The 72,089-nt window shown below is 40.4% G+C and overlaps 2 protein-coding genes across 2 annotated transcripts; one reads left to right on the top strand and one right to left on the bottom strand.

Moving 5' to 3' along the window:
- Nucleotides 1–3,603: 3,603 nt before the first annotated feature.
- On the top strand, nt 3,604–15,589 carry POGLUT2 (protein O-glucosyltransferase 2). The gene is made up of 10 exons (XM_085306017.1): nt 3,604–4,152; nt 5,734–5,939; nt 6,329–6,534; nt 7,301–7,378; nt 11,633–11,805; nt 12,908–13,145; nt 13,736–13,945; nt 14,389–14,478; nt 15,010–15,114; nt 15,340–15,589. Exons 1-10 carry the CDS (start codon nt 3,974–3,976, stop codon nt 15,355–15,357), a joined length of 1,503 nt encoding a protein of 500 aa, XP_085162143.1. The 5' UTR covers nt 3,604–3,973; the 3' UTR covers nt 15,358–15,589.
- Nucleotides 15,590–23,041: 7,452 nt separating this feature from the next.
- TEX30 (testis expressed 30) lies at nt 23,042–30,494 on the bottom strand. Its single transcript, XM_085306016.1, has 5 exons — nt 30,281–30,494; nt 28,477–28,707; nt 26,795–26,846; nt 24,710–24,915; nt 23,042–23,496 (listed from the first exon to the last, which is right to left on the bottom strand). Exons 1-5 carry the CDS (start codon nt 30,296–30,298, stop codon nt 23,323–23,325), a joined length of 681 nt encoding a protein of 226 aa, XP_085162142.1. The 5' UTR covers nt 30,299–30,494; the 3' UTR covers nt 23,042–23,322.
- Nucleotides 30,495–72,089: the final 41,595 nt, after the last annotated feature.

Here is a 72,089-nt window from a genome sequence, read left to right as displayed (position 1 = left end):
ACTCCCGGCTTCCAGGCCTGCTCCTGCTATCCTAAACAGTCATCAGATTAAAATAGAAAAATGGGCTTGCGGCACGGCTTGGCTTAGTTCTAGTATCATCCTTTTAAGGCTGTTAAATCTTCCTCTTCAGAGTTTAGAAAATGTAGGGGCATGAAACAGAATGTTGGGTTCTTCCTGGGGAAGGAGGGAAAGACATCTAATTCTTTCATTTATATCAGTTTTCCSTAGGCTTCTCTCTGACAGTAGTAAGGAAAATGTAGTGTAAGTAAAAATGCTTCAGGAAAATTATATAAAGTGACAAAAGACCCTTTTAGAAAAAAAATACAGTGACTAGAAGTGCTGAAAAGATTTCTCTCTTCACTGAAGTTAGCATATTTTCAACATTAGTAAACACAGTGACTTGAAGACGAGTAGCATACTTTGGGCACTTGCACAATTATTTAATATTTATTTGTTTTAGAAAACTCAGATTTGTAACATTAAGTGATTGCTTGTATGGCTTGCTATGGAGTTATTGCAAAACTAAAGTTGGAGGAAGATCAAAAAGTTAGTCTCCTACTAACAAAAGATTTGATGTTATTAATTATGGCATATTGCCCATAAATCACAGAGCCCCTAATCCAACCAGTATGAGAGGCACAGCAATAATGGAAAGAAGCATCAGGGTGTTAGAGCTGTTTGATAGTGGTCGGTGATTAGGCAGAGGAAAGTAGCAAAATTCCTCTGTTTGGTGGCACAGCCAAGTTTGCCAGCCCATGGATACAAATAAGACAAGACCTATACCAAATACAGAATTTTATATGGCTTCATCTTGAGGAGAYTTGCCTCTCATAATTGAGTGTCCCTTTAGGTCTTTGCCAGCTGGAAGCCTGTGGAGCCTCAGTCGGCCAACAGCCTTTGAAGTAATTAGACAATTCTGTCTCCAAAGCATTTTTTGTTGAGCCAAATTATAGGCATTAGGATAGCAACAAGGCTGGCTTTGTCAGACAGAACTAAAATTAGGTTTTAAGATTTATTTTACAGCTTGTTTGGATGCTGATAAAATAGTGCCAAATGTGTACACAGATTCCCTCAGTTCTGTTGGGTAGGAAAAGCTGGAAGGCAGAAAGGAGGGTAGTGTCACCTTTACTTCATCTATATTCTGCTTTTTTTAATGTGCCAATCCCCCTGTACTAGGAAGATTACTTGTTATTACTTGAAGTCTATAGCTATGGCATTTCTTKTTGAATAAAAACATACTTAAAATTCTCTTCCACAGACATTAAAGGAGATTGACTTGTTTCATATAGCAAAACATAAGCTGAGGGCTATGTTTCAGTTAATAAAATAAATATCAGGAGGCAAAAACTGTCTCTTTAGAAGCTGAAGCTTGATAATTTTAAAGATATTCTATGATGAAGTTGCTTATCAGAAAAGTTTGAATTCATTGATTTAGGTGGTCCTTTCTCAGCCTACAATTTTTTAAAAGTAATTGATTTTTAATGTGCCTTTCTATAAACATATCTGCAGTATCTCAAAATGCAAACCACAAAATCTCTTCAGAATTCAAAAGACTCCTTCATGAGGAGAATTAATTTACTGTGTTCTTTGCTTAACAGGAGAAAAACAACAGAGCAAAATTGAAACTATCTTTTAGGATTGAAGTTCTCCCACAAAGAAGCCCTCATTTGGATGAGGTTTCTGTAGCTAAATGACTGAGAAAAACATTTAACACTTTCTTTCTGTGTTTGCTCTTCTGTGCAAAAGAAGTTGCAGTGTTTTTCAGAGTTCAGTGGTATTAATCACAACCAGCTTCAAGAGCGTAAAGATTCTTTTTAAACCTCTATCCATCAAGCCTCAGCTGAACTCTTTACAGAATATATCTAATTGATAGTATACATATTCCGGCAATCTTTTCCATGGCTTCCTCCTTATTTGGAAACCCAGGTCCTCCTTGTTCCATATTTGTTAAGGAAAACAGTAAAACTCTTGATACTATTAAAATGAGGGGAATATGACAAGCCTTCTCCATTTAGCTCTTTACACTGATAAACCTGTGGATCCAGATTCTAAAAAGGCAAAATCAAAAATGGAGCAAGTAGTACAGACTATACTCACCATGTTGATGAAACCTGGGTGGCATCTCAGCAGCCACCAAGATCRAATTTGTTCCAATCCAGCTCACTGTTACCCTGCCTGTAACTCCTTTACTATGTAACGAAATAAACTCGGGTCCTTCAGCAGTTTTCCTGGCGCTGTTGTCCTTGCCGGCACTCACACTCTGRGTGCACACGGGCCTCAGGCTGTCGGCTGAGAGTCAGCCAAACTCACTGCTGTGCACTGCYGTCCCACCTTGGCACCTCTTGCATGTAGTACAAAGCACCCCACATGGCTGACAAAGAGTATTTCTTTTTYTTTTCCCTCTCTGTAGTTTGGCCAAAGGCCTTTGAAGTTCTCCAAAGCCAGTCCTGAAAGTTGTTGAGGCAACAGCAAATGCACTTTCCACAGAGCCTGAAAGCCACCTATTTCATTTGGATTTCTTTCCACCGCCACAACGTATTACCTCTCCATTCAGGAAGGGTAACTCACTCTAGTTTTCATAGTTTCATTCCTACCTTCATAAAAACATGTGGATATACATATAAAATCATTTGCTACAAAATTGTAGCAAAACTATTTAGAAATATGGAAGTGTATAATTGCCATTTGCCCAGCTTGAGTCATCTTGGCTTGCTTCCTTGTTGATAACTTAGAAATGTATATTTTTATGTGATTTATATTATTTACATACATTTGTATTTTAGATTATTTATATTTTTGTTGAGTAGTTTTTAGGATGAAAATCAATGTAGTCATAGTTTGAAATGCTTCAGTAAACTGTAGATCTTTTTACATTTTTTTATCTGCTCATAGAGGCAGAATTCGGATCATTTTACTAACATAGAACATAGGGCATTACAACAGGAGATTGGTTATAACAGCAGAGTGGGCTTAGGTTAGCAGACTGTTSTATCACCAAAGCTTTAGTGTCTCTGCTAGGACTATGTTAAATGGTTATTTTTATTAACACACAGCCCAAGTGATAGCGCATCAGAATTAGAAACATTTGGAGAAACGTGCAAATGCAACCGCATCAGCCTTCAAATCCAGGGAATTCAAGACAAAGAGCTTAGTTGCAGGAYGTGGTTTCTGCTTCCACCACCCTGGACAGGATTTTGTAAACTTATTTTCCTAATTGCAAACCCTTTATTTCTCACACTAATGATAGTAAAGGAGACTGAACTCCATGCTAGTGAGACTGAACTACGCAAACAGGCGTACCTCAGTGCCTCACACGGAGAACCCGGCTGCACCGTGATGGGTAAAAAGCAGGGTAAAAGCAGGCTTTTCTGAGCCCCTTTCCGCTGAGGCAAGCCGGGCCGTCGGCCACCGCAAAGGCTCGGGAAGCGCCCRGAGTCGGCGGGCAGCTCCGCGGCGGAGAGAGCTCGGCGCGGAGCGCGCGCSCGCGRYTGCGCCAACGGCCGCTAACRGCCGCCGGCCAACGGCCGCCCTCGCGGCTCCSGACTACATCTCCCAGCACCGCCGCCCCGCGCGGGAAGCGCGCCGCCGCCCGCCGCCGCTCCTTCGGAAGCGGTTGGGCCGGGCGGCCCCGGCCCCTTCCCGCTGACGCCGTGCGGAGCCGGGCGATGCTGCGGTGAGGAGGAGAGCCGGCAGGCACACGCAGGCACAGGGCGAGCCCCACGGGCGGCGGCCCCACGACCAGGCGCCGTGTGCCCGCGCCCCTCCTCCTCCCACCCGCATGCAGCGGCGCCGAAGGCGGGACTCCCCGGTGCCGCGGTGAGGGGCAGCAGGCTGCTCTGCCGGCGGCTTTGTGCTGAGTAGAGGCGCTACCGCYGCGAGTGAAGCGCAGCCTGGCCTTCCCCCCCGCCGTCTGCTCCCTCTGGGCTGCCTCCTGCACCTTGGCGGCGTTTCCYCGTCAGAGGAAGCCCCGTAAATGTGTAGCATTTGGCTACTTTGCTTCGCTCTGGGAGTCGTTCCGGCGGGGGCTGTCGCGGGTGGAGGAAGGCAGCTGAGCCCGGAGCACACCGCAGTATGGGGGCCCGGGCTGAGAGCCGAGGCRGTCCTCCCCGCTCGCTATTTTTATGTGCAGGCCGTGGACACTGAAGGGCAGACGTAAGTATGGCAGCTTCTTCTCACAGAGACTACACACTTTGGTTACAGGCAGAGAGATCGGTTAAAATGCCACCTTCTTACTCCACAGGCATAATTTAATTAATATGTGCCTCTCTCCTCCCCATCAAGATGATATAATTTACACTGAGAATTAGACTTTCTAGTTGTCCTTCTCCAACCTTTCCCGCTCCCTCTGAAAAGATGCACAAGTATACAGTTTTATTGAATTTAGGCACATTCTTAAATATTTACTGGGGCTGRGTCCAGATCATAATTGCTTGATGAAACTTCCAGCTTTCCCCTTTTGAAGCTCCTCATGGCCCATGTRTCTTAATTCCCATACGCATCTGTGCATTCTCAGCGGGACTAGCGTTATCTACTCACATGCTTCCTGAACTACTTTAACCTTTTATTTAAGGAGATTACTTACAGTTTCTTAAAGAAAGGGAAATTACTGGTGCTGAAGGCTCCTTACATAGCTTGGAAAACYGGCCTGTTTGCCTGGCAGTAATAAGAAATGTGTATTTGTGTGGTATTTGACTAAAAAAAAAGTTCAACAAAATGTAAGGGCAACAGCATTGATGAAGTAAAAGACCACGGTGACTTCAGTAGAGCTACACTGTTTCTGCCAGTGGTTAATTTGTCTAATTGGTTTGATTTTTCTCATCTACAAGATGAAAGTAAGGAGTTATCGTATTAAGTAATTACGTTCTTTTTTCAAACTCCTCTGAACTTGTTTCCATTGCGCTGTATTGCATTGTATAAAATTTAATCTTTATTGCAAATTTTATAGCACATTTCATATGATATGAGATGAGAAAGGCAGTTTAAAAAGTTAGCAAAACATGCACTGCAGTCCACCCAACAAGTTATGATTTATTCTGCTTTGTCAAAACTTTAACATTAAATGATTGATTTATTGTATGCCCACTCAAGTTTCCTTCTTTTCAAGGTAGATGTACAATATTTCTCCTGAACATGTAGGCACTAGATCAATATAGTCAATTAGAAAGTGCTCCAGAGACTGTTAGGTAAACTGGAAATATTTTGGTTCCATACRTGTAAAATAACGGAAGTATTAAACTGGTAAAATGAAGCTTGTTCTGTTTTTTTTTGGTGATCGTGGTGGTGTTTTTTTTTTTTTTTATAACCAGCCAGTTTCATTTATCTGCATGCTCACTATTTTTCATCACTCTACACTTGACTATTAGTAATAAAGGGCAGAACTGCATTTTTAAACGTATTATTTCCATGTGAGCCAAAAAAGACAGTATTTCCTGTACTGTACAACATCAAGTAATTCTAGAAGYGTGTTCCAGAGTATTTGAGTGGAAAATGCTTGTTACCTATTGCTTCTGACAACACAGGACATTGTGTCCTTACATTACAAGGTAACCTATTAAAACTCTCTTTGGAAAAATCATGCCTTACTTGTGAACATTAGGACATATGGTTATAAAGGCCCAGTGCAGCTCTGTGAATTCCCTGGAAATCTGTCAGCTTTAAAAGGAATGGATTAGGCTCTAAGAAAACTGTTGTGTGATTACTTYTTAATTAAGCTCCCACTTATTCTCTGGTTAGGTTCACTTCATCACCAGGTGAAAATGCATTCCAGGTGAAGATAACTGCTCCAGATGAGCAGTTCACTCGGGTTGGTGTGCAGGTATTGGACAGGAAAGATGGTTCATTCATTGTGAGATACAGGATGTATGCAAGCTATAAAAACCTGAAGATAGAAATTAAAACCAGAGATAAACATGTTGCAAAGTCTCCATATATTTTAAAAGGTAAGAAGCAGCACTATACGGTTTTCATATTGTGGCTTTTTTCTCACAAACTGTGAATGTTTTCTAGGACTAACATAGAGCTTCTCAGGAAATGCTGAGAACTATCAAATTGCACTGAATTTATGGACAGTTACAAGTGCCCTGCATGTACTATTCAGTAGAGAAATCAGGAAAAAATACTATGAATCTAGTGGGTATTGAGTACATGTAAAACATTCAATCAGAAGCAGCTAGGCATGACTTCACTGGAGTCAGAACATGTCCATTCAGAGTTGCAGAAGCATTGGCCCTAAACAAGGAATGCTCAGTGCCTGACCCTTTTGTTCTGATCTCAATGACTTGATAGTATGACTTATAAAAAAATAAACTAATAACTGTGTTCTTCATAGGACCTGTTTACCATGAAAACTGTGACTGCCCTCAGGAAGAGAGCAGTGCATGGCTGGAGGAGATGGGCTGCCCTCAGACCATTTCACAGATTCAAAGAGACCTAGCAAATTTTCCCACTGTTGATCCAGATAAGATTGCAAAGGAAATTCCACAGAGGTTTGGACAAAGACAGAGTTTGTGTCATTACACCATCAAAGATAATGAGGTACAGTATCTGAAGTCTATATGGTGCTCTGGTGGTAAGTGATTAGTTAGGCTACTTGGCTTTTTCCAGTTCAAAGGAACACATTAAGCAGTTCTTTAAGAAACTGCTTTTGCTTATCTGTCCTTGAAATTGAATACTTTGCAGTTTGAATATGAGCTCAATAAATTTGCCGTACTTTGTAAAGTGCATTCTGTCCATATTACAGCTGAAGCAATTGAAACATAAGGAAGACGAATTACTTTGCAAGATCATGCCACCAGTTAATATGAGAATTGGGAASAGAACTGAGTCTCCTAAATGCTAGTTCAGTTTCCCATTCTCTGCGTAATATTTCTGTGGGGTGTCGTGAGCATTTAATTCTGACATACATCAATAAATTATGCTGTGCGTAATTCTGAGGTAAAGAAATACCATCTAGCTCCATTGAGGATCAGRGCTACAGTTCTTTGTTAAAAAAACTAGTGCCTTGAGTAGAGTTTCACAGAGAAATAAGAACAAAAGATCACAGCAGAAACAGACAACCAGTTTGTGTTTACATGAGACAAATCTAAAATATCTGGAGGAAGTAAGTAAAGCTTGTCCTTTTTCTTCTGCTTTCCTATGATTTTATAAGAGACAAGATTTCTAAAATTTCCCAGCTGATTCATTAGTGTAAATACAATCTGTCTGACAAGATCTTTACTATGAGAATAAAAAGCTCCAAATCATGCCAGCCATTCTCTGAAATGAARACACCAGTCCAGTAAAAACTTTGGATTATTTTCAGGTTTATATAAAGACATATGGGGAACATGTTGGCTTCAGAATTTTCATGGATGCCATACTTCTTTCTTTGACGAGAAAAGTGAGTACATCTATACAATCAATTATTCTATAAGTCATAATTTAAAGRAACATTGGCTTAATAAATACACTTCAGTATAGTTATTATTATATTGGCTAAAAAGCTGTTTTTGTTCTTTGATTAATAATTGAAAGATCAGATGAATTTTTCTGGTTGAAGTTGGGATGTTCTGGAAAGCTATGTGATCAGTGTATGGAATATCACAAACATTAATTGGTTAGCATAGTCAGACTTGAAGAGTGTGATTTTTTTTCTATAGAGTAAATTAGCCATCTTGTAGGATCTAACAGAAAATTCTGTCTTTGCTATTACACATTTTATAGGATGAAGAAAAAAATAGTGATTTCATATCATTCTCCATTAAATTCAGTATGTTGAAAATATGACAGAAAGGGTTGAACGGGAATACTAAAAGCCAACCAGGTGGCATGTGGGAAAGCCCCCTCAACGCAAATAAGCAAAAAGCACCACACAGGCTCTTCTCTATATACATAGAGGCAGAAGGAATAAAGAAAGGGCTGAAATTTYAGTGCAGGCAGATTATGGCACTCTGAACATCAGTGACACCAGCMCATGGAGGCTTCCGTAATTTGGACAAGCTGCTGAACTATGTAAATCATAGTAGGAATGTCTTGATGACTGTAAAAACCTCAAGCATAAGAGGTGCAGAAATGGCTGCAAGTTTGGTGTTGCATTATCTTCAATGCACAGYGAGCATTTAAACTGAAAGTCCAGACTTTAAGAAAGGTAACTCTAGGGAACTGAAATCAATACAGAAGATAGAAAGCAACTATCAGGAAAAAGGGAGCTGTTAGTTCCTCTAATAAACAGTATTAAGGGCATAAGGACAAATTCTCCAAAGCAAGAATAGGAAGAGACCAAGCTGGCTAAGGAACAAGCTTTCCAGAGATCTGAAATGCAATAAGGAATTGTGCAGGAGGTGGAAACTAGTTCACCTTACTAAAAACATTATTAATACATGTGATTATTATGTACACAGAGTAGTATCAGAAGAATTAATATATCTGAGTTAAAAAATAWCTGTGTCTGACCGTAAAAAGACACAGTACTTGTCTTTGAAATGGCAAAAGAAGAGACAGGAGCTACCWAAGTTTGGAGTTGTTACTCTTAACYAAATTCCTTAAAAATCTGTGTTAAAAATAATAAGCACATTATTATTTTGACACTTATCAGTATCAAAAACATGGACTTATCATGAACAAATCAAGTCAAACCTATATAATTTTCATCTGTAACAAGATAATAGATTCCATGTACAATGTCATTTTTTTTATTTTAGAAAGGCTTTGAGGGTAAGTCTCTTGAGTTTTTCATGAACAAAATAGGAAAATTTTGATTAGAAGAAACTAGTATAACGTGGCTGGAAAACCTTTCTTAAAGAATAGTTGCCAATGGTTCCAGACAAGTGAAGGATGTGATAAATGTGTTTTCAGAGATTTGTCCTAGATCCAGTCCCCATTTAATAGTTTAGTTGTATTTTGTCTGAATGATGATCAGAGAATATGCTTATTAAATTTACAGATAACATAAAGTTGGGGAACCTGCAGGCACCTTKCAGAACAGCATCAGAATTAAAGATTTTCTTGACAAGTAAGAAAAATTGTATGAAAAAGTGGATAAGAATGAAGTGAAAAAGGCAGCATACTACATAAAGGCAGGAGAAACCAGGCAACTRAAATGAGTGATAATTTCTGCAGAAAGGTGGGAAGGTTACAGTAGCACAAATTTAAAATCAGTCAGCAGTGGCATACTGTTGCATTAAAAAAAAAGACACAATGCATATTAGCAGGACAAATATTTAAAATAAATGTGAAGTACTTTCCTGCTCAAGATTAGTAAAACCTCAGTTGTACTATTGTGTTTACTTTTGGGTATCATGCTTTAAGAATATTGTTCAATTAATGACATTGTAGAGGAAAGTGGTAAGAATGACTCTTTGTACATACAAAGAATGATTCATTTAAATGAGGGATTGTTTCATCTAAAAGAAACTGATGGAGATATGAAGATAGTCTTTGATAATCTAAAAGATTGCTCTGTGGAAGATGGAAGAAAGCTCTTCTCTATGGCAGTAGTGCAAAATAAGAAATAATGGAACTAAATCACAGCAAGGGRATAGAGGTTAAATGTTGAAAAAACACTTGTTAACTCCACAGACAAACTACTTATGGTTCTAGAAAACAAATTTTTCTTCATCCCAAAGAAATGGCTAAGCATTTTTTTTTCAATAATGTGAGTGAAAAACAATACAGCTGTTGGATTGGAGAAGAAAAYTTAACCTGTTGAATGGTTTTGTCACTACTGATATAGATAAAATGTGATTCGTAGCTTTTTTACATCCATTATAACCRTTAGATGGCACTGTACTAATAAAGATTAGTGCTGAAGATTAGAAAGTGTATCCAAACTCCCTTTGAAATGAAGGTATACAGTAAAACCTTTTCTATCAGTGTGTACACAGAAGGCAAAAACTATAGCTTTGGGCTCTCTCTTTAGAATGTCTGGATTTGTCTGCCAAAGGTTTTAGTATATCATCAGGGTAGAGAAAATACCTTGAAGCATTTGGGAGTGTGTACCCCAAGTTTGATATATGGCAAATGATATTTCTGTCCAGAAAGATATATTCAATTAGAAACTTAATGAAATGTATTTGGGCCACAGAAAAATCCTGAAATGTTAGAATSTGACCAGCCATCCTGACTTCAGGAATAAAGGACTTTAAAAGCAGAAAAGCTTTCATACACATATATATGGGAGTCAGCATTATGCTTATAACTATTTTTACATGTATACATATATTTAAATTTGTGAATTATTAGCATATTCAGAATTGTTCTTCCTTCAGAAAAGACATTTTYTCTCATATATATTAAAATATTTGATGATAAAATACGAACAAAATATTCCTAATCATATATGATCTCTAAATTATCTGATACTACTTAGGACAGAGATCCTGGAGTTATTCTGAGAGTTTTCTAAAAACAACAGCTTAATGATCTACATTATGAATTATTAAGGAAGGAAGCAAGAACAAAAGAAAAAGGATTACRTTGTTGTATAAAACCTGTGACATTCCTATCCTGTGAATACTTGTGTGGTGCTTGTTTTACTGTCTGGAAGAGAACCAGACAGTGACAGGGGTGYTCAGATGACAAATGCCTTTTATATAAAGACGGGCTAATTTGATTAGCATTCTTTTGCTTTGAAAGAGGCAGCTGAAGGAGATGTAGAGATTTATGTTAAAATGTTGTAAAGAGAGTGAACAAGGAACAGATAAGAGAGTTTTGTAGTCACGTTATCCATGCATTCAGGATTTGGTAAAAAACATATTTTCCCTTCAGCCTTCTGCTATTCAAATTGAAGTATCCCACACTTTTAGTTTCTCCTTGTAAGGCAGCTGGTTCATCCCCATCATAGTAGCTGCCCATCTTTGTACCTTCTCTGACTTTGCGTGCAAATACGAGAACTGCACATCATGCTTAAGATATGGGCACATCAAGGTTGTATATAGCAGCAAAATTATGCCTGCTGTGCTGTTCTTAAATTTTCTGGCAATAGCCAATATTTTGATAGCTTTTTGGCTGCCACTGCACATTGAGACATGTGATTTCAGATAATGGTTTCAGTATTAGCAATGTTTATAAATAAGTGAGGATGCAGTGCAATGCTATGCTTAATTATTAACCCTAGTGTTGACTGAATGTGGTCTTTCCRTCATGGCTGTTCATTCATACTTCTCTTGAACTGGATCTAGCCACCATGCAGATAGAGGGCAAATTGGTTCGGTTCACTCATACATCAGAAAAGTAGCTGACCACCCAACAACAGTTTTCCATACAATGAACAAGATGGTTCAACTTATGCTGGAACCGGATGATTGCTTACTAGATCCCAGTGCTAGGCTGGGACAAAGAATATGTGGCCAATTATGTGAAGTATAACATGAAATCATCCTATAAACAGAGATGTTCATATCCCTTAAAGATGTGATTTTGTGTGATTCTTTAAAAAACAACAACAAAACCCCCAACCCTTCTAGGCTTTACCRTCTGGTCTGGGTACTTTTAATACAGCATTTCTGAACTTTAACCATCTATTATGGATGGATTGAGTATATGATTGACCTGACTCAATTTGCTTTCAGTGTAGTTATTCTCAAAATGTCAGATGCCGGCAGAAGAATACTGCTTTGTACTGAAATACATTTGTGCCTACTTTGTTTCTGTGTAGGTGAAAATGCCAGATGTAGAATTTTTTGTTAATCTGGGGGAYTGGCCTTTGGAGAAAAAGAAATCTCCGCAGATCCTTCACCCTATTTTCTCATGGTGTGGGTCTAAAGAATCAAAAGACATTGTCATGCCAACGTACGACTTAACAGACTCAGTTTTGGAAACTATGGGACGGTAAGAAATCACTTACAATTTTCACAGAAGTATTATAGTGAGTAATCTTCCAAAAAGACATTTATATTATCAATATATTAACTATATTACTCTTTATTTATTGAGGCATTAGTAACCTCTAGATAGTCTAGAAATATGTAATTATTATCTTACCATAACCAATTTATGCATTGTATAACATATGAAATATGTATATTAAAATATACTTCACTGTTACATTTCAGAAATCAAAATTAATCTGAATGAGGTCAAGTCAGTGAAAACAGCACTTGGAGTGAACATTTCAAAGGACTTTGTTTGTTTTTTTCTCTTTACTCCATGAACATGTTGACAGCTGGCCATGTCTCTTCGTGATTTTCCTAGAATATAATCTGTTTCTTGTTTTAAAACCCTACTTAGCCAAAATTCTCAACCTAGTCCTTCTCATCTCTACTTTGATTCCTGATGATAACTGGCCTTGCTAACAGCTGTACTGCTGTCTTGAAACACTACAAAATCAGTTTCTAAGATATCTTCATTATCCATTTTGAATTTTGAATCTGTTTATCATTTCAYGGCATTCAGTTCAGGTTCCCTCTCTTTATCAATAAGACTTTTCCTAAATGTCTTGCCTCCCCATTGATTTGTGTGTTTTAATTGTTTAGTTTAARCAAGGTTTTTGAGGAGGTGAAATACCTTGCATTAAGCCTGTTACATACAAACCTTGCCTTGGACTGTCGTGGCTGCCTTGTCGTTATTACCAGTCATTGCATTATCCTGCACCACCTTCACCTGTCTGGCAACCATACCCACTTTCAGACATTCTTTTTCCCATGACACCAGATAGGTATCCTTTTAACACACAGTGTCACCATTGAACCAATGCTGTTTGCCGTAGGCCTGTTAACTTGGCATTCATCAAGTATTTTTATCATTGCAAAAATACAAGTACAAATGCCTATATGAGTGTACCCATGACTGACCTTCATCTTTTGTTGTTTGCGTTTTGGTGCTGTAAAGTCTTTCAAATAATGGCACTGAAATCAATTTAAGTAGCACTTAAATTTTCTTTTTTTTTTTCCAATAGACTTTCCTACTAAATCACTTYTCCTTTCTCTACCAGAGTCAGTCTGGATATGATGTCAGTTCAGGCTAATACTGGTCCATCATGGGAACACAAGAATACCACWGCATTTTGGAGAGGACGTGACAGCAGAAAAGAGAGGCTTGAACTTGTAAAACTCAGCAGAAAATATCCAGAGATCATAGATGCTGCTTTCACGAACTTTTTTTTTTTCAAACATGATGAAAGTCTCTATGGKCCCATTGTTAAGCACATATCATTTTTTGATTTTTTTAAGGTAGGTCACTAATTGCTTTCTGCAGAACTAKGTTCTCAGTATTTCTTACTATCAAATAACTTTGTATATATTATTTATAATAAAGTGATTGCAATTTTCCACCCCAACACCAATGATRAACATGACATCCTTCCAGTGGGCTTATCTGCCATGTAGTTCTTCGATAATTATCTGAAGATAATTATGTTTGATCTACATCTGGAGGCTCAGCAGAACTCTTTTGTATAATCTAGTAACTCCAAGTTCCTTTTTATTTCTTTTTCCTGATTCAGCAATCAGGATTACTAACATAACTAACATAGTGGGAAAAATCAATGGGTGAAGTGGCACATCTACCCTCGCATCAGAGGATAAGCATCTAAGAATTTCTGGAGAACTTAACTGATGCAGAGGGCATCTCTGTGTACTCCCTGCAATGTGATGAATACCAAACTAAGTAACAGAAACTACTTAAAAATTGATGCTTGTCTAGCCAGTCCTACATTTCTCAATATCAGCAACTCAGTAATACCTAGYGCTCTCAGAATAATAAAACTTAACCAAACTACTCAGATCTTCTGTTTGTTAATAATTACGGTCATTTTTTTCAGTATAAATATCAAATTAATATTGATGGCACAGTGGCAGCATACAGATTGCCTTATCTACTAGCAGGAAACAGTGTAGTGCTAAAGCAAGACTCCATCTACTATGAGCATTTTTATAATGAGCTACAGCCATGGAAACACTATATTCCATTTAAAAGTGACCTGAGTGATCTACTAGAGAAACTACAGTGGGCAAAAGACCATGATGAAGAGGTAAATATATATTTATAAGTAGTCAGAAATGTTTCTTGAGAAAAAAGAGAGCAAAAAGTGCATTTGTTTAAAATAAAAAATCTATTAGAAGGGTTTCTGAATAAGTGTTACCAACTATAAATAAGAAAAACACTTCTTTACAATATGTAATACTGCTCTTAATTTGGAAATTAAGCTGATTTTTGGAGAAATTAGAACTATTTTCATATTAATGCCTTCCTTTTAAAATTAAGAATGCTTAAATTCTTAATCTCTTCCATTTATCAGTAAGACATTTATGTTACTGTTTTATAGACRATTCAATTCAAAGCATGTAGGTATTAGGTAAAAATAAATGATTTATAATTGTRAATAATCAGCACTATATTTATCACCAGAAGGAATATCGGCATCCTGAAATAACTTTATGACAGGATTTTTTAAAACTTTTGTTTTCTTCACAGGCAAAAAATATTGCAAAATCTGGACAAGAATTTGCAAGAAATAATCTCATGGGTGACCATATTTTTTGTTACTATTTCAAGCTTTTTCAGGTTAGTACATTTTTAACTGMTACTACCACTGAAATATAAATCCCATAGGAAAAAAATCAGGGAGACAGAGCTGCTGGCAGYTGGCCAATTCAGTATTGAAGCCACAAAGCAAACAGAAGCAATCAAGAACTTTAACTGGCATACATTGTATGTAGTATGTAGTTATTTCCTATGAAAACTCTACATTGGCAGATTGAGAGAAGTAATCAGATCCCATAAATCTTGATTTAATCTGCAAGAATATGTTCCCCCCATGATCAAAGAATTCTTCATCAGACATAAACCCTGTGAACCACAGCTGAAAATATCTGTGCATTAGCACCAAGATACTGAAACTCCAGTGAGGCACCGACAGGGGTTCCTGTCAACGATTAAGTATCTGTTTACCCTTCCTGTGACACGATATGGAGGTTTAGGAAGAGACTGTGTTGCCACATTACTTTTACAGAATTATTCAGCTGAGTTGTTGCAGTATTTGCAACCAGATACTCAAGTTTATGAACTAATAATACTGCTTTTTCTCTGAACTAGGAATACTCCAATTTGCAAGTAAATGAGCCAAAAATCAGAGATGGTATGGAGAGAGTGCAGCAGCCTGATGATGACCTTTTTCCATGTACTTGCCACAGAAAAAAGGTACAGTACATAGTGTTAAGTGTAGTGCAAGAGCTGAATGTCTTCAGTTTATTTTCAGTGAAATTGGTACAGCTGTTGTGCAATAATGCATAGTATCAGTTACCRCAATATTAAGACCTATCAGTCTTGGAAACTTTTTTTTCCTTAGTGCATTTGGAGCACTAGAGTCAGTTGAAAATTGAGATTACAATTAATTGAAAAATGGCTGTTCCTTCTTGATTACAGACCAAAGATGAACTCTGACAGAAACAAATAAAATCATTTTCTGGAATATTTGCCCACACTAAGAATCTCTTCTTAAAGAAAGAAGGAAAATTTGCATTAAAACTTCAATGGATATCATGAAGTTTATTGCATCATGATCTAYGTTTGGAAGAAAACCAGCCACCACAAATTTTCTTCTTATCATGCAGTCATTTAACTTTGTTCAAAATGTTTTTATAATTTTTTTAAATAAAAAACATCTTTATATCAATCATGTTCTTTTTCTGAGATACCTTTAAAATACCTGAAACTGCTCAAGTAATTAAATTTTACGAGCATATTAACATCACCTCAAAATGCTATATAGGTATATTCATAGTCAAGTCTAAATTCAGGAAATTTGAAAGTCAGAACATATGTTTCCAGCCCAAGATGAACATTTGTTTTACTTTSTATTACATAGCCAGTCAATTTAAAATCTGTATGGCTTCTTTCCTTGTGTGTCTCTTTCGGAAACATCTGTGAACATTTAAGTGTGTCCTGTGCTTATTAAATAACATTACTGTTGGGAGATCAGCATTTATGAGCTATCCTGTGAGAAATAAGGGAGGAATATTATATTTGACCAAAGTTTAATTTTCATCTGTCTATTAATTATTTTTGCTATAGCAAAAATGAACCTACAAGTGTATTGTTAGCAGTAGGCTTCTAAATGCAACACTGATAACCCACAGTTKTCTGCAAAGTACTTTTATAGAGCCAGGTCTTATCTAGTAAGCTGATCAGCTGGCTTAGTATCGTATCTAATTTATAGTAAGTTCTTCCTTTCCTGGAGCAGAAATGTCTTTCATATGGCTAATAAGCAATAAGCACTAAGCTTTATTGATCATATTTGCAATTAAACAAAAAGAATTTTAAGGAAATTGGGCCAACTGGTTTTGCTCTTCCTTCATCGGGGTTCTGTGAATGATTGCAGAAAAGTAACTTTTTACATTACAACACCAAARTAAAGCTATTGATCCAAACTCCCAACCAAAACATCTGAGCTCACCGGGGCTGATTCAGAGATTTAAGCAACTCTGCCAYGTCATGGCCAAAAGCTGCTTCCAGGAAGGACCTCCAGGCTCAAACTGACTTCACTTCAGACTGATTGCTCTGCAGCAGCAAGCTACAAGCCCTAAAGGCGCAGAATGACAGGAGCAGGTTTTGGGAAACAGTTGGCAGGGTAGATGAGCCATGCACTCAGGAGACAATACCAAGGAGCTTTTTACAGGACCAACCAGCCATTCCTGTCAGGGTCAGGGCTCATGACTATAGCTAAGAACAGAAGCATTTCAGCCATTTCCCAAAACAAGAATGTAGCAGAGTTCTGCTCTTTCAAAAGCCCAGGTCTGCTAAATCTCAGCCAGACCAATGAGCACCTCCTAGTGAGATGATGTTATCATCCAGATAAGGAACTCTCGGCCTTTAGAGACAAGAGAGATACAAAAGGACATGCTCCTGGCCTCATGGGAAAATCGGTACTGCCTATAAAGGAGCAGCACATAAAATTTCTAGGCCCATATTCAGGCTCAGAAAGAGACAGGCACCCTCTCTGAAGGTTATCCATGCCAGATTCCCATAAGCCTGCAATATTGCAGCTTGGCATCAGGTGGATAACAGCTGATAACCACCTAGGACATCCTGGACACTATCCACTTTTCAGATGCACATCTTTCCAGGAAAGCAGGCTCAGAATATTTCCTCAGAATACAAGATCTTTCCCAAGAGCCTCTCTGATTTCAGAAATTGCCATCTGTAGCACAGCCTACAACAGCAAARTGTGTAAAACTTACATTTCAGAAATTCCTTCTGGGACAAACAAGTCTTCTTTCCCACAAAACAAACAGTAATGATAAAACAATACTATGTGTCAACACAGCGACTATAGCACATATCCCTAACAATTTATACCAAAGTCCCCATTCACAGAATCACAGAATGGCTGAGGTTGGAAGAGACTTCTGGATATCATCTAGTCCAGCCTTCCTGCTCAGCAGGGTCACCTAGAGCATGGTAGACAGGGTTGCATCCAGGTGGGCCTTGAAGATCTCCAGAGAAGGAGACTCCACAACCTCTCTGGGCAACCTGKKCCAGTGCTCCGTCACTCTCACAGGGAAGAAATTCCYCCTCACGGTCAGGCGGAACTTCCTGTGCTTCAATTTCTGCCYRTTGCCTCTTGTCCTGTCACACGGGRCAACTGAAAAGAGTTTGTCCCCRTCCYCTTGACACCCTCCCTTCAGGTACTTGTACACATTGGTAAGATCCCCCCTCAGTCTTCTCTTCCCCAGGCTGAAGAGGCCCAGCTCTCACAGCTGTTCCTTGGAGGGCAGGTGCTCCAGCCCTCTGATCATCTTCGTAGTCCTACACTGGATTCTCTGCAGTAGCTCCATGTCTCTCTTGTCCTGGGGAGCCCAGAACTGGACACAGGACTCGAGATGAGGCCTCACGAGGGCTGAGGAGAGGGGCAGGATCACCTCCCTTGACCTGCTGGCAACACTCTTCCTAATGCAGCCCAGGATACCATTGGCTTTCTTGGCCACAGGGGTACATTGCTGCCTCATGGTTGACTTGTTGTCCATCAGCACTCCCAGCTCTTTCTCTGCAGAGCTGCTCTCCTGCAGGTCAGCCCCCACCTTGGACTGGTGCCTAGGGTTACCTCTCCCTAGGTGCAGGACTCTGCACTTGCCCTTGTTGAACCTCAGGAGGTTCCTCTCTGCCCAGCTCTCCAGCCTGYCCAGGTCTCTCTGAATGGCAGCACAGCCCTCAGCTGTATCAACCACTCCTCCCAGCTTGGTATCATCAGCAGACTTACTGAGGAGGCACTCTGTCCCCTCATCCAGGTCAYTGATGAAGAAATTGAACAGGATGGGACTCAGTACTGAGCCCTGGGGGGCACCACTAGCCACAGGCCTCCAGCTAGACTCCATACCACTGATGACGACCCTCTGAGCTCTGCCTTTCAGCCAGTTCTCAATCCACATCACTGTCCACTCATCTAACCCACACTTCCTGAGCTTCGCTAGGAGGATGTTATGGGAGACAGTATCAAAAGCCTTGCTGAAGTCAAGGTACACAATGTCCACTGCTCTCCCCTCTTCTACCCAGCCAGTCATTCCATCAYAGAAGGCTATCAGATTGGTTAAGCAGGATTTCCCCTTGGTGAATCCATGCTGGCTACTCCTGGTCACCTTCTTCTCCTCCATATGTCTGGAGATGACATCCAGAATGAGCTGTTCCATCACCTTTCCAGGGGTGGAGGTGAGGCTGTTGCCTGGGTCCTCCTTCTTGCCCTTCCTGAAGAGTGGCGTGACACTGGCTTTCTTCCAGTCCTCAGGCACCTCTCCAGTTCTCCAGGACCTTTCAAAGATGATGGGAGCAGCCAGCTCCCTCAGTAACTGCGGGTGCATTCCATCGGGGCCCATGGATTTGTGGATGTCTAGCCTGCCCAGAAGGTCTCTAATCCTATCCTCCTCAACCAAAGGAAAGTCTTCCCTTCTCCAGACTTTCTCCCTCATGTCCAGGCTGCAGGAATCACGAGGCTGCCCTTAGCAGAGAAGACTGAGGCAAAGAAGGCATTCAGTAATTCTGCCTTCTCTGTATCCCTTCTCACCAGGGCCCCYGCCCCATTCAGTAGCRGGCCCATGTTTCCCCTAGTCCTCCTCTTGCTGCTGATGTATTTGAAGAAGCCCTTCCTGTTGTCCTTGACATCCCTTGCCAGACTCAATTCCAACTGGGCCTTAGCCTTCCTCGCCGCATCTCTACATACTCTGGCTGCATTCCTATAATTCTCCCAAGTAGCCTGTCCCCTCTTCCACATTCTGTGTACTTTCTTCTTCTCTCTGAAGAATTTGTCCAGGAGCTCCTTGCTCACCCATGCAGGTCTTCTGCCCCTTTTGCTGCACTTCTTACTCATAGGGATGCACCACTCTTGAGCTTGGAGGAAGTGATGTTTGAATACTAGCCAGCTCTCACAGACCCGCCTTCCCTCTAGGGCCTTAACCCATGAGACTCCACCAAGCAGGTCTCTGAAGAGCCCAAAGTCCGCTCTYCTGAAGTCCAGGGTTGCAATCCTGCTTGTTGCCTTACTKCTTTCCTGCAGGATCCTGAACTCCACCATCTCRTRGTCACTGCAGCCAAGGCTGCCCCCAACCTTCACATCTCCAACCAGTCCCTCTCTGTTGGTAAGGGCAAGGTCCAGCAGGACAYCCTTCCTCGTAGGCTCCTCCACCATTTGTGACAAGAAGTTGTCATCAATGCACTGCAGGAGCCTCCTGGACTGTTTGTGCCTTGCTGTGTTGTCCCTTCAGCAGATGTCAGGGTGGTTGAAGTCTCCCATAAGAACCCGGGCCTGTGATTGTGAAGCTACTTCCAGCTGCCTATAGAAGGCCTCATCAACTTTGTGTTCCTAGTCATGTGGCCTGTAGAAGTGTCCCCCGTGCTAGCCTGTCCTTTGATCTTTACCCATAAGCTCTCAACTGCCTCCTCCTCCTCCACCCCTAGGCAGAGCTCAATGCATTCCAGTTGCTCTCTCACATAAGGAGCAACTCCACCACCTCGCCTTCCTGGCCTGTCTCTCCCAAAAAGCACATAGCCATCCATGGCAGCATCCAGTCATGAGAGCTATCCCACCATGTCTCCGTGACTGCAATGAGATCATGGCCCTGCGATCGCACACAGATCTCCAGTTCCTCCTGTTTGTTCCCCACGCTGCGTGCATTGGCGTACAGGCATTTCAGAGAGGTGGTCTTGCCTGCAGGTTTCCCAGGAAGGATGTACGGGGGTCGCCCATAGCCATGTCCCAAACGCACATCCCCAGCTGCATGCACCCGTTGGAGGCCYCCCAACCCAATTTGTGTTTTGTTGTCTACCCTGTCTGTATGACACCTCCCCTCCCCCTCCTACCTAGTTTAAAGCCCTCTTTACTAGGCTGGCCAACCTGTTTGCAAAGGCAAATGTGCCCCGCTTGGTGAGGTGAATCCCATCTCTCCCCACCAGTTSTTGGTCTTCAAACCATGTTCCATGGTCATAGAATCCAAAACCCCATTGCMAACACAGCGGCGTAGCCAGTTGTTGATTTGGAAAATCTTCCTACTCCTCCTCCCATGCCTCCCCCTAATCAGCAGGACCGATGARAAGACCACCTGGGCTCCCAGAGCCTTGACCACCATTCCCAAGGCCTCGAAGTCTTCTTTGATTGTCTCTAGTTTGTTCTCTGTATTGTTAGCACCCACATGAAAGAGCAGCAGAGGGTTGCAGTCTGATGAGCRGACAMGCCTTGGTAGCCTTTCAGACACATCTCGTATCCTTGCCCCTGGCAGGCAGCAAACCTTTCTAGAGGAGGGGTCAGGTCACCAGATAGGCATCTCTGTCCCCCTCAGCATGGAATCACCCACTACAACCACTCCTCACCTCTTCCGAGTGGTCATGCAAGGTGCAGGGTCAGACAGCCCAGCTGCTTCCCTTGAGACCAGGTCCGGGTTCTCCTCATCCTGGAGTGCACTAAACCTTTTCTTCAACTGTAACTCCAGGTCTACAGGAGGATTAGGGGCCTTTCTTCTTTTTGTTTGAGAAGCAACTAGCTTCCAGCCTTCTTCGACCATGCTGTGCTGTACTATTTCACTCTTCACAGAGTCCTCCAGCAACTCCCCTGCTGTAGGGAATTGGGACTCCAGGAGCAGCAGGGTCTCTGCGGACACCCTATCTCCTGCTCACTTTCTTGTATGTTTCGCAGTCTACTGACTTCATCCTGCAACTCTTTCACTTGAGGACACAAATCCTCAACAGTTGCACACCTCTTGCACGAGGGCGGACCATCAGTCCAGGCCTTCTGGAGAGGCTCCAAACACTCCCTGCAGCCCAGGACTTGTGGGGTAGCATCTGCTGCAAGAGGCTCTGTCTGGGTTGATGCTTCTGACACAGCTGATGTAGCAATTCCTACAGCTACTGGAAAATATGCTTTACAACAAGTTACAACCATGTTAGCAAGAGCAGGCACTACTAGCGCAGGAAAAAAAAAAAAGATGTCCTCTTCCACCTAACTGCGCCCCTCCTGCACGAACTGCTGCGCAAACTGCTGCCTCCGGGAGCTGTGCTCCAGGCCTGGCTCTTAAAAAGACCTCTCCCTACTACCAACCCACAGGGTACTTGATCCACCCTAAACAAGGGCTACCTGTGTCAAAACCCCCAACTCCTCTATTCAGGGGCAAGGGAGACTGCTCGTTAGCAGTAGCTATATCCAGCTACAGTGAGGGGTAAGCGCTGGGGCTTCTCCCAGGAGAGCTTAAGGCTTTCTGCAGTTGCCCTTGCCCAGCTCCCCTTACCTGTTTGCAGAGTCACTCTCTAGTCCCCTCGTTCCACAAGGGTCAGCAGACCACAATGTCCAACACTGGCCCCAGAAGCTCAAGGCAGAGCCGAGACAGTGATGTGCAAACTGCTGTGTCTGTTCGCTGCCTCTGTTAGCTGCGCTCTGATCATGTAGTCCAACCTCCCGGCTTAAGCAGGGTCACCTACAGCATGTTAGCCAGGATCGCGTCCAGGCGGGTTTTGTATATCTCCAGAGGAGATTCCACAACCTCTCTGGGCAACCTGTTCCAGTGCTGTTGAGAGCGGCTAGTGAACATACCTTTTCGTGGTTCAGGTTCACAGGCCTGGCCTCCAAGATCAGTTTGGCCCCTGCACAAGATAGCACTGTCCAGATCATGAGCACTCACCGTGCACTTTGCATGCATGCAAGAAACACTTGCAAGCCCAGTGGATAGGTTGTTCTCACCCCTCAGAATGATGCATGGGATGTTTTTATTAGATACAGCAGGTGCCCAATCCAGCAGTATGCCATGGAAAACTCAGCAATTAACTCCAAAATGCTTCCACTTTTGTACATTCATTTATAGTCAGAAGTGCAGCTTGGCATTCTCCATCCTTCTGTTTTTTTTGGTTTAAGGCAGTGAGCATATTGCTACATTCCTTGGCTATACCATCAAAGAGGTTATTCACATCCCATATTGGGGAGGCCTCCAGCTGTAAACAAAGTATACTTCCAGTCTTCAGAGTTCAGTGTTGGAGACCTGACTTCCTCCTCCTAATGGAGCATGAGGCCTGAACTCCCACATGCCTCCTCTGGGTCTTCCTACCAAAAGCCTTGGGAAACATATCACACAGGCAGAACTGCTTCTTCCTCCAGGAATTCCTCCACTAGTAAAAACATCGTTTGTTTTTTCTCCATTTTAATCTAGTAGTCTTCTCCACCCATGTCTCCAAGCAGCCCGCGAGAAGAGACCTTTACATAACAGATTGTAGCAGGCTAATTTTTCAAAACTGCGACTCTACTAACATTTTTTGTTCCTGATGCACAAAACTGCTTGCAGTACCATGCTCCTATCCCTCTCCTCCACCACATGCAGGCTCAGAATCTGCCTCTTATTAAGGCAGTGACATTGTAGGAGTGGGAGATTGCTCTACTTCTGCCATAGTTTTTTGAAGTGGATTGAGGTCAAGGATATGGCAAAACAACTTTTTAAAATAAGGCTTAATTTGAAAAAAATATCTTTTCAAAACAAGCATAGCATTAGTAATATACCCAGAAAAATATACATATTTAAAGATTCAGAGGCTTCAAAATAGATTTTTTTCCCTCTGATTTTCCTGATTTTCAGGATCCCTCTGATCCTGATTTTACTCTGAATAATAGTCAAAAAACATTTATTTGGTAATGTAGATAATACATGCATAAGAATTTTCATGAAGATACAAAAAAGAATGCTGCCTCAATACTGAATATTTGGTACATTTTGTCCTTCCCTTAAAAACAGTTGTTTTACAAATTTTACATTCATACAAAGCTATATTTATACTTAAACCACTCAGAAAATACTTGTTTTCAAAAACCTGTCTATCAGAAATAATAAACTCTAATCTGCTATATTTAGGAAATGTTAACCTAAGGTATTGCTTAACAATACATAATCATTTGTGCTCTAGTTCAATGTTTTCTCTGAGCCAAGAAAAAACCTGTGTGTTTATTTCTTCCATGATATCATCTGTTGTTCGTCCTTTGACTGACATCCCATGGTTTGCTTTATCAATCCAATGAATTTTTTTAGGAGCTTTCATTTTGCTTGCCACATCTTCTAACAATTGCTATGGAGAAAATCAAGAATGGGAAAAGTCAGAGAATCAGATGCTAAAAATTGTGCAAGTTACAGCTGTCTCTTTACCCGTGCAAAACATAATAGGCAACTATTAAAAAAAAAGTGGAGTTATGTGCACATTAAAAATATGTTGACAGAAAAGATGTGACAGTCCCATATTCAGTAATGGAATTTGCTAAAAGGTTAGCCCTCAATGTCAGTCTATCACTCAAATGAAAATAGAAGAAATTTAGAACTTAAAAAACTTGTAGAGGCCATAATCCTGTGAATGCTCCTTCCCGGCACTGATAAAGGAATCTACTCTCACTGCCAGAGGGTATTACTAGCAATAAAATGACAGAACTTGTTAAGTCAGAGTTGTCTACAAGGGTAGAATATCAATATAGTTCCTGAGAGACTAGCTTTGACTCTGCTCAATTCTCCTGGTAAACAGATCTAAGATAAACGATAAATTAGTCCAGAAAAAATTAAGATTTCCCCTGTTAAGAGGGCACTCCAAGTATGTGCTGGTTTCTAACAACCAACTTTGGTAGCAACCTGTTATGAAAGTGTTATGTCTCCCTATAAACTGTCCAGGCATGGAAAATGCTAAGCACATAGTCTCAAATTTGAGTAGGACTGTTTAAGAACAACATACATGTACTTTGCAAGAAAACAAAGCAGAAAAACATTATAATGTTCACTGAATACTTGTTTTTCATCGCAACAAAAACACCACTTTCTTTCACAGATGTCTGTCTTGTGCACAGGCCTGCTTTGCTGGAAAAATGTATCACAAAAATATGATGAACATGGATTGGTAGCATAGTGTAATGTTTCTATTTTGTAACCTGAAATGGTTAATACAGAGTTAAGACTGTTGTCAGGTTACATAGCAAATAACTCTCTGCTTCCACATACTGTTTATAATTTGGAATCCTATAAAGACAAAACATGTAAATCAGCAATACTTTAGTGGCCCAAGAATGGATTTTACAGCAGCTGATCAAGTATGAGCCAGAAGTGCTAAGCAGCAAAAGATAGCACCTCACGTTTCCTTAATTCTGATGGTGATGTTTCCTACATAAAGCTTCCTTCAGAAGATACATATTTAGAGAAGCCTATTAATCAGTCACAGCTGTGGATACCAATACTAAAGTCACTGAGACTAGTTCCTGTTCCTCCATACTGCCCTTCATAGTGGCATTTACTGGGATACTCACTTTTTCACACATCTCATCTGCTGATCCTGAGACAAATAACACTGGACACCTGATAAATAATAAATCCTCATCCCGGAGCTTGGACTGAAGTTTTGGTCGATGCAATGGGTAAGATAAACACACTAAGCCTTGAATGAAGTCATCACCACCATCCTGGCTAAGCTGACGTATCACTGAGGCAGCAGCTCGTGAGCCCATGGAACGGCCTTTCTCCCATGTAAAAATAAAGCAAGAAAGTATATCCACTATCACGTCATCTGCATTCCAATAGAATAAACAATTCCTAAAAACAATCCTAAGTATTTTTCAGTGCAACAGTGGTATAAAATTCCAGAGATACTTTCATTCATCAATTCTGTGGAAAATATTAACTAGAATTTTTTGTTTTCTGATAAGATATCTCACTGGTTATGGTTTCACATCACTATTTAAAAAAAGGAAAAAGAAACAGATACGGCTCCTTTGGAATACTGGAAGGGATAATAGTTCATCCTATGGAAAAAAACGAGGAATAGACCCTACATTCTAGACCTCTGAAATTCTGAAGAGCAATGCTATTCTCTTGTATTGATTTTCTTACACAACTTTAATCTGCTCAGAATATAAATGAAGTTTTCTGGTCCTTGCTCCCAACTCATATCTAGAAAGTGTTTATGCACACCTCAAATTTCAGCATAAAACTAAATTTAAAGAGGGGAGAGGAAGAAGGGGAAGAGGGAACAAACCTGTGGCATGAATAATAGCAAGGTGGGGGGGAGTATCAAAATATGTCCTTGAAGAAAAGGCATACGAGTCTATGATGCTCTAAAATTGAATGCTACAAGTGTCTGATTCCAATGGGACTAACCCGTATTAAGGTGGATTTGGTTTAGCTTAGTCAGAGGACATTCAGATTTTCCACTATCAAGTTAACCCTAATCACCCCCAAGGAATCAGAAGGATGTACTGGGAATCTAATCATTTATTTTTGCATTTTGCCGGAGAAAACATCCAAGATATAATAAAATTGCAAAGTCTTCCCATACTAAATCCCAAGCTTCCCCTGCCATGCTTTTCAACTTTTCCAAAAATAAATTTAATTAGTGCATATCTTCTGTGTCAAACTTGTTAACAAGAAATATTAAACAGATCAATTCCCAAACCCAGTCCTGAATTTCATCAGCAATCCCACTCTAGCTCATTAATCCTTCTTCTGGCTGCTTCCTTACTCATCTAACAATTCTTGTACTAACCTCTAGCTAAACTACTTCCCCCTTGGTTACATAGCATAGTAGTAACTGGAATCTGGGTAGGATGCATCTACTTCACTTTTCACACAATATAACTGATTTTCTGTCTGCCACTGTGTTTCCGTAGCAAAATCTGTCTTGGGAAAACAGTCATTTGCAAGCAACTGGAATTATTCAAGACACAAGTAATCCCATACACATGGATTTTCAGTGAAGTCATGCTTTTTCAGTTAAGAGTATAACGTTTTCTCTCAAAGAATCTGGAAAACATGGCCTATTTCTTATTCTTGAGCAAAATCTGCAGTAGCCGTAAGGATAGTGAATGTCTAGACAACCATATTCCCACAGGAATTTTTTGAAAATGTCAAGCTAGATATTCCCCTTTTTGATCCAAGACGCAATGCTGCTCAATGCAGCTGATACAGAGCTGAACTGTGTACCTGCCTGGCTCATCCACCAGCTATAGAGCTTGCAGGTTTCAGCTCCAGGTTAAAACACCCAAAGGCAGATGATGTACCTTGACTTGGTACCTATGTTCCACTGCGGTCAGCAGACAAATAATTAATGAAGATTACAAAGCATTCAACTCTCTTTAAGGAAATCCTACTAGCAGACAGCTGAATTGCTCTCTCTAGGCAATCTCTAGTTTCTCTAACTAGTGAGAATTTATTTATTCAGCTTGTTACCATGTTAGACACCAAGTGTTTGGTACCTATCTCAAACTGGAACCCATGCTTCACTTCCGAGGTTCATTCATTTTTTTACCAGAGTAGGGCAGACTTCAAAGCAAGTAATTGCAGATTATAATTGTTAAAGTCAGTATAAGAGGAAAAATTACAGATAATGAAAACCTTACCTGCAAGGAAAACACCTGAAAGTTTATAATCATCAGAAAGCTTTAAGTATTCCTAAGAAGTAAGAAAGTGAAATATTACAAGTCATCAGCGGTTAGCAGCACAAATGGTTTTGTTCCTGTGTGTGGTTATTAAACATGAAATGGGAGGAATTCTCCCCTACTGATTAAACAAAGAACATATATACATACAACATTTTGTTTTTCACACAAGTAACTACATAATATTTTGTGGGAAAAATGCAAGATGAGTAATAATCATGAACAACTTCACATTAGTTCTCAGAAAGTCTGAAAGTTCAGATATGCTATCAAGTTACTAAAATGTACCTAATTACTGTGCATCAGCCTCGTTATAGTAACAGACCACATTTAGGCTTTTGGCCCATCACAAGGCACAGTAAATTAGCACAAAGACCTTCACTGAGGGTTTTAAGGTCATATATTTTACTTTATGTTTCCAGCAAAAAGGTTAAGACATGCAATCAGTTACTTTTGACAAAAAAAAAGATAAAATTCAGCAACAGAATTTTTCAGTTTACAGAACTAATTTGATTTTTTAAATTAGTATCTACGATCTTAGCATAAGCCTTTAAACTACCGTTATGCAGTAGCATACTAATATAAAGTGGCTAACAACATTATGCTTTGAAGAAAAATATCAGAGAGCACAGACATTAATACTAACAAAGGCTTGCTTCAAAAGTAAGGCAAACAATCACAATGACTTCATGCAGATGAATTCTTTAAGAATTGGACATAGTTCTCCAAATAAAAATATGTGATGCCCTTACAAATCCTACCTGAATCTCGCATTTGATGCAAAGTGCTCAGATTACCTTCCCATGCCCTATATAATCAGAGGAACAGTTCCACTCCTTCCTACACACTCTAGAACAAGAACAGACTCTAAGCTAATACTACCATAGCAAAAGGTTGCTCATTTCAACAAAATCCAGATATGTAAGAGCATCTTAAATAATAAATAAGCAGCAAAAAAAAAAAAAAAAAAAAAAAAAAAAAAAAAAAAAAAAAAACCCACAAACATAAAATGGTTTAAACTGCTTTTGTAACCAAAAATTATTTTGGTATTTAGGGCCCTCATGTGGTACTTCCAATTTCCTCTGCCCCAAATCCTTCTGCATCCCAGAATCCCCTGCTTTTCTTTCCCCAAAGTTTGATCTCTCAGCACCAAACACTCAGAGAGCCAGCATAATTCCCAGGTCAATTTCCTTTCTTTGAAATTGCCTCTGAAAACTGTATCCCTTATTCCCCTTCTCATCAAGCACCTCACCAGGCTCCAAGAATGTCTACCTTCTACCCCATCCTGTCCAAATCCTTTCATTTTTCCCAGCTAAAATTCTCTCCCACTGAACATCCTTGCTCTATTTAAGCCCTTGTCTCAAGCTTTTCTTTCTCTCCTTGAACTCAGAGCCACATACTTGCTACAGCTGTTTAGCTCCATGGTGAGCTCCGTTTAGCTAACCAGCGCTTCTGCTTTTTCCATATTTGCTTGACTAATCTCTGATGGTAATTTAGAAAATCCAAAGTAGGTAAGTTTTTTTTTTTTTTTTTTTTAAATCAGATGCGAGCATTTCAAATTAAGGAAAAACTGGAGGTACTGTAGCCCTCTCTGGAAGCATATCCACGGATCTGAGCTTTGACAGAATTTGGTCACTTCTTACCACAACTGTTTTGTATGCTTTAGCCCTATAAGCAATGTTAAGGCCTTTACAAGTAAACCGCAGGCACAGAACTCCATGGGATGCAAGATAGCCTGCCAAAGAAACTAACTGAGGGAAATTCATATCTCCTCCAGCTCCATGGGTAAGAATCACTCCACATGTTAATTTCTTCTTTGGGACAGAAAAAATAGCATCCAGATATTTGTTTCCAAAAGGTATTTTCACTTTAACCTGGAAACAAAAACAAAAAAATATAATGAGAAAAATGAATGTATTATTTCCAGCCTATAAATTATGATGATGAAAACCAAGTGATAGGGGAAAAAAAATCTCTCTGTTTAAGAGTACTAGATGGCACTATAAGGAAGTAATTCTACCTCTGGTTCAAGGATTTTCCATGCAATTATGAGCAAATCACCTTATTACTCTGCATTTCAGTTTCTCCATATGGAAAATGAAAGTATCAAAGCTTCCAAAGGATGTTTCATGGCAAAAACATTCTATGTATTTCTATATCAATCCGAGTGCTAACTGCGTGATTAACTTGAAAAGTTCCCCATAACAGAATTGCCTATAACAAAAACATATTTAGATTCTGACCACTTATTGCAATGCTTTTGAGTCTACAGAACCCCATGGAGTCTATAGGACCAAGAGAACTCTGTGATGGCTGCAACAGTCTAATCCTGTAGCTGCAGGATCCATGTTCAAGCTTGATTATATAGGGAAAATACTAAAACGGAGCATCATGAGAAATGGATTTGAATATAGTCATTTTAGACATTAAACATAACTTTAAAACTCTTGAAAGCAGAGGAAAACATACTGAGACCAAGATTGGACCTCGATTTCATACCACTGTATACCCAGTTGCCACTGCCTCTCAAATATGCTTTCTTGGTTATAATAGAGGAACCAAGCAAGGAAGAAAGTGGCAGACAGCCGTGTTACAGAACCGATACCTTTATAGCCTTCTCACTGCTCAGCCAAAATGCAGGAATGCAAACATAGGCTACCAAAACCAAAATGGCAGTACGAAGTGTATGGCAGTCAGCAGTCATATACATACATATAGAGAAAGAACATCAGAAATCTAAGTATCCAACACTTCTGCTTCTTGGCTACTGAGATATTGCTCAGGGCAGCCTCTCAAGGAGGATATCAAGTTCGGCAGGACTCCACTGGTCAACATGTATACTTTAAATCTCACCTAGAAAGGCAATACAGATCAAAGCTAATGTGACTCACTAGGAGGAACGCTGAGTTGCCACAGTCTGTATCACTTTTAATTTCTAGCGGTAAATTAGGAATATAATCCAAAGTAGATTGTTGCTACGTATTCAGCCATAGTCATTAAAAGAAGCTGAACACTCTGCAACCCTTTTCATGTTGTTGAGACAACAGCAATATATGAAAAATGAGAATTATGAGCATAAATGCATTTTCCAGTATCTGCACAAATGCAAAGCTAYGAAACACCACGTTGCAAATGCAGCGTTGTCTGAAATGTTTTGACCTTCTGTTCTTTATTTGCAGAATTTGAACTCTGAACCGAATTTAACCATGAATTTCTTTCGCAGTTCCTTTTTAAGCAACRACCACAGAGTTAAAGGAAGCAAGCTTGGAAAACCACCCCAATTCGCAGGCCTCCTGACRCTGACAGCTCGGCTGCAGCGACTGCTTATTTCAACTTTTTCACTGATTCCAAAGGGCCGAACCAGCGGGGACGCAGACCCACCGGCGTGCTCCGGAGAACGCGTCCCCGCGCCCCAGGACAGCGCGGGCGGCGGAAGGCCAGCCATACCTCTGCGTGCCCGCTCATTTCTCTCTGAGGGCAGCGGCGTCTGTCCGCGGTGAAGACACCGCAGAGGACCACGGCCGCCTGAGCGGGGGGGCGGGGAGGGCAGGCAGGAGGGCAGGGGAGCGGCGCGCGCCAGGCGCCCAACGCCCGCCGGACGCGCCCGGCCCACAGCGGTTAACGGTCCCCCCAGGCTGCTGCAACCGTTGGGGACACCGGTACGCCGGGGGCGGGGCGGAGGGGTAAAGATAGCTGAGGAGCATGCGCGAGAAGCCGCAGTTTGATTGGCCCGCGCCRCTCGGGAGCCTTCTGTCTCCTCCCACCTCCCCGCCCCCTGTCTACCTGACGTAACGTGAATGACAGTCCTCCCTCCAGCGCGCAGGGCAGCTGCAAAGGGCTGCGGCGGTGTTTGATTGGCTCGCGGAACAACAAGGCCCCGCCCCGTCGGCGAAGGGCGGGGCTTGGTGGCCGCCTAGCTGGAGGGCAGCGGGGGTTGGGGCAGATTAATGGCGGGGAGAGGCTGGGTATGGTTGGGTAGCTGGCGGGGGAGCGGGAGAAGACGGTCTTGCTGTTGCATGCCCACCTTTCAAATAGTGGTGGTAGAGTCATCCTTCAGGGAGGTAGTGTGTCTGTTTCGGAGAATCTCTTAGTGAGACYCATGTAAGCAAAGAAGGCCTTGGAGGAGAAAAATGCAGACTGTAAGTCACGATTCTGAAGAAATAAAGATTATTACTGAAGAATAGCTTGGAAAAGTGGGTTCTCACTTCATGGAAGGTGGGTTTGGTCCTTACTATGAGCTGGGTGCCCAGAGCTATGCTAGGTAATTTTTCTGACAGCTTGACAGCACACTGGGTCAGTGTGGTGGTCACTAATGGAAGACAAAATACACTGTTAAGAGTTCTAAGTGCCAAAGTCTATSTATCTCCTAGGTTGTACTTAAGCTTGTTCAATAAAAACAACAAAAAAAGACAGCTTTTATCCAGTGAAATTAAAGTTAGCACCAATATTCTAAAACAATATTTTCGATATTTCAAAAACTTCTTTTTTTCTGAAATCCTCTATGGCAAATTATTTAGTTAGGGATCATTAATCTCTGATTTATAAGATGTTATCACCAAATGAAGACATTAATATGCTTTTTGCATACTAATGGAAAATAAAGGTGCTCTAGCTTGTATGCAGTGTCACCATACTCACTGGATTTTATGAATGACTGATCCAAATACTCAGGTCTTCTGAGAGGTTTACCCAGGAAATAAGTTCAGATGTAGCCCGTATCTCACTGATAATCCTTGCTGTCTAGAGACTGCCAGTTAAAGACGTAYTCCAGGTCTAGACATTATTATCATAAAATGAAAGTTTTAAGGATGGAAATGAAGAAGTTTGGCTATAATAAAGCTGAAGAAGACAAGGAGCTGTATTTGTCTCAGAAATGCCTAAAAAACATGAAGCAAAATCAAGAGGTGGGAGCATAAAATTGCGTGAAAGCCATCAAAACAGTTCACATGGATTATACACATTTCAAGTCACTGGGAAAATGACTTCAATGGATTCAACCTTTCGTAACTGCAGAGTCTTGAGGTAGCTGTTACTTGCAACACAGCTCACATCCAGGAAGTCCTGCAAACTGGTGGAAACAAAATGCCCATGGACTTTTCTGGTAACTCAGTAGTTRATTGCAGAAGTGTTTCATTCAAAGTAGTCCTGAAGATAGTCATCTTGGTCAGAGATCACACAGTTCTGATTAATACTTAGCACCAGCAAAGAATTTATAAATGAGCTAGTTTTGATTAAGAACATTTGTTATTCTGAAGAGAATCCAATTTCAACCTCAATTTCAGTTCTTATTTCAGAGTAAAGGAATGCAGGAAGAAACACAATTAAGGAAAAGTTCATGTTTTCATTTTCCATTCATTTCTTCTTTGTTGGTTCTCTTGCTGTGCTCAGCAGATGCTTAGGTACTCGAGTATGGTTTATCTTTTTGGAATTTTGCTTTTCCATCTGGTTGGGTTTTTACATTCTCCCTTTTTCCCCCCTCTTTCTTATTCTAGTCCACCTAATGTATTTCTCCTACTTTTTGTTATTCGTGTGCTGTCTTTAAAGWCTGCATGGAGCATGTATCGCATTAAATCTCCTCATGGTTAGCCCTCTACCTGCTTGAAAGCTCTGAGTTTTTATGCTTTTCGTATATGCTTTGTATATGCTTCATATTGTGGTTTTCAGACTACTAGCAGCTTCTTTATTCCTTATTTTTCTTAGCCCCAATCTCCTTTCAGTAGTAAATCTTTTTTTTTCTTCCTGTAAAAAACCCTTATTAAAGGTAGGCTAGCTAATATCATTTACAATCCTGAGCAACCAGAAGGAACTAGCTGAGGAAGCAGAGACACTTCTGCTTTAACGTTCAGATCTGTGGGAATAATGTCAACCTAGTCTGTTTTTCCACAATTCTACAATAGCCTCTTTTCTGGATGATAAGGTTCCTTTCTAATGTTACAAGTATATGTAATTTTCAAAGACTAGAAATTATGAATTAAGTACACAAGTTAGATGCAAGCTCATGGATACATTTTGTAGGACTGATAAATTCTGTTTTTTTATGAATTTCAGCATATGTAAGGAAATATGTTAATTTGACTACGAAGGAAATATTTTTCTAATTTCATGAGATACAGCAGCTCTTTCATATCTAGGTACTCAAAATTAAGACTGTGTTCTTAGGGGGACATCTAAGTAGATTCTGATTGATTTTCAAGTTTGCTGAGTAACCTGCTGAAATCCAAAAGTGCTCAGGGCAAGGAATCTTTAAAAATCTGACTTTTTTTTTTTTTTTTTTTTTTTACATGCCTAAATATGAATTAATAATGTAACTGTAAGCTTCTATCTTTAAAAATATTGATTATAAATCTTTTCTCAACTTCTAAATTCATATTTTTAAATGAAAAACATGGGGCTTCTTAAATGTTTTAGTTTGCACTTTGCTACAGATAAAACTGTTAAGTTGTATCATTTTTCTTTTGAATTTTAGCCCTAAATCACTCCTGGAAAAAAAAAATGCTCATAACAGTATATGATGCTTAATAATATAAATTCATCATCAAATATGAAAATTATGAACAGTGTGTGTTCAAACATGTCTCGACGTATGTTTTATGTTATAATATTCTATAGATTGCTGTAGGTACCACTGACAAATTTATTTGCTAAAGACAGCTGGATTTGAAGAAATAATGTATATTATCCACAATTTAAGCTTGGTCCTTCTTGACTTTCTCTAGAACATCAGACAATCCCTGTTTCTTTGGATTATACATACATCTTTCTGTGCTAGAGACTTAGATTTATATACAGTAGAAGCAACAGGGTGACCASTGGTCTTGTTGCTGAATAGATTTGTTTAGAAAACCAGTGCATAAAATTCTGTCTTTTTTTTCTCTGTATTTCAGTGCAAAATAGCACCATATTTGTTTCTTTTCTCAAGCTTTTTTAATAAAATAGTATCAAAGTGATTTTTGTTCTAGACTGGAGACATATACATCTGTTTAGAAAGTTGTACTCTCTCTCAAAATTAGAAACCTAGCTTTTGAGCAAGACCCTTCATTTTTTCCTTTTCTTAGYGTTCGTGTATACACCAACAGGTGCATGTGCCGTGTGTGCAGAACACAAAAGGTTTCAAACCTTTACTCTTGTGAATAGCAAGCTATTATTTAGTCAGACAATATTTTCCCGAGTGAAGCGATATCCAAACCCCACTACTTTTTAACTATTGTATTTTCTTTAGGCTTTGAAAAGATTTTGAGGTCTTAGGAATAAACAAAACCRCTACAGTATGCAAAGAAAAGTAAGATTTTAGCAGGGCATGTTTAAAGCCTTGTTTTTTCACATTGAACCAAATAACTTGGCCTTTTGCACTGAATGACACCCCCTGGAAAGGGTGAAAGACCAAGCTGGATGCTACATTTGGCAGATACTGATGTCATCCACCAGGAAGGTCAGCCAGCTGTCTTGGTTAGAACATCATTTTGGACCTTGGACTGTTTAGAAGGTGAATTACTCAAATAGAATTAAAAAGAAAACCTATTTCTGTTAGCGCTAATTCTATAGTTTAGTCCTATAAGCTGTTGTATTCATCAGGTGATTGGATCAACTGACATCAATAACAAAACATTGGTTTATTATTTTAATTTTTAGAGTGATCTCAGCTTTATTATTGTGTACATCTRCCTTTTATCAGTAACACTTGATCTAGTGAATCTTTGCTAGGTTATTAATTTTAATGAAACCATAATATGTACAGAGAACTGGCTTCTTTTGTGGAATTATGTTGGCTACCAGCTCTAGAAGCACAGATAACTTCCGGAAACAAATAYACAATGCATAAAAACTTCAATTTTCTGTAGCCCTTTCAAACTGCACAAGTCTCCTTGGGAAGATTTCTGGCATTATAATTATAGTGGTTATATTCCTTATTTTAGTTAAGGAAATTGTCATCATTATGCCTGCTTCTGAACAGCAACTTTTGGATGTTATACATTTCTTGGGGTCTTTGTAAGGGATTTTGTATTCCCTCATTGTTTTTCATCTAATGCAACCACTTCATTTTCAAGTAGCAGCTGTTACAATTCATTAGTGTGCTGTACTGGGGATTGTTGGCAGGAGATGGTTCTGGCTATTCTCTCCCGTGGATTGTCCGTGAACTAACCTGGCTAGGAGCCAGTGGAACAAACCTTTCTGCTTCCACTGCTACAAGAGAAGAGTTAATAGTTTTGGCATGTTCATATAATCTTTGAATGCAATATTTGATTCTGTATGTGTTTTCACTCTGAAGTTTCACTCTGTACATACTGTTTTCCAACAGATTAGCATGCTTAAGAATAGTAGAGAACGTTATTGYCACTTCTAGAATTACCTTTATTTGAGCTAAGAACTTTATGTAAAGATAAGAGAATCTTTAACATTTAACTCTCAATCCAAAAAACTGATACCCTCTGCAGTCATGTAGTCAATCATCCAAGTGAGTTACTTAACCAGAGATTATTGCTATTTATAATTATAAATGCTATGTTACAGCATCTAAATGTGAGAAGTCACTACCTTTTGCTTCTCATTGCAGGCTAATGCAGCAAATGGCATTGCACTTCTTTTTAACTCACACAAATTCATACAAATGTTCACACAAATTAGAAAATGAAGTCCTTCGTTTACCCACAAATTGTCAGAGCGTAGGCAACTGCAGGAAAATCCTGACCACTCCAGCCTTTAACTGTGCCTCGAGTCTACTGGAACTCAGCTGTGARCCAAGGAAGCAGCAATCTGTACAAGTTCAGTTTTTGTTCCTCTTTCTGAAGGGATCTAAAAGACTGTCAATTAATTTGAACTGCTGTATTATTTACAAAGTTTCTAAACTCTTCTTAGCCTTAGCTAAGCTCAGGGGTTAGGTTTAGCTCAGTTGGTTAGAGCGTGGTGCTAATAATGCCAAGGTCATGGGTTCAATCTCCGTATGGGCCACTTATTTGAGGGTTGGACTAGATGATCTCCAGAGGTCCCATCCAACCTTACCAATTCTATGATTCCAAATAAAAAGTGCTTATTGCAGAGCACTTGCTGRCTGGAGAAGAAATGACACATTCGGCATGGGACAGGCTCCTAGGAGTCTGAAGCTGCCCCTTAATCCTAAATAGGGTAGTCTTTGGAAGATAACAAATTATAGAGATGTAGAACATAATTTGTAAAACATCACACCCCAGGTGTGTACAGACTGCTGTGTGGTTGACTTGCAGGACCAACCCCTTCTTCCAGCTTACCCTGAAGTATGTCAGATCCAGAGGTCCTTTCACCCTACATATGCAAGGGCTGACACTTTGTAAAATGTCATTGCTCAAAGAGGAGGCTCTGAGCCCACCTGAGGGTAACGGCTTCAAAAAAGAAAAGAAAAGAAAAAAAGACAACAATCACAAAGCAGTAGGAAAACATGAGGGGTAAAATGTTGTCAAAAATGGCAGCCTTCGTACATATAGTAGGCAAGTGATTCTTCTTCTGACACACTTTTGAGCAATGATGTTTTACAAAATGGTGGCACCTCTGTTTTTAGTGGTGGGAGACTTCCTKCTGAAACATCTTTCCAGGGTAGACAGGATGGGGTGGCTGGTCCTGGCAGGCATTCACAGGGCTGCCTGGAAAAACATTAGGACTGATGGTGTGGTTCCCACTCTGAGGTTCAGAGGTAGGTGATAAGTAGAAGAATGCAGATTAGTTAATTTAGGGAACATTTGTTYAGGGTGTACAGCAAATTTTTGATCGTTTATGCCAGCTGTTTGAACCTGGTGATTRCAATCTGCTCTGTCTTGAAGCTGTCAGCATGCATGGCTGAATTCTTCAAGTGTTAACTTAAACAGTATGAATGCTGTGAAATTCTTTGACTGCATCTAAACTAGTTTTTGCCCYCCTGCAAAGTAGAAGAGAGCTATGTTTTGAATAGACTTTCTGCCTGGCTGCTGTTATTGTAAAAGTCATTGGGGCTGGGATAGACAGAACCCTATAATCTATCCCCCATTCCAAATTTATAGACAAGTGGGGCTATTTAATCAACCTAAACAACAGCAGCCATGTCTGTTTTGCTGGGAATCTCACAGCACTTACAGCAGTGAGTGATCTGACAGGCGGAAACGGTAAGCAGAGCAAAAGAGCTATGTGGCAAACTGGGGTCCTCTGGGCACAGGAGGGTCATGTCTGGGTGATGTAGTCTTGTTTGAGGAGCTCCTACATTTGCGTATGTAGGAGCATCTTCCTCCTATCTGAGGTAAAAAAAAAAGATTKTTTTTTTTCAAAGCCAAGYGTCAGTCTTAGATACCCTAAGACTTTTGGGACAATGACACAACGTTATTGTGGTGTGAAGGATATCAGGAAGTTAACTGGGGTAAGAAACTTTTGTSAGTTCTGTCATACACTGTATAACTTCAGCCATAGCTGTAGATGTCAGTACCAGCTCTGCTTGTCTCACAACTGTGCAGTAACTTGGGGACAAGGATAAGGTGCTCTAGCTGCAGGTATGCAGATCTGGGGAGTGAGTATAGAGGTATAAGTCCCTAGCTGTTGAAAAAAAGCTGATTGTTTGGCYATACTATTTGGCAGAATTGGTTTCTGTGAGAAATGCAAGGCCTATGTAGAAAAATATCATAAACAAAAAGGCTGGAAGTGTGGAATGTGCTATAAACAGATGGGTACTGTAAACCAGGGATATTCATGCCCATGATCAAAAACCYGTAAGCAGGACAGGGCTATATTATCTATCACATGGAATGTATGCAGGAAAAAGGGACGTTTGTCCTCAACTACATTTTTGCCATGGAGGTAGCTCCAGATGCCCCTTGGGATGAAGAAGGGGCGTAAAGGAAAACTGAAGGTGAACGTGAGTTTAAAGGGGACACATGCCTCATGAACTTAACATATTCAGTTGTTTATGGATACACTACACTTTCCTAGCAGGTAATGCAGAGGCGGTGATGGCTACTTTGTCAATAGCCAGCTTCTGAAGGAAAAAATGGAAATGCAATTAATCGCCCAAAGTGGTAAACTCATGGGCACAAAAGTATCCAGTCTGAGTAAACATTTCATAGACTCTTTAAATATTTTACCTGTGAAACTAAGCAGCTTTCCCCAAGCTTTGGGTATAGAGGGCTGCAGAGGTTATTTTCCTATTTTTCTAAAAAACACTGCTGAAAATCAAAGTCAGGTAGGCCCTCCTCCGCCATTACAATATTATGGGATTGACAGCATGATGCTTGAAGAGAAAAAGCAAATCTTGGCATGGGACACAGCTAATCAGGAAAAGATTTTTGATTTGAAAAAAAGTTACTATGGCCAGCAAGATGTAAAAATTTGGGGGGAAACCTGCAGATCTTATAGAAATGAGATTATGGTGATGACCCTGTCACACATTATATGGGAAAGATGTCAATGAAAAGATGAAGATTTATTGCTGTATAGATTCTTTTCAGTGCACTGCACTGGCCTCTACTTGCATGTCCATATACCAGTTTAAGTTTCTTAAATCTAACATGGTAGCACTCCTCTCTCTAGATGGCTGTTATCAAAGGAAAAGGAGATATTTGACCCCTCTATTCAATGGGTTATGTGTCTGAAAGGGAAAATACACAAATCCATCATGCCTTGCCAGGTGGTGGATCTCAAACAGGATCATACTTCTTGGATGTCTATATAGTCATTGAAGGGGTGACAACAGCTTTCTGTTCTCACCTTTATGTTCTCTTAGATGCAAAGTGTTTCCCTTTGTCATGACACAAACTGTGACATTTGTGAGTCATCTAGGGGRTTGGAATGTGCCCCCTTCTTGATGATTATTTAGGCGAGTTGACAAGCGATTTGCCGCCAGATGAGAACATTGCTGAGTTTGTGTCATCAGGCCCCAAATCCTATGRCTGCTTGTAGTCTGGAGCGAAGTGATGTTTAATGCTCAGAGGCATTGCTCTGAACGCAACAGAGAAAAGATGGATTCTGAGCCACTGAGGGATCTCATGTTGGATTACGGCATAAAACCAGTGACAACACTAAAAGATCATAATGGAGCAGCACTCTTGTCAGGAACAAACAGAAGTGGGCAATAGGAACTAGGCCGCTCTGGAAAATGCAGAAGGTGGTCTATGACAAAAAGGTACAGATTACAAAATTTAAAAGCCTCCTCTATGGCTTTTGATCATGGGCACGAGTGGGAAGCACTCCTTTTCTGCTGTTCTGGCAGGAGCTCCCAATTATGGGAAAAGTTATTTAGAGAGAGTTGACAGCTTACTTTGTATTATACCTGAGAAAATTGTTTGGTGTGGCACTTGTTGGCAACTGTTGTATCATGATCTGCTCTATAAATGTCTTTTTATCAAATCTTTAGAAGACTTACCTGTAAGTCTTAGTGATAACTGTTCATTTCCCTGTAATAAATTAAAGATGGTTGTTATCAATCATTTGATGAACTGTGGCTGGAAGAGCAATAAAATTGAGAAAGCTTTTACTAAGTATGTGCATCATAGAAATCTTAGCATGTTGTATGTTGTCCAGAATCATTTGATGAACTGTGGCTGGAAGAGCAATAAAATTGAGAAAGCTTTTACTAAGTATGTGCATCATAGAAATCTTAGCATGTTGTATGTTGTCCAGAATCATTTGATGAACTGTGGCTGGAAGAGCAATAAAATTGAGAAAGCTTTTACTAAGTATGTGCATCATAGAAATCTTAGCATGTTGTATGTTGTCCAGAATATTTTTTGCCAGGGTGAAAAGAGCTGGTAAAATACTCATCACTCTCAACACAAAATATATGGCATTAGTGAAGAACCTCCAAGAGATAAGCCCTACGTTGCATCCCTAGCCAGGAAGATGTTTCTTGGCAGAATTCAGTTCTTTTTAGAAATACTTGAAGACRGTACAAAGGCACCATTTGGATAACTGGGTGTTGATCTTAATGCTTCTACCTCTGAGGCTTTTAGGGCAAGAACTAGTCTTTTTCTGCCAGGGCCRTAGTATATTGAGGGGGAAAAAACAAAACAAAAAACCAAACCAAAACAAAAACAAAACAAACAAAAAAACCAATGCTTATAAATAAATAGAAGAGAGCTGGACTGACAGACTGCATTACTATCAGTGCAGACTCAGGAGCATGATGTTCCAGTGTCTGAAGAGTAGTCTGTTCTTCCTGAGGAGATTGATCGTGTCCACACTCCAGCAAAGTAAAGCAGTACTCTGCACTGCTTCTGATGACTGGTAAAGGCCGTTTCTGAAATTGCACTGAGTACCTTGAAGGGGACCATTCCATTAACATCCCACCAGATACAAAAGAGCTACAAATTTATTAAAAGCCTGAATAGTAAAAGTGTATCCTGCAAAAGAAAGAAGCTACTAGTGAAGCAAGCCAATGTGTTTTCTGGTCTTCTTGTAAGTTTTGCTCTTCTGCTCATCATGGGCCTTTTGGTAAATCAGTGATGGAATATATATAAAATATGTATACATATATGTATATACAGTACCTGCAAATCAGCTGAGCAGCTAAAGGTGCCACTGTTAACTGGGCTGACATTACGGCTGATGCAGTCCACTCTTTCGATGCTGAAATAAGGGACATTCTGCAGAAACCAGGCTTGGTGGCTTATGAAAAGGAGTATACAGCCAGTCTTCAAAAGTACTTAGCACATGTGAAGCGGAGMAGTCAGGAAGGGGAGGAAATAACTCTTCTTTTTCTGGAAGAAGACGAGACATAAGTGGAAAGTCCCATGAGACTCCTGAGGACACTGATCCTGTTCAGGAAGCGTTAGGTGATGTGCATCCATGGGACAGGAAGAACACAAAAGTGCACCTAAGTAAGCAAAGTCAACACAAGTATTTTTCATCTTGAAATAACCAGGGAAGTTGTGTATACAAAAGAAATGCCATCAAAGAGTATACTTCAGACTCGTACCCCTTCAAACCTGAATGCATAAGGCTGAAATGATTTATGCAAGCAATAGCTGTGGTAAATGCCCTATCTTTTSTCATGGGTAATACAGTGAAACGGGATCTGTGTGTCTTGCAGCACCATGCAAAGCCCAAAGTCTGCCCCAGTAATACTACATGATTATCCTGTTGGGCTGGGACTGGATGTGGGGGCCTCTCGGTCCTGCTCACAGGATCGGCTTCTTCTTTGACTGCTTTTGCATAGGGTGCCCACTAGTGGGCTTCTAGCAGGTGTCTCTAGCCCTTGGACATACCCCATCTTGTTTGTGCCTTCCTACCCTTTTGGTTCCCCTCCACAGCTTGAAGTTCCCTCCACCCTAGACCTGTTAGGGCTTATTCTGCAGCCTTGTAAAGCAGAGCGCCCCACACCTGCATTCAGTTTTGTTTTATTACTTTCTCTTCATATTTAAACTTCAACTACTCATTTCATTAGGTCTTCTTAAAGAATGTTATATCGATTTTATATCTATGTTTTTATGGATACATATATTTCATTAATATATCTTTATAAATGTGTATGTATATATATGTTTTATATATGCACATATCTACACACATATATAATAGTAAACTAAGAAGTCTCTTGGAACAAGTCTGAAAGACTTGCTCTGAGTATGTCATTTTTTTCTCTTGATGGAGTAAGTCAACTGGAACTCAGCTGATATTGAGACAACAAAGCTTTTATAAAATTGTATAGAAATGATTCCTACAGTCATTTCAAGGTCTTTGCTAGTCTGGAAGAGAAAGTCTGGGAAAACTGCAGATAGTTACACTCACATTTTACGTGTGTGGTTCATTTAAAATCCAGAAAGCAGAGGAGTATGAGGTGAAGGAAGAATATGAGGCAAAGGATGATCACAGTCTACCTCCATCACCACTGTCACAGAGTCATGAAACATGGCCTTAAGGACTCTGGAGGTCTCTCATCCAACCTCCTGTTCCAAGCACGGTCAGCTCTGAGATCAGATTAGGTTGCTTTGTCCAGTTGGGTCTTGGAAACCTCCAAAGATGGAGACTGCAGAGCTTTTCTGGGCAACCTGTCCTAATGCTTTATTACCCTTACAAGGAAAATTTTCCCCTTACATATGCAACCTTGTAGCCTGAAAGTATGGTGTTGTCATTGCTTGTAACAGGCCACAGGATATGTATTAGACTACCACAACCTCAAGACCTGTCAGGCTTTATCTGGGCTTGTCTTGACCTGCCTGGGGATTTGTTTTCGCAAGTAACAGCAATTATCACATAACCAGGGGATTATTAACCTTTGGTTTTGCTTTTCTTCAGCTTTGTACAATTGTGTGATTTAACATTTTTTATTAAATATAGTAGATAGTACTAAAAGATAGCAGTAACAAGCAGTGGTTTTGTGTAGAATGAACTATGTTCCTATAAAAATGTGCAGCATCAAGGAGTACAAGCATGAGATGACAGCAGAGACCTTGAGAGTACAGACACAGAATGATATTTGAGGCCTCAGGGCTATAAGCAGCTCTCAAATGGCCAAATACTGGTCATCAAAGGAATGCAGGTTTAGGGGTAGCAAAGGGAACAAAGGCACATGTAAAACATACTATGGTGGGTAGTAAATGGAAATTACAAACCTATGAAGGAATATAAGTTGCAGAACATGCTCAGCAAATGTATAGGAATAACCTCAAGTGGAGCTTAGAGTGAGGAGAAAGAAACCATCAATATCAGCCTGCCTTCACTGAAGGATTTGGGAGAGTGATAATGCACCATACCCCTCCTGACTAAATAAATACCTTCTTTACAAGTATTTTCACTCTACTTTCACTTAAAATACAAGCACTGGCTCTTTTTAGGATATATACACCCCTTGCACACCGGCACAAATTCAGTTTGGGACACTACCTTAGAATAACATATATTTTATATCCTCCTTGCATTAAATGATTTTTATGAGCTTTTTACTCCCACACACATAAAACTGTAACGAAAGTATGTCATGTGAAGTTGTTTCATCAGCTTTGTATTCAGAATGCTAAGTTTTTGCTGGTTCGCAGATACGATATTTCTACTTACGAAGTTCAAAATAACATAAACATCCTTTAGCTGCTAGAAAACTGCCCACTGACCATTCCCATGCCATTTCTGGCATTAGAGCTTTTGCCAATGAATACTCATACTTTATACTCATTCCAATGAATATGCTTCTTAGATCATTTTTCCATCTTGGATCTCATTTTGTTGTTTTTAGTCCCTACTCTCTCTTAGTTTCCTTTATTATTCCCAACTGTGAATTCTGTGAATGTTCCATATTCTCCACCTTAATATAAACCACAGATACAAACCCTTTATTGTTGGCCACCTCTACCAAGTAAATGAAGAGGTTAAACAAAGCCGAGCCTCACAACAACTTCTCTAATACACCATTAAACGTGTCCTGACCTAGTTCTTTTCTGAGCTCATTGCTATGTGAAGTTAATCACGTCGGGTATTCTAATCTCTATTTTCAGTTATGGGATGCATGTCATAAAAAATCTGTCTTCCTTTTACAAGAACTCCTGTAGTGCCAAGTGGAAAATCTTCCATGAGATGGTGCAGTGGCAAGAAATTACTGGAATCCACTTGACAGCTTTTAGCTTTTTAGTGTTTGGCACTTCTTTTCCTTGGCACTTGTAAATCAGTATCTTATATGACAAGAATAAGTTTAGAAGAAAGATGAAACACAGGACCTCATCCATAGTGAATACTTTAAAGATCCTGTAGCATCACACGACTTTTATTTATGAGAGGCCAGTCATCCCAGTTTTGACCTCTGAACTTTTCTTGAATACTTAGCCTTGCCTGAATCCCTAGTTACTTTAACAAGCAAAGCCCAAACATTTACTTTGGAGATTGGATATAAGATCACAAGTCCTTCACATGTCTGTTCTGCAATAATCCTTTTAGCTAAAAAACAACCAAGAAAAAAGCCCTTTGCACTTTAGCTTTCTGGGACAATGCTAAGGATAGTAACATTACACTTAGAAGTTGGAGAACTCATTGCCACAGGGAATGTTTAAGTCTTTGCCAATGGCAGCAAAACAGACTGAGAATATCTAAGCAATGACGTCAGGAATGCTCTCTCTGGAGTCAAGAGGCAAGTTGGCGATAAAGTCAGAAGGAGGCAGATTTGGCAAACTGCATCATGCATATGCCAGCTTGGTGCACACAGCAAGACTTTGGTCCTGTGCTTTATCAAATGACGACAGCAGCAGAGCTAGTGAAAGGGGTGCTGAAAAGGGGATCTGAGAAAAGACCATTTGCAGAAACGAATTTTATAGTGTTACTTGTTTTGTGGTTTAACTGCTGCTTTCACTCCCTTCAATTTCATGCACTCTGAAAGGCAGTATTTTCTCACTGTGTTTTTTTTTTCATTTTCCAAAGTGAGCAGCTGCAGGGATTCTGGGCAGTGAGTTTGGAATTTTGAGCCATATATAAATTTGTGTCATGGAACCCATGTTGCCATTCTGTTACTTGAAAGAATTGATGTTCACAGTTCTAAATTTTCCAGCTAGAGTTGAAAAAAACACGTTTCTTGAAACTGATGAGCTCATTCAACAACATTTTTGAAAAACTATGAAAGATACGCATTTAATTATAACATGACAGTTCAGCACCGGAGTTAAGATCAATAGAGTAGTAAGATCAGTCAACAGGGTAGTCAAAACAAAAGTTAGAAGAAACTAATGTTTTGCATCAGTTTAAAATTTTAATCTGTCAAGTTCTTAAAACCTTTTTTTCTMTATATATTAGTGAAATCCCATGGAAGGTGATGCAGCAGCAAAATGTCTCAGCAGGTGCTTCAACATCACTACAGTTAAATAGTATCTTATTATGGCATTTTCCTAGAACCATAGAAATTAGCTAYGATGTCATCTAGTGCTATCCCTGTAAGTGCAGCGTTGACCCAGTTCAAATCTGAGTATTTCAAAGTCTAGAATTTTCAGCACTAACTTAAGGAATTTATAATTATAAAAATCACTTCTACAACCTATTTCCAGATTTTGCATGTGATAATCAAGTGCCTTGATCCTGCAAGTACCTTCTCCTTTGCTGCAACGGACTCCTGACCGTTACATTTTTCAGGGAAGAGTAACAAAGAGCACCTTCTATGGGTTCCCCTTCTACAGCGCTACAGGGCTCTGAGGGCTGTGACCATACTAGCTGCTACTATGCAGCTGCACATAGCCTAAATCCTTAATACAAACGTTTGCTTTCACCCACATAAAAATAAACATAATAGTATATTGGGTTGTAGCACATTCTACGACTGCTCCCTCTATCATTGACTCCTCGCATAGTTACATTAGGGTCTGCGCTTCTCTTTGGAAAGTATTTACATGCCTCTCTCTGATAGTTGTATAGAGAAGTGTGAGATGCATTCCCAGGCAGTAAAGGTTCACAAGGATTCACTATGCAGATGCCTATGGCAGCAGGGAGAAGTGGAAGTGGGGAATCGATTCTGTGCAATGCACCAGCAAGAATGCAGAGGGGGCCCCAGGAGAAAAGCAGAGATTGCTGCCCTTTACATTAAAGAATATCATAAGGAGTCACCACACACTGTGGTCAACTCTAGCCTAGCTGCAGGCATTCAAATTACAGTCACTATGAATTTCTGGTGTTACCAAGGCTTTGACATGAGTTGCTTCTTTCTTCCTCAGGCAGAAGAACACAACTGCTACTGAATTTATTACCTGGCCAGGGTACAACCATCTCTATTAATAGCAGGATCTGCTGGTATCAAATGCATATCTTAAACCAAAGGAAAATTTGAGGCTCTGTGTTGACTTCAGACCATGCTGTGTCCTGATACGGTGGTTCACGGTGGTTGTATAGATCAAAATAACCTGTTATTTTCACAACAAATAATAATAACTGCAGCAAGAACTACTGCTATAAGTATAATTAGTTGAAGAGTTTTAAAAATGTTTTTTCTCAAATAAAGTCATCAAAGAATTGCATCTCTTTTCAAATACAATAGGCTCAGTCAGTGTTATGTTATGCTTAAAGTTACCCAATTGCTTTTCTAAATATTTAGCCTTACTGAAAGTGATTAAATGTTTGAATCTGACCACATTGTATCAGTTGTATCAACATAAAGAATTTTAATCACAGAAACCCGCACAATAGGTCTATATAAATACCTCCCTATACCCTAAACTACATCTGTACTAGTGAATGAGACAGTAGCAGGGCATGCACTCAGGTKCATGATCACCTATGTTCTCTGGTACAGTTTTAACCCATGCCAGCTAGCCTTCTCCAGGAGTAGTTTGGGGGATAGCATGGGCCGGGAACAGTAAGAACAAGGTTACCCTCATTTTGACAAAGAAAGGAAGATTTGTCTCATGATTGCTTTCCAAAGTGTGTTTGTCCTTTGAGCCAGAGTACAAGCCCAAGCCTTTAATTTACCAGGACGGACGGCATAGTCACTGATGAGGTCATGTCTGCTCTATTTGTGTATGGCATTCACTGCAGTAGCTGTTGAGAACTTTAAAAACTGCGCTGGGGGAGAACGTCATTGTGTTTGTAGCGACACAGCCCCAAATAGGGGAAGAAAAAGGCTGTGTCACTACGAACAGACCAGGTGACACAGAATCTGTGTCCTTTTGGCAATTTGCTTAATCCYTTCAGCCTTTTTATTCTCAGTAAGTTTTTACCTACATTAAATAATATAATTAACATCGGATATTTATTCTCTCACTCTGGTGAAGGGAAGTGGGATATTGTGTGTCTTCTTTTGAAATAGTTTGCTAGCTTTTTACTTCACACACAGTACAGGTTACTATACGTTTATTTTCATGTTTGTATAATAGAGTATTTACGTGCAAAGTCCCACTCCCAGGACTTGTTTGTATAGTGATGAGTACTGTTTAATATGGTATAAAACTATATTTACAGTTATGTGCTGTGCTTAATCGAGTGCTCCCAAGAATCTTTCTTCTTTATTTGGCAGGGCAGGCAAACTTTCTGCAGACTGACTCAGTTTATGGGGACCCCAAATAGCTTGGCTGAGCAGTTTGTGCTGACTAGAGACTAAGCAGAGCTCTCAGATGACTGAAAGTGAATTGATCAAGCAGATGTTGGAAGATGTCACATGCTGTTTGGGACCTTCTTTTTCCTAGGCTGAGCTCTATCTGTCCTGCTCTCTTTCTCATTTAATTCAGTGGAGGGTCATAGAAAATAATTTGTTTTCTGTATTTCAACCATTCTTCAACTGTGGCAGACCCACTTGCACATTTCGGTTGCCCAGAGAAGTTGTGGAGTTTCCTTCTGTGGAGATACTCGAAACCTGCCTGGATGTGATCCTGTCTAACATGCTCTAGGTGACCCTGCTTGAGCAGGGGTGATCTCCAGATGTCCCTTCCAACCTCAACCATTCTGTGATTCTGTGATTTTGGAGCAGTGGAATCATTGGAAATGCCACAATATTCTCTCTCAAACATGTCCCAAGGAAACTGATGGGCCGAAGTTGTTTGCTACCAAAGTGATGGATCTGGATAACTGGCAGTCAAACAACAAGCATCCAGTCTGTCTTCTGACAGCCAGCTTTACTGGGTACACACACACAAATGTTAAAGCAAAGCAGTGATATGTAGCCTTTGCTGATAGGGTCTCACCAGTCCCTTGGCCAAGCACCTTGAGACTCTGGGGAACCTGAAGGTAGAAACTTCATAGTTTCATGAAGATTTACTTGTTTAAGTTCATACACTACAGAATCTTTGTTTTGGCCATCTTTTATAAGTTTTCTAATTTGTTGTTTGAGACTGATAATATCTATGTTTATCTCAAATGTTGCTTTTTCTGCTCCAGCAGTTCCCTTTGCCTTTCCAGGGACACTTTCCTCAACTTTCCTTCTTTCTGTCTTAAGGAGACTTAAATCATGCAGTGACAGTTGCTTTTTTGTTATCTTGAGGAGGTTTACTTATGATTTACCTATGCTAACAGTTTCTTGTACTAGCTACAGGCAACTTGGGCTGTGTTATACCTAGATGTACCATCAGGTATTGGTTCACTAATAAGAATGTTGAAGCAACAAAAGTGGTAGCTGTGCTGACACAGCTAATAAATGTTACAAGTTAGGTGTTCATCCTTGTGGATATCCTATTGCTGGCTTTGTGTACTGAAGTACATTGTCTTCCTAGATGCTGTTGAAGTTACTGCCCCAGCCAGAACTGCAAGAACACAGTAAGTGTAGGGTAGGCTTCCTCCTCCTGCATCTTAGTGAGAAACTGCTGATAAAAGCAAGAGAAGAAAATCACATACATATTAATGAAAAAAGTGTTTTCCAGCTTACTTTTCCCAGTTCTAAAGCAGCTGTAAAAATAACACTATATTTTTGCAAGATACGTGTACACATATTAAATAATTTATATGGTCACAGGCCTCTTGACTAACCTAAAGGGAATTAAACAAAAGATTTTCCAAGCTGCAAGTGCTGACTAGAATATCTTGAGCATCAAGGAACCACAGGTATCATCTGCAATTTTTTCTGTCCTGTACACAGATGGAAATTTGTAGTGCATACCCTTCAGTGGGCAGCATTTACACTATTGGAGCTTATCATTCCTTATTTGCAGTGTTAATTATTGCAGATAATAAAATATATTAGAACAAAACCACCCCAGCTCTTCTCATGTTTGTATTTATACCATTTAATGTTTGGCCAAAGACTTCATGGAGTGCATTTTCAGATACTAGCTCATGGAGATACCCACAAAAACATGTATGTGTGCATATTCATATATAAAACAGGGACTTTTTTTGCTTATAAAACAGTTACTTTCAAGTTTACGCATGTTAGGTATGCAGAATGAAATTAACTTTTCTCTGGAAGGTCTAGCACAAACTCAGCACTTAAACCTCATTAAAGTCCTATTTTGAGAGCTTCAATAATGCTATATGTTGCAGGAGCATCATGTTGTGGGTAGAGTTTGTTCAATGTGAAGTAATGTTTGTGTTAATAGTTACAGGTAGGGTGACTAGGAATCCAGGCCTGGAAAATCTATGATCTTGCTGATTTTCGTGCCCTCTCTGGAATCCTGTGAAAAATCTCACATGACAGCTTTGAGTGTTGCTGGATCTCTTGCTGGGCAGCTGTTCTCTTTAGAAAATTCTAGCAAGTCTTGTGTGAATATTCCTTGGATGGCAGAAATCCCAATCAAAACACGATTTAGAAGAGGAAGAGTAGAGGTGCTATGAAGAAAAAAGAAAAACCACACAGGTACGTCTATAGTGTCCTAATTTCAGATAAACCTATCAATCATCAGAGCTACTTCTAGTTTAGTAGTGTAGAAACAGCACAGTAACTATTGCAGCATGGAGCTCAGCTTGAGCTATTTTCTTCATTCGTTAGGTACATTTTGAAGCCTACACTTAAGTCCATGCTGCTGTGGGGAGCTAGCCACCCGTACTGTGGGTAATTAGCTTACTGGCAGTGCACGTATGTCAGCAGGGCAGACACAAGTACCTAGTATCTGCCTGACATCCCAGTCCCTTGGGATCAGTCAGTGAATAATATGTAAATAAATAATTCTTTGTGCAAGGGACTACTCATTTACAAAAGGCATCTAATGTGCGGCTTAGGCAAAATGTATGTTCCTAGTTCCAAGAATGTGATTACAGCATCTCCTCACATTTAACTAAGTAACCACAGGAAATGTTTGAATCTTGGCAGGGCTGAATGTGTCAGCAGTGTGGCCTAGCTTAGACCRTTTAGAAGCTGTGAGATAAGTGCTTGAGGAACATGATGTTTTAGATAAGCCCATGCTTCATATACATAGCATTAGTCTGTAGACTAACTCTTGAGGGGTACYTTAGGTACCCTGAGTACCTCAAGACCAGAGTCTAGCAAACTTAACACAAGTGGGACCTCACATGGCCGGAAGACACTGTCCAGGCATACAAGCCCTGATTGCCCAGTGGTGTTCTATGCTGCAGGGGTGGCTTGGGGGCTTGGGTACCATCAGACGCTCCTGAGCAGGAGCTGGCAGACAGTCCAAGCAGCAGCTGTATGGAGCCAGAGGCAGGCAGATCAGAGAGTTCACTGTGCTGATGGCCATAAGTGATGTAGTTCTGAAGAGGCACAACAAAAAGCTCTTCTGTGCTCTGTTCCCTAATTGTCAGCAATGTCTAGTTCTAGAAAAGCCTCCCACACTACTGTCACAATGCCCCAAATGTTAATTTGAGGCTACCTGGCCCAGAAGATTTACAGGTGGACAGTAGTGCCAGAATATGATCAAGAATTGCAGGATACCTGCAGAAAGGGCAAGGAAAGCAGRCCTGGGACTGGCTATGCAGGAGAGGGTCAAAAGTATAAAATGATTGAAGGAGTTGTTGGCAAGTAACAACCTCTTACTTGGTATATTATTTATTTTCTGACTCTTCTAATTTGGGGCAGAGGAGGGCTCAGGGTAAGGTATATCAAGCTACAAGGCACGTATCTGAGGTGCTGATAAGGACAAGGCACACTCCCAGGGCTGAGACTTATCTGCAGCCTCATACTAGCTCCTTCTGTCTGTGAGACCCTAAGAAGTGAGGGAAAAAACAGTTACATCTGCAGTTGTGCARCTTTACATCTCATGTGTGCAGCTTGCCTATAGGAATCAGTCTGCACTGGGAAACTATATATGACAACATATATAAATATGTTTATAAACTAATGTTCCTTGGCCTTCCATGAAACCAGAGCACTTAGGGCACCTTGACAAGGAGTGAGGACCTCCCCACAGTTATCACAGAAGAAAGATTAAGCTCAGACTTTATTCCTTTACAGCATTTATCAACCTGTGAAAGGCGTATTGCCRCCAGTAGATCAATAGTGCAGCAGTATGGGCTCATGGCAATTCAGTGAGTGAGCTTGCTTTCCTTGCATAGGATTTTTTCCTGGATGTTGTGGCTCCACAATGGCYATGTGTCACCATGTTTCCAAGCAAAGGCCCAAGAATCACCTGGCATGAAGGTAATGGATTGTGTCCCATAGCTCCAGTTCCCTGGGTGGACCTACCTTTCTGAAAGAAATGAGCACCTGCAGTACGGTCCACATGAGCCCAACATGCATTATCAGTGAGTCAGGAGAGATGACAAGCTTCTTGGCAGATAGCAGCTGTGGGGTRCCTAGAGGCCACGGGGCTGCATTTTGGGGGGGAAAGGTGATTGCTGTTTTTCTCTTTGTTTCTATAAAGATCTGACAGGACAGGACTGACAGCTGGTGAAGCAAGCCATAGAAAGTTCATTTTCTCTCTGTTTTCTTCTGACTTCCATAAGTCATAAGCATGTTGGCTGGGCCATTATTATGAGATAAGATGTGGAAGTCACATCGACRTGCATGGACATGCGAGGTTACAATCCCATTAACTTGCCTGTCCTCATATTGCCTGTCAATCTCTGCCTGGCTCTTCTCCCATTTCATCCTGTGTTTCTTAAATGAGTTGCTTTAAGACATTCCTGTAGAAATTCTTGCAGAACTCAGGGCACTTAATGGGCAAAAAGCGACAGGAAAGTATTCCTCATTTACCCTCGGTGGGGATAGTTTTCTTCCMGGTCATTTTTCTGTATCAGCCTCCTATGGGATCACAGAAACAGGAGGACACCATGGAAGCTGCCCTGGCACTGGCAGTTTGCTGTTACTCTGGCCCCACTGCAAAGCGATAGCACAGCCTCAGTCTCCCTTGAGTTGCACAGAGGTGTCTCAAGACAGAACATCTCACAGTGTCTTCTGAAGGGAAGAACCAGAGCTTGGCTGACTCTACAGGAAGACAAAAAAGAAAAAAAAAAAAAGAAAAAAAAAATTAGGCAGTAAAGAAGGCAGCTATGCCTGCATAGATGCATGGCAGATTTTCTTTCATTGCTGCTTATTACGGAAAGCTGGGAAATAGTGTCCCCTGGGATATTTTTGACCATGGAGGCCTTCTCATCAGAAAMTTAGCCCTCAGAGAGGCAGGGGGGACTCCAAATGTTGATGTGCAGGGGACAATATCTGCTGCCAGTCTTTACATCAGTCTTTTTAGCTCACATAACATATGTCACCGTAGACCATGGAAACTGCAAGCACAAAAAAAGTGCTAATGTACATGTAAAATGAACAGAATAATGATGGAAAAACATTTACACATTTAAAGAACCTACAGCTTTTAATTTAATGGAAACACAGCTCACAGTAATTTTATTTTTTATTTCACATTTATAAAAAATACATATTCTTTCCTATCATCAACAATATGTCAGGATCATGGAAAGGCAACATTAAGTTTTCCCTTGCTTGCAAAGCTCATTTTTTCCTCTAATTGGATGTTGACACGCCTGACACTATGACTGATATCACAGACAACGTTCTGGCACCATCCCTACTGATACATAGTTCAGGCTATGGCAGCACTGTAACTTGTGCTTCTAACTTCAGGTTTCAATTTCCCTAAGAAGGACCATGCCAGAGTATTTCCTCTTTCCCCTGAGGTGTGGAGAGAAGAATCAGGAGAGTGTTGGCCTGATGGTGTGTGGCCATGTTGGGTATCTAACTGTAGCATAACTGTGCTACAGAGAAGCCACAGAGTTAAAGATCCGTATTAATTTGGGAGTGCCTGAAGTAAGCCATATTCACCTGTGTTCAAAAATTCCTATGTTCACTGTGCATTTTTCAATAGATATATATAAAGGCTTTTKAAATTAGGAGAGTTCATGTACACACACRYGTGTGTGTACACATTTCAAACTAAACTTAATTTCATGTGTGCAGACAGSAGCGTTGACCAGGACAGTGAGGCTGTGATACATACTAAGTGCATTGGAAGAGAGAAACAGATTCATTTGGACACTTTCAAGATCCATCTATAATCAATAGATGTCGACTTGGGAAGAGTTGCACCTTCTAATAGAAGTAAACACCAACAGCTTCTTTTAAGAGGAAAAGTAATCTCTCTTATGGAGAATGGAGAACCCCCTAAATGCATACACAGTTTAGTAAACAGCTACTTATCAGGCCATATTTAATTGAAGAAGAGATTGCATTCTAGTACATCAGGTCTCGAGGATTTTGCTGCCAGGGACCRTGGTTAAATGTAAGCCCTTAAGCACTTCTATAGCTTGAGCATGTCATACATTACTTGATGCGGAGAGCTAAACGCGCTCAAGTGATATGCCACGTGAGTGCCACCATGAACTTTACTGAAATAAAATTCTAGGTGTCAGACTGGTGAAATAAAGTTATTGAATTCACTGCATTTTAGCAGGCTTAATTTTTACAGTAAACTTCACCCTAATGGGATGATGCTTTCATTTCACCCCAAAAGAGTCCCATTATGCTAGGCTGTTTTGAATCAAAGAGTTTATACAGCATGTATATGAAATTCTGGAATTCAAAGGATGTATCRCCATGCTATTTTCCTCCCCTGCATCTGAAGGATGAGACAAAAATCCCTGCTTTCAGGGGGCATCTGCAGCTGCATGAAGCAAAAGGATGTTCAACAGCCTTCTTGCTGCAAAGACGAGGCATATTTGTTCAGGAAGGCCCCTAACATTACTGTGATGTTTCCCTAACATTTTCTAGAGTAAGGGAGGGAGTGCTTTTGTATTTCAGATGCCTGGGGGTTAAAGAGCAAAATATCTGAGATACACGGGCGAATAATTATCCTGCTGTAGTAATTAACACTGCCCTGGGGCTAAAGAGATGGAGAAAGGGTGTAAGAATCAGTTCCTGTTGACAGAGTTGCAGCAACGAAGCAGCAGAGATCTCTTACAAACTAAACGAGCGAGGGAGCGGCCCCAGCAGCTGGCTACAAGCACAACARCCATTCAGAAGGTAACATACACGTATATGCAAGTGCTTAGTATTGCCCATGCGTTTTCCATGCATAAAATCTGTGATTTCTAGCACCAGAAACGCCTCTCTTAGAACCGTACRGGCCTTTAGCCCTTGCTTTGTGCAGGACCCCTTTTTAAAGATACATCTGTGAAGACTTAAAAGATTTTTTTAAAATGCTTTTATAGGGTAGTATATGGTATCACATAGCTCCATGAATATGCTCAATACAGTTTCCATACTTTGGTTTATAGCTACCACAGCTCAGAGGTGGAACAGGAGCCTTTACTCTGACAAAGAGCACAAGGAGGGGTGCCTAATTTGTAATTTAGCTGCTGTAAAGAGCTGGGGTTAGGCAGATTCCATGCACTGCCTAGGCACCAGCTTCCTGTGCGTGTGGAGCCCAGGAAACTTAAGTTTCCTTGAGGTAAGAGCCACAGCTACGAATTATTGCAGGGGATTGCCCTCCTGGTATATAACACAACAGCTTTTTTTTCTTTCTTCTTTTTTTTTTTTCCCAATCTGGTGCCTAAGTGCAATAGCATCTCAGCCTGTTGTATGCTTTTTGTTTATAGATGATGCATAGTAAGTTGTTTTAAGTTGGGTTTTGTTGGAGTGATTTCAGCGTCTGACATGCTGGTTGTCTCCAGCCCTTGGTTCATGTGCGGTGCGAGGTTCACATGGCCCTCCAGCTTTGCAACCTCATGGGCATAGAGATGGGAAAAATTAAAACCAGAGCCAGCTGGGGAATTGAGTGTACTATTATCTTCAGCAACACTTGCTCCTGTATTGTGAAAGGAAAAATTGCTATATTGAGTACTTTACAGGCAAACACACATGGTCCTCATCCTGGTAAACTGAACAGTAGACTTGAATCAATAAGAGAAAATATTTGATAGTAGAAGCATGAAAATGAATAATGCAGTTAGTTACCTACTACCTACTACTACTACTTAGAAATGTCAGACTCTGGTTTTCTAAGGCCATGTTGCATTATAGATGCGATAAGCAGTGCAGTTGGGCACCTATTATGTGTTTTTAAGTTAAATTTTGACTAGTTCCTGGTCATGTCATGACTTTCCAAGACTGACACCTCTGTTCAGCGTAGAGAACTGATCAGGGTGCCTGAATTCTCAAACTACCTGACACAGGTGCCTGGATTAGGTGATGTGTTTCTCTCCATGTATTCTCTCTTCTCCATGAAAAGCTTCAGTCCAGCAGTCCAGGACAAAAAGCATCCCAAGTTATTCACTAATCTCTTGAACTAGAAGTGCAGTATGAGTCAGGAGAACCAGTAAGGAATGTCATCAGAGGTCTAAATGTAGGTCTTTAAAACAGAAGAGGACAAACACTCTTATTTCTGTGAAAGAAGTTATAAAACTCTGCCATTTCTGTGCCAATAGACTTTTCTAGCCAAGAAATATGAAAATTGTGTTGGACATATGCCAGGAAAAGGGGGAGAATGGGGAAAAAATGGGTGAGAGAGATGACAACTCCTCTATTGCTCTCTATGAACAATGTTAATGTGATGGACTTGGCTGTTCCTGAATCCAGTTGGAGAAGGGGCAGCTGCAGCACTACTGCAGAAGATAAATTAGGCACTCAAAACACAGCTGTCATTTCCAGTAGGTGAGTACTCCATTGAACTGGTTTAAACGAGTCAGCTGCAGGACTCCTTTTGCAGGATTGAAGCATACCTGCCAGTACAAGGTTGGGCCCAGTGGCACTTGCAAACCCAATAGGAGTCTCTCTCACCTGCTTTGCTGTGAGGGTTAGAGAGCTCGGTCGTGTTGCAGCCAGCAAGTGTCATGTTAGATAAATGCTGGGAGCAGAATGGGAAGGTAGATAGAGCAGCAGGGAGCAAAACCTGCTTGCACTGGCTGCGAGCAGTCCACCAACTSATGTGGTTGGATGGAGCAGATGCACTTTTTGATGTGGTGGTGGACAAGCAGATGGGTGCTACACTGTYGAGCTCCCCTTCAGCTCCATCCTGCTGCTCTAACCCTGCTGATAGAAAATCCCCTCAACTTCTGGTGCTCAGCACACACTGCAGCRAACCAGCTCAGATGTCTGTGCCCTCTCTGCCCTCGTGATCCCCAGAGGGTTTAGTAGGTCAAGTCTAGGATCGTGTGATTGAAATTGTACTGCTTAATGCAGGATAGCCTAAGGATTCATTCAACACTGAGCCTCAGCTAATTAGGCACTGAAGACAGCAGGCCAGAAATATCTTGTCTGGCTCTGGGTGACATGGCTGGAGATCAGGACCAGAAAAAAACTCACCTGTCCTGCTTCTGCATTCAAGTCATCTTGGCAGCTGCTCACCTAGTGCATGCTGCTAAATTTGTGTTAGCCTGCTCAAAAAGCCATGCAGGTGTCTCTTCACCTGAACCCAGGCTTATCTGCTCAGGGGTAACAGAGGGAGGACTGTACAGGACTTTCTCAATGCTTTTCTGTCGGTTTTATGCTGCCAAACAGCCTATAGCTTTGTCTTGAGCTCCTGTCATTGCTTCTTCCAATTAATCACTGAACCAGGTGCTCACTGCACATCACTTGACTTCACATCCACATTCAGCAAAATTCGGTTCTTCTGGAATCAAGACCAGAGAGCAGGAGGGTTGTAGCCTCATCAGTCCCATTGCTAAGGGGAACACAACACAAGCTGGACCCAGCTTTTCCTTCTGTTCTGTACTGCTTTTGATCAAATATACAGAACCCAAATTATAATAAAAGGACCTTTCTGGAACCACGTGATTCAAGTCATTCTAATGTTTCCAATAATTTAACAATAAGAACTGATATTTTTAATGGAAAATAAGAATGAATATGACATTTGTATTCAGCAATACAGATCAAAGCAATGGAACAATCATAGAAGCTGTTTTATTAAAAAGCCATCAACCCCATGTTGTAATCAGTATTAAATCATTATTTCCTAATGTAACAGGTGGTTTCTCATTTTTCTCCTTTCTGGATTAGGCAGGTTCTTGCCATTACACTATCTTTGTGATTTCTAACTTGGCTTCTGCAGTGAAATAAAAAGCCAGTCCTCACTTTGCAAACATGTGGTCATACTTCTTAAATGATGCTTAGAATATCAAGGCTGTAATTTAAGTTGCTGATCACAAACTGCCCAAGTCATTTTTCTTTCAGGCTATTGCCTTGCACTGAACTGGAGATTTGCCTTACAATTTGTTGGACCATCTGGGATAGCTGTAACTGTCAGGAAGAGTGATTAGCAAACACTGGCAAGTTATTCTCTAAAATAATGTGTCACTATCAGTCACTGGTGAATTTAAATAAAAGAAATAAGTATTACAAATAGCAAGCTTAGCTGTATACATGCCTTCCCTCTGCTGTTGGAGCAGAGATGTTCCTCATGCTATATTTGAAGTGCAGCAGTGCATTTTAATAGTAAGATCTAAGTACATTCCTAAAGCAGTACTTGTGCAGAAATTCTTCACTTGAACTTAAGCTGTATTTGTTTTGCCAATCATTAAAAAAAAAAAAAAAAAAAAGGGAAGGTAGAATTTGTTTTGAGGGACTTTCATGCTACTTTAGCTATTTCCAGTTTAGTCTGATAGCTCGAGCTGTTGCCTTCCTAGTCACAAACAGCAGCTGTGTTAAAGGAGCTGTGTTAGAACGCTCAAAAAGTTGTATTAGTGTTGCTCTTTGAAAATCACCCTGTGGTGATTTTCATAGGGCTATGACTAACATGTCCCAAGTCCTGCTGTCAGTAGAGCAGCAGAGAAATGTCTTTCAAAGCAGCCAAAGCACAAACCAGTGATAGTTTTTTATACAGGAGAAGGGTTCTACATGGCAGATGCCACAGAGACTGGCCTTACATGAGTCTTTTTGCTTTTACAGTTGTACTGCAGCGTGTCTAACCTATTAGATGGTCTCTTTTAGAAAAGAACATTTAGCAGTTGAGTGTTGAAGGAGAGGGGGTGAAATGGTAGAAATAATGAATGTGCCTAAGGGGAGTTGACAAGAGGGAGTGGAGGCAACCTAACCCTCATTAGCAACATCTTAAACCACTGAAAGAGAATGTCCTTTCTCAGGTTTCCTGCACAGATGCTGGAGATAATTCTGACTCTATAAAACTTTGCTGGATTTAGCACTGTTTGCAGTATCTCATTCCAAGTTTGAAGAGTGAGTACATTCTTGTCCGGTCTTCATAGTGTTACGTTTTGGAAAAAAACATGCTAAAGTAAGGATTCCTTCCATGTCCTCTGTAGGTATCGATGTCTGTAGCAGTGGGTGATATATATGCTTTTCAGTTTAGCAATAGACTACAGTTTTGAAATTTAGTGGAGATGGGAGAAGAATAGGGTATCTGTCTGCCTCTGCTATTTGCTCCGTTTAAATTAACATTTTCAACATAGTATTACTAAGAAACACAGTTTAATTCAGAGAGTACTCAACACTTTCCCCCTATAAAACTGTTGGCTCATAAGAGATTGGAACTACTTCTTGTCATGTCAGTCTCAGGCTAGTAAGGTACCAAGTGGTATGGTATGGCTGCCAGTAACCCCAGCTCGTGCTACAGTTGGTTTTGGTCATCAAAGTGATTCCATATGTTTTTTCAATTTAATCCTGTTGATTAAATAGGATTTGGAACACACTTAATTGGTGTGCTGTAACTGAGTGGTGTGACTTGGAGAGCTTTCGGKGTGCCAGCTCTTATGGTTTTGTTAGTGAGATAGCTCTGTTTTGCAGTCAGGCTTACATCTTCTCTTAAAATTCAGATGTCCTAGCTCCTATTGTAATCAGTGGAGATCTGGCTGATAAAATCAAGGGAGCCTAGAGAGTGATTCAGATGCCATGCCAACAGAGATGGTCATTGGTTCCCTTAACATTGGCTGCTAAAGTTACTTGATATTCCAGGGTAGATGAGACATCTACACATGGCTAGCAGATATGACACAACACTTAGAGGAAACCCACGTCCTTTTGGTGCAGCAACAGGGGATGCCAGCTGGGATTCTCCGCAACACCAAAAATAGCATTAAGACACCTGCTTATAGGCAACTGAATCCTGTCTTTAGAAAGATGAGTAGTTTCTAGCTTCATTGGTTATATAGAATATATCCCCATGGACAAGCATGAACCTAACTCCTGTGTAGACATCTGAATTTGCATTTTCTCACCTGGAACAATATCTCCCTCCCATGGGATTAAGTGGTCTAAATACAGGCAGCCTGTACCTGGGTACCCTGTCTGGACTCCAGCTGCCACTCTGGAGTGAAGGAAGGGTGTGGGTCTCCCAAATGTGCTGCACCTCCTTCGTCAGTCCTGCACAAATATTTTGGACCTGTCAAGGTGTATCAGAGGGCATTAGGCACCTATATTTAGGGCAGTGAAACCTGTCTCTAGTGTCTTGGTGGTGGATTAGAGAACACTTGCAGTACGCTCAGTGTTGTTGACAGTCTGAATTTCCTTGGGAAAGGGCAAGCCAAAGTCTTTATTGATTTTGTTCAGAAGTTTTTTGCCATGTCTGCTGGCTGTGGGGGGTTTTGACTTCCAGCTCATCAGTATGAATTCTTCATGCTGATTCTGTGTTATGAAAAGCATATTAGAGGCTGACACTGAGGTTTCAATTTTCTATCATGCAGCTCTCCAATATGGTGATCCTGTTAAAGTAATATAAGCTGTGCTCTCTTTCGCTAATAGTGTCAAATACGGATCTCCCAAATCTTTCCTATTAGTTAGATCTCTGTTGCCCTGTTTTTGTAGTTGCACTGCCAGCCCAGTCCTCTATCTATTGTACAAGTTTGTGATCTGATTAAACTTGCTTCTAAAAGACCATTGCTGAATAAATTATGCTGAACTGTGAGCTGTACTTCATTTTGAGCTGCACCTTTCCATGTAACKGTACTAACTCCGGGTATCTGGAATATAATTTGTGATCAGAGTGCCATTCTGTTTCCTACTTGTACTGAAGACTCCTCCATTGGCCACCCTGGCTCTAGTAACAACATGCATATTAACTAGGGAGCTATCTCAGGACTTCTTTTCAATTAATCAGGAAAGAGTTATGAATTTTACTTTGAAATCCAGTGGCTTGAAATGCTTTTTTGTTACCAGCCTTGGCTTTGTGCAGAGTGGCATCATGTGCACTAACAGTCTGAATAATTCCATTAACATTTAGCATTGAAGTACATAGGCATTTTCTGCTGGCCTTTTCAGGCGAGAATGAACGTTAGCTTCTCTGCACAGTGTCAAAGGGCTAAGGACAGCAGGCAGGGAGAGAAATCTTGACCTGAACTGGAGCCGTGACAGGAAGGGGTAAGCTAAAGAACATAACAGGGAGCATCCCTAACTGGAGGAGATAAGCACGAATGTTTCACCATATTAACTGTTGTTTGCAGTATCGTCTCTGAATTTCAGAGAGATTCACTTGGAGAATATCCAAAGACTCATATAAGAAAAGAGTATAAATATTCTTAAACACTTCTGTTTGTGAGCATGTCTTTCCGTTATGAGATAGTAATTCACTTAGTTCTGATCTCTTATTTTATCTCCCTGAGCAGGTGTAAGGGTAACAAGCTCGCTTCCAATAAGCTCTTAATGCCATGTTGCYGTTTCATGTCAGGTGAGGGATAAAAGGAAATCTTGGTGCTGAGATGATGAATGCTTTCCACTGTCAGTTCCAAACACAATCATGTGAGCAGCACAGGAGAGTAAAGACCACAACTAAAGTCAGGCTGATTTGGGTAAACTTGTCATTTGAGAAACCTAAATCCCACCCCAGCTGTTTCAAAAATGGAAGGTTTAAATTAACCGGTCACACAGTCACAGACAATAAACAGCTCAAGTATTTTTGTATTTTCAGATAAATCTGAACTTATCTTCTGTCTCACTAAAATAATCTTTTAAAGGGATAAATTCTGCTCCCCATTAGCCACCTTTTAACCTCGGCTCCCCACATATAAGCCAAGGAGTCCATGGAATGAAAATTCAGATGTGTCACTGGAGGRAAAAACAAACAAACAAACAAAAAAACCACAAACCAGGAGAGTCAGAGCAACTACAGAAACACTCTGCATTACAGAACAGTCAATTGCCTTTCCCTTGTACTCACTTTTGTTAAACCAGATCACAAGTTATCATTGGTTGGAGRTGAAAGAAATAGCAACTGCTTTAGACAGAGAATCTTTTATTTGGTGTTTCATAAACTATTTATAGCTATAGTAAGATTCTTGTTAAGTACTCCCTTCCCCTTCTGGTTGTAGAAACATGATCAGGGACAGAAGGGTTTATACACAGACTGCACAAGGATACGGATGCCTCCAAAGCCCAAGATACAAGTCCACATCGTCCTCACTCCCTCGCTGTCTTCAGTTTCTCTCCAATACTGAACTGTCTGTGCTCAGCACATACTTGACTTCTAGCAGGATGACTGTGTTCACAGTAGTAATATTGAATTTCTTTGTTAGTGAAGCTTAAATGTAGGCTTTGCAAAAGAAAACACCATATATTATCCTGAGGCCAATCGGGGTGTTTCCTGAAAAGCATACGGTTCTCCCAGACAGTGCAAAATTTCAACAAATGCTTAAAAGAGGCACTGCCTATGGAGGGCAGAAACAAGTCATTCCCATCTCTATCCTGGGAGCTGGCAGAGAAGAGCAGTGTGGGAACAGGACCGACCGTGCTCCTCCTTCACCGTGCTCCTCCTTCCTCACCAGTGGCTGTTTAGCATTGCAGGATCCAGTCTGCAAGGACTGAAAGAAGCGTGACAAAGTGTTTTTGCAATACTTCACTCAGCACACGGCRTGAACATGCTGCCTTCTTCTCACACACCTGGGCTAGGATTAAAGTGTTCAGTAAGGTGCAGGCATGCCTGGTTGCTCTCTGCCTCCTGAGACCAGCAGATATGGGAGGAAGCATCAGGCTTCCAGCAACAGCTTTACTGACAGGGACGTGCAGAGTCCAGCACTGACCACGTTAAAGTCTGAGTGATAGATGAGCRGTTCCCTCAAGCAACTCCATCCCTGAAACTGAACAACAGGAGACTGCGGTGATTGCTGTGTGGGGCATGTATACAGCCATCTTAACTCAAGTTAACATACTGGCTGCATGTTAATACACTGGATATACCTATAGTAATTAATTTTTTAAAAACAATATATTTAAAAGCAACTATTACCACATAGGGTTACTAGTACACATTTTGTAATAACTTGGGCTATATTAATTACAGCTCTGGATACTTCTTTCACTTGAAAAGAACCCTACTTACTCCTCTGTTTCTTTTTCCTTTTGGCTAGATCTGTTTTTAGGCAGATTTTGCTGATGATTGAACTGCTAATGACTGAACTGAGATGACTGTCTGGAATCTATGAAATGTTAAATCAAGGCAGTGACTGCTATAACACCCAGTGAGTATCAGACCTGGCTCTCCCTCTTCCTTTCACACAGACCCTTCAGATCCCTCCCTGCCCTGGTCTGTGGCTCTCAAATCTCTCATACCCTCAGCCCTGTCTCAGCTCTTGGGGTCCCGCAGCACCTCTCATGCAACTACCAGAGTCTGGAAACCTCTGTTCAAAACAACATGGCTCTGCAGACGAGCTATGAACCACTTGCTAAATCCACCTATCAGAGTCTATGAGATTTAATTTAGTTTGCTTGATGGGCTTTGGTTTAAAAAAATACATTATTATAAAATAGTCTATTCAATTGCAAAGCCCAGTTCTTGTARTCTATTAATTTGCAAGGCTCAGTTCTTGTTTATTTATTTTTAAAATCTTTATAGCTGGCAGTTGATGCAGGGAAAAAAATGTTCAACTTATGTGACACTGCCACTAATCACGTTCTTTAGAAGAGCTAAACTGCAGAACAGGTGATAACCAAAACCAAAATAAGGCCGTTACTCTTCTAATGCAATTTCAAACCTTGTGAGATTATTGCATAGGAARCACTTGGTATATAGCATCCACAGTAACCGTTTCCACTGGAAATGGCTAGAGAGGATACATTTGTAATACATTTCAGTATTTGAGCAGGAAGGGAAAGAGAAACAACRTAAGAGGATCCGATGATGTAAGTGCACACGGTGGTCTTATGGAGATGCATGTATAAAAATTTCCTATTAGAAAGTTCATTAGTGCAGTGACACAAGAGAGGATCACGCTCCTCTAAACAGGCAGGTTTGTCCTGCCGCATGCGCAGCATTCCCGTACATCCTAACGCTGCTGTGAAGAAAGGCAGCTTGCCTGCCAACTCTAACAGGTTTGCAAACAAGCTGCTTCAGAGCTGTGGACAGAGAGGATGAGTAAGAAAAACAAAAATGGATTTGTAACACCAGATGTAATTGCCTGAGATTGCTACTGCTGTAGTGCTGGAATATCTGTCCTATGCTCTGTAGCAGGATACAGTTACTACTGACGCCCATTTCACTTGGTAATTTCTTACACTGCATATCCACCTCTCAACATCTGTCTGCACTGAAATGCTACAGTGATGTTCAGTAGACAGCTTTTACAAATACTCTTCTCTTTTCCCAAGTAGGCTGGTACACTCACTTAAAAAAGAAATAGGTCAGGTTCTCTATGTAGGCAAATGTGACTGCAGCTTGTCTAAATACCTAGCTGCTTGGTGGTTTTTTTTGTTTTGTTTTGTTTTGTTTTTTCGTTTCCCAATTCCAGCTGCAGATGAGAACATAGTTAGATTCAAATAAAGACAATGGCACTTTCCTAGAAGGTGGTGCCTCTTGGTTTCTCCAAGAAGGGACACGCTGCAGTGCTACTCACGGCGAGGTGGAGCACTCCCCTCGCCGGGGCTTGCTTCCCCTTCCCTGGCAGCGAGCCACGATCCAGCCGCAAGGGGCTCTCGCCGRCTCCCCTGGCCCGGAGCAGCTCCCGGTTCTAAGAATAAATTTGCAATCACGGCTGCAGAGTATTGCACACAGAGCCATGTGCTGCCCTCCAACTTCCCACCCCAYCAACTTCCGTAGCTGCTGGGAGGGTGAGAAAAGGGGGGCAAGCGGGAACAAGCTAAGATTGCCTTAACGCTCCAAACAGAGGGCAGACTTTTTCTCAGCTGCTGGAATGTCAGTTCCTCGGGAAGCAGACACTGGAGGAGGATTTTTAAAGGTTGCATTAGAGCGTTTAGCGAGCTCTTCCCAACCCCACTCCTGTCAGCTGGGGGTGCGGCTGGGGGGACTCAAATGCACTGAATGGTTTTGAGTCATCAATCAGTGGGCATAGCTACAATACCACTTAGCTGTATTTTTGCTATGTTTTTTCCTTAGAGTTTTCTGAGACCTCTCTAAGCAAAACTCACCTAATCACTGAAGTGGTATGTGAACAATGTGAATGGAAAGTGATCTCTGAAGAGCTTTCCATCCGCTGAGAAAATGGAGTCCGCGTTGTTAGACCTGAGCCATCGCTRTTTAGTTTGGGACTGCTTCAGCCTCAGAGGGGAGCATGCAAACAGTACATTTGTTGGGCCTAAAACCGGCTTAAAACTCATGAAGCAATCCACTTTCTTTTGGGTGGTGCTTGTAGGGAACACTTTTAGCTTTGCAATAGTAGTCATCCCAAAATACCTTTTCCAAATAACCTTACAAAAGCTGCCAGACAAGGCTTTCATAGCTTTAAGTATTAGTGGTACTTTCCAGATAACGTAATTCTGCTTTCTCTGGGCCATTCCTAACATTATACACATGCTGCACTACTGCAGAGGGAACATGACAAGAAAAGGTTGCCAAGATCATCTAAATCCCTGAAGCCACGCTCCTGGGACGTTTTTCTTCTCACCTCTGTAAATGATAGGTGAAGCTCGGCAAATATAGTACAATTCGAATGTTCTTCTGATAACAAATGCCCCCAGTCTCCTAATTCCCTTCCCTTCAAACAGTCAAACTTTGGTTTATATCCCCAAAAGGCAACCAAACTCAATTTGTGCTTCTGTAGACCAAAAAAGGAACTATCTCTGCAGTCCTAAAGAAATCAGGAAAGGCACCTTGCCCGAAGGCCCCTCTCTATTGAGCTAGGAAGGGCCTGACTATAGTTTCTGATTGACAAAGAATGAAAGTTTGTTAAATACTAGTTTTTAATCTTTCTGGGCTTTCATAGAGCAAAGTCAACATCCTGTTCCTGCTTAAGAGACAGCCATAGAGCTAAGTTTGTGAAACAGATGCACAGCAACATACAACATGGAAGTCGTCACTGAATTTACAACCCATTTAAAGGTCTGCACAACAGCTACAAAGAAATGATGATAGATCTGGGAGCTTGTTAGATTTTCTAAAATAAACATTAATATCGACTCAAGATTAAATTCTGCGATTCTTACTTGTGCAGAGCTTCTGGTGCTGCAAGTGGTACAGGATGACATAATGACCAAGGCAGTAAGGGAAGTGCTGACAAGGTGCTCGCAGCAATTTGCTTTTGACTTTAAAACATATTGCACACAGATGTTTGTTATATTTCTTGTACACTGAGGAAGTCCACGTGAAACTGAGGCTTCGAGCTATCCCTTTTGTACCAAAATGCACTATACAGATGCAAAAAAAGCATAGTAAGAAATCTTAAATTCATTGCCACCCAGGACAAAAATTTTCACTCCGGTTTCACTAATATCATCAGGCTGGATTAATCCAGGCACAGAACTGCTATAGAATTGCATACACGATAAATTGAGACTTCAAGGTTAGGTTTGTTAAAAAAAAAAAAAAAAAAAAAAAAAAAAAAAAAACATTACTTTAAGGTATCTGCCAAGTCAATAGTGACTTCCATATTCCATCTGATGTTTTTTTAATAGTGTCAAGTTACTTCTAATAATAATCTGCAGTCTAATCTCTAAATACCTAAATCCTGTTGCAAAAACTAATTGCTTGATTGTAATGTTGCTTGAGCTTCTCATTAGTTGTTCTTCTGAAATTATTTAAAATGCAGTTTTTAATCTTCCTTCTAAAGAAACACTAGATTTTTCACAAGGAAAGGAGAAGGAGATCCGAGGAAGACATTTTGCATGCATATTGTTAACCGGATCTTGCATACTTGTTACTCAGTGATTTAGTCATCTGTTACCACAATAAATTTCTCCGTGACTTCAGCAGCTCTGCCTGAACAAGAATTTGCAGAATTTAATCCTAGGTAAATATTATTACAACAGAGTATGACTAAGCATCTCACAAAAAAGGCTGTAAAAAAGCCCTCCCAGTTTCATCTCTGTATGATGTTAACTACAGTCAATGAAGTATTTAACGTTGTGAATGGTGTGCTCATCATAAGATGAGCTAGCTTCAGTTATTCAKTTCTGCATATAATAACCAGTCCTACAAAGAAAAGTTAAGGTTGCTGTAAAACTTCCTGTGCAGTAAATTAAGACTGTCACAGCCTTTGCTCTATAAAAAGCTTCACGGAGTTAGTTCAAGATCCCTTTCCTTGCTATAAGGAAAAAATAGCAGATGGCACTGAGTCCTTCTCTGAGTAACCAGCTGAGAAAGAGCATAGGGAAACTGAAAGGTAAGACAATATCCTGCAGCAGGGTAGAGCACTCCTTAGTGAAGCGTTAAAATTATTCCCGAGCCTGAGAGAGTTCAGATCTAAATAGAAGGTTCAACCTTAACGACTTCTTTCCCCAGGGAGCCATGAATCTCCAAACAGGCTGGGCTTAGGGTGAATAAATAGATGTAAAAGAGGTGGCACTAAAGGAGAAAAGCTATCGCTATAAGAACAGTGTCACCCAAACACAGAGGAGGTATCAGGACAAGGATTAAGGAACAAGACAATTCAAATAGTCTCTTGAAAGCAGGTACCTGTGCTAGATGTTGCGTCCCCCTCCTTTTCCCTCTCCCTGGTGCCTTCACTGCCTCCTCATTGCACTTTTATTGCTTTGATCAACCTCCTCATGATCTGGAATTAGTTTGCGTAACAGGTCCCTGCTATCTAGGAAGGTCTAGTGGATTTTGATAAAAATGRATTAGGAGGCAATTTCAGGAGTGGTTGAGGCAGGAGAGCATAACAACTTTCAACAGGGACCGATGCCAAGCAGGTACGGGCTGGTGCAGGGGATCCTCTCACTGGTGCCAATATCCATAGCGTTTGCTTATGCCCAAAGTGGGCTCTAAAGCTCGGAGATACTCTCAGCAGAAGTGGCTGAGCCAGTTTATGAGGGGTTTGTTAATGCCCCTCTGTCAGTGACCATTCCCACTACGGCAAAGTCATACGCAAGAGACTGCTCTCCCAATAAGATCAGCATTTTTATATGCACRTTAGGCAGATTATATGGTTATTTATGCAAGCTACCATGGGAAGAACTGGCCAATCCACACAAAAGCAAGTTCCCAAAGCAGTTGATTCTTGAGTGCTGTATTTAAGCATCTAGCAATCAAGGGAGATGGAAGGTGGCAGGATTTCTAACAGGGCCTAGAGTAACAGGGCCTCCAATATCTAGGTCGAGAATTCAGACAAATRCTTGAAATTATATTTCTTCAGAACTCTACTGCAATCAAAAGAAACATATTGAGAGCCTTTAAATAAGCCATATCCATCCATCCCCAATAAGGAAGCCACTCACCTCAGCTAAGTGAGTGAAAGAAGGCCTGTACCAAGGAAAAAACCTTTTCACTTTAAAAACAACGAGCTTGGTTTGGGGGTCACACTCTGTGTGCTCTGCACCTTTGGCTGACACCGATTAGGAAGGCTAGTAGTATTTATCCTTAAGCATTGGTTACAGAGGTTTAACTTCAACAATCAGTGCAGACCCTGTCAACACTATGTTCAAAACATTTAGCTGGCTGCTGATGGCAGCAAAGAAGTCCGGCAATCTGGAGAATGCAAACATGCTTTCTACATCCAGAAAAGTTCAACAGGTCCCTACAGCAATAAAGAACAGAACCTGCTCTAGACCGGGGAGGCCATCTTCTCCTCGTCAGTCGTTCAACAGGCCACCAAACCGGACCAGCAAATCCTGCAGGAGATCTGAGACCCTGAATGTTTAAATCAAAGACTTGAGTCACACGCTGCAAGCAAGAGATAGACTTTGAACTCCTACGGTGATGTAGGCTGGCTTCTCACGTGCTCAGAGAAGGCCTAAGATTTTCATACCTGTTCTTCATAACCTTCTAATTAAGGTCTTAAGGGATTTTACACCTTGCTTCCATTTTACATTTAACTTGTTACTATTAACAGTAGAGGTACTTTTAAGTTTACATCAATTCTAATCTATGATATAGGAAAATTAAATATAGTTCTAATCTGCCTATATCCTAAGGGAGATCCTGCTGCTGAACTTGGTGAGAGGCAGAGCTGCGAAGATGACTACTTCTCACTTTCCTGGTAGTTTGATAGCAGTGAAAAAGAAAAGAAAAAAATAGATCAACTAGGCTATGTGTAACCAGAAATAAAAAAAAATATATATAAAAAAAAGTCACACACCCACCACACAATAAATTAAATACATTCTAAAAATATTTGAAGGTTAGATTTATGTAGTCATATTCAGCAGCCAGTTGCATTTTGTTTTCCACAAATGGTCCAGCTAGAAAATTTTACTTGAAGGTTTACAGAAACAGAAAAAGCAGACTAAATAATTCAAACATCTGTGGAACTGAATGTTCAGTTAATAGCTGTAAAAAGCCCTTTTACATCTAGAACAGATGTGCTCTGCTTCCAGCCTGTCTATTCACAGAAGTCTGGAGAAATTTGTAATTCCATAGAGCTATGCATCCGGCCAGTACTCATTTTCCATGTCAACCAAGAAAAGCTTAGGGATGGACTGCAACACAAAAAGCATTTGTAGAAGTTATGCAGAGAATATATTTTAACACAGCTGTATTTCAGAACATCAGTGTTGCTTCCTTTATATTTTGTAAAAGAATAAAGAAATTGTATCTAAATTATTTTCAAATAAGGTGCAACATAGTTCCTACAATTACTATCCTTTTTATTGCTTAAACAACATATACCATGTGGTCAGGTCCTCTGCTTTGATTGAAAGAAAATAATTATGTTTAGCATCAATGATGTTGCCAAAGCTCAGASAGAACTTTAGCAATATTTAACAATAGTATTAGTCTGAGCTACATTCATCCCCAGTGATAAATCCAAAAAGTATGACAGTCTGGAACATGTCTGCTGAAAAGATCATGCTAAGAAAAAGAAAAGAAAGAAAAAAGAAAAAAGAAAAAGAGAAAAAAAGATGAAAAAAAGAAAAAGAGAAAAAATGAAAAAGAAAAAGAGAAAAAAGAGAAAAAAAGAAAAAGAGAAAAAAGAAAAGAAAAAAAAAAGGAGAGGAAAAAGGAGGAACTGGGACAATCATTCATACAGCAACGTGTCTACCCTGTTCTTTCTAACACTGGGCCCAGTCCTAGCTCAGGGACCGCTTGTTCGACTGCTTGTGAAATCAGGCGGGTCTGTGAAACGCTTAAGGAACATGAGCAGTGTTCAAGACATGAACCTAATACAGCAATATTTTAATATTTGGTTCCAAGTATCAAAAAAGGGTCTTTCAAACATTGCATTTTGGAGAAGGAAGAAAAGGGTGCGGATTTGAAYGAGAACCCAAAGGTTTCATGTACTTGGTATGACTACTAGAGACGCCCAGTGGCTAATGGGGGAAATACTCARCAGTAACGAGAGGAAGAAAAGGCTTCTTTTCCATCTTTCTGGAAGAGGCACTACCAGGGTTTAAATGTTGTGCATCCAAAAGTACAAATACTTACAGAGTTAAAACCTACTCTTTACCCCCTCTTGTTTCTACTGTCAAACTTCAGTTGCTCATTAAAGTTTAGTACACCCCCGTACTAATTAAGACTTTCAAAGTTATCTTTAAAGTTTTCTAACTAGTTCAATTTCTTTTTAAATAATCCTTTTTTTTAAGAAAAAAAAGGAGAGGACAGAAGGGCAGCAAATTGGTTAATGCACGTAATTCTCAAATTCTTAAAATGCATGAAGAATGTGCATTTTGTTTTAGCTCCAATTTCTCTAATATCCATTAGTGCTTTAAAGTGCGTAAGTAATCGGATTTGCAGGCGGGAGCGTGATCACGGTGCAAGCACAGTCTCACTTAGGAGACAGTCGCCCAGCTCCTCCAGGCAGGGCCTGCACCTGAGACCACGGGAAAGCCGTCATTTCCTCGGCCCCTTGGTGGCCGGGGCGGTTCCCAGAGCCTTCCCCGCCGACGGATCAGAGGGGCGAGCAAGAGCTGACCTTTCCCTGGCAGGAGGCTCTTCAGGGCCCCGTGAACTTTCCTCCGAGTTTGGGCTCCCGCCAAGTGGCCACACACGTTATTTACGTGCTAGTTTGCCCACRTTAAGCAGCTCGCTGGGGTCAGGGCTGCAGACAGTAATATGAAGACAGGGAACAGTTAATCTTCCAAAAAYGGCGTGAGTGATTAGAAGAATCCGAGATTTTATTTCTGAGGTTGGTACACTTGGGACTTCAAAGTCCAAGAGCAGTTTCATTCCGTATTGCAARTGTGAAAGAGTTTAGTGTAACATAGTAAGTTCTTAGAGCGCTGCCTGGTAATGCTACTCTAAATAGACTGCAATCCTACTGGCTGGAGCGGAGAATTATCCCGTCCAGGTGCATGCCTGTATAAAAACCTTTGGAGCGTGCATCCTCCTGCAGGGAATTTCCAATGCCCTCCGTCACAACAGGTAACTACCCAATTGTTCGACTAACACTGTTTGTCTTTTCTATTAACTAACAAAAGAAAWCCCTTTATCTGAATTCTTAGATTTCAAGTTACCTGAATTAGCCAATGAATTTAAGTATACCTAATTACTGAGGGACAGCAATGTTTACTAAGGAGCAACTGTTGTTGCAATTTTTCGGATTCAGATGCATTTACCTTGTGGAATCAAGCATCATATAGCTTTAATATAGTGATTTTCCTAGCACTAACATTTTCTTTTTTCCTAGCATTTAGATTCATACATATATATATATATATGTATATTATAATACATATTTAGATAAATACATACATATATATTTTTACTTAGTGCATGAGAACAGAAGCAAATCGCACGAGCTCTAAGAACCAGTCGTGTTTGTGTATAGCATGCTGAGCCCTGACACGCAAGGGACACGCTGCGACTGAATTTCCCATGCAAGCAAATGGAAGTGGCTTTTGTCCAAATAATTCAGCCCGAACCAGACTACGCTATGCGGCTTTGCGTGAAGTTGACTTAACACACTTCAGCAGAGAAGTGTTTACAACCGAGTGTCAAGTGACACAGCACTGCCCACTAACCTACCCTTTTTTTTTTAATCCCCTGGCATGCAGCTAGATTTGAAAAGCTCTTCCCAAACAACAGATTTGGGAAGATTTGAGGCAAAAAGTTGATTCCTRCAGAGGTTCCCATCTAACCTTAAGGCTTATAATCTTACAATTCYCTCTTCAGTATTTCATCGCCTTACTGATTACATGTGACATTGTCTAAGAAAAAATTTTGTGAAATACTCTCTCTTCTTAGATTCAAAAGAAATCAAAAATGATTTAAGTTTTAAGATTATTAGTGAAGTCAAATACTAGCTTAAAAACCTTGGAAACYACAGAACTCAGATAATCATTTCCCTACAGGATTACTTTGCAAAAATATCAGCTGCTAACATACAGAAAGAGCCAACATTTTCTAAGGCAACAGCTTTTGATTGCACTATTTAAAAAAAAAATCAAAATGCTTTTAGAGGTTAACATTTTCATTACAATATTCCAATACATACCAGAATAATGTCAAAATAGTAAAGAAAAAAAAGAAAAAAAAAGCAGTATTTATGATTCTAACAGCACAGAAACATCTTTGCCATATTAGAAATAGYGTATATAATAATGAAAACACTGCTTACTTGCAACTAGCTTACTCAGTAGTGACTTATGTCTGTAGCCATAAGGCACCATCGTAAAACAAAAATGTGCATCACTATGACACGCTAATATGCTCGAATTCTCAAAGACTGAATTCGTCCTGCAGTACCTAGAAGGCCGAGCCCACTGTATTAGTGATGTACAAATGCTGAGTGAAAACTGTCTTTACCATCCAAAATTTCCCATCTAGGAACTGAGGAAACTGAAGGATACGAAGATCATACCAGTCTCCTCACAGCATCAGTGTAACCAGTGCAGGTGTTTTTCAGACCTGACCATTTTAAAAGGCTTTTAATAAAAACAGGCTGTCTTTCTGAATATTTAAGCAGACCTTCCTTTAGAAGACCTTAAAGGGAAGGCATAAAAAATTTACTTTGAAAATGTAACATGGCTAATTTAAATTAGAAATCAATGTCTGCACTGAATGAATAACAACAGTGTATTTTATGATCAAACGATTATATTAGGTATTTTTCTGACAGTATAAAATAATACACCACAAGTCCATAAGGTCCTTAACAAATTTCTATTTACTAGAGCTGGTTTCTATGATATTTTGTGGTGTTCACTGCGGTACACAGCTGGCTGAAATTTTGACCTGCTGCAGCGAGAATTTAAGCATGAAAAAAAAAGACAGTAAGGATTACTTTCCACTGATTCTGACAAGTCTAATAGTCTACTCATTGAACAAGCCTTTCT

The sequence above is a fragment of the Rhea americana genome, unplaced genomic scaffold (assembly GCF_003343005.1).
Source record: "Rhea americana isolate MKP2758 unplaced genomic scaffold, rheAme1 scaffold_23, whole genome shotgun sequence".
In the NCBI taxonomy this organism is placed as follows: Eukaryota; Metazoa; Chordata; class Aves; order Rheiformes; family Rheidae; genus Rhea; species Rhea americana.
This window is presented reverse-complemented; position numbering and strand designations above follow the sequence as displayed.

Excerpts from the sequence above, each read along its gene's own strand:
- TEX30 (XM_085306016.1), bottom strand. Across the intron at positions 24,916-26,794 it reads TTCAGGTGTTTTCCTTGCAG|GCCGTTCCATGGGCTCACGA; the intron begins GTAAGGTTTTCA and ends CATGGGAGAAAG. Across the intron at positions 23,497-24,709 it reads CAGATGAGATGTGTGAAAAA|CAATTGTTAGAAGATGTGGC; the intron begins GTGAGTATCCCA and ends TTTTCTCCATAG.